General features: G+C 44.8%; 1 protein-coding gene and 1 non-coding gene across 2 annotated transcripts; one reads left to right on the top strand and one right to left on the bottom strand.

Annotated features, from left to right (window-relative positions):
- The first annotated feature begins 1,536 nt into the window (after positions 1–1,536).
- LOC134483444 (disks large homolog 5-like) lies at positions 1,537–6,270 on the top strand. The gene is made up of 5 exons (XM_063278711.1): positions 1,537–1,688; positions 2,756–2,915; positions 4,118–4,261; positions 4,894–5,056; positions 5,771–6,270. The coding sequence occupies exons 1-5, from the start codon at positions 1,607–1,609 to the stop codon at positions 5,798–5,800; spliced, it is 579 nt and encodes a 192-aa protein (XP_063134781.1). The 5' UTR covers positions 1,537–1,606; the 3' UTR covers positions 5,801–6,270.
- A 31,862-nt stretch (positions 6,271–38,132) lies between these two features.
- Positions 38,133–38,320, bottom strand: LOC134483726 (U2 spliceosomal RNA). Its single transcript, XR_010060609.1, has one exon. It is a non-coding gene; the product is annotated as a U2 spliceosomal RNA (small nuclear RNA).
- Positions 38,321–72,089: the final 33,769 nt, after the last annotated feature.

Raw genomic sequence — 72,089 nt, 5'->3', positions numbered from 1 at the left:
ACCACCCTAGATATTGAGTTTAGTGATATGTAATTATTATTTAAACCTATGTATTAAATTTTTCATTTTGTTAATTTTTGTGGTTTTCACAGTCTTCTTTGATTAACTTTCCTAGTTTTATTAATTTATCCCCTGTGTTCTCTGGTATTTTGTCCTTCCCTTCAAACTAAAGTATTCCTTTTAGGATCCTCTACAGAGCTGTCTTACTGGTTACTCATATTGTGTTAAATTTATTTTTAGTGTGCATTAGTCAGCACAGTAGCTGGGCAGCTGCCTGCCCTCCATGGTATCAGATCTACTTTCCAAACAATAACGCTCAACTCTCACTGACTGTGTAGCATCTTGGCTGCTCTTTGTTCCCCTTGGACAGCCCTCAGGACCAGGCTCTCCTCTCCCTTAACCATGGCTGCTCTCCTCTTCCTCTCTCCTCTCCATCACACACGTTCTTCCTTTATTCTATGGCAGCTTCTTCCCCCTTCTTCCCTCCTCATGATCCTCTCTAGCAAAGCCCTCAAAGCTCACCTCCCCCATCTCTCTGCTGTGCAGCTGTTGGCTGTTGGCTTCTTTATAATCACAGTTAACTGGGAGCAGGGTCAGTTATTTGGGGTTAACCAGTCTTGAGTTCTACAATTAGCATTAAAATACAAGCAGCATTAGGCCAATACACTACAGGGGTTTTGTTTGTTTGTTTGTTTGGTTTGGTTTAATTTTCATTTACCTTTTTACTTGTTATTTTATTTTTGGCTACTTTTTATTAATCGGTTATTTTATTTATTTACATTTCAACTGTTGTCCTGCTTTCCACACTCCCCTAATCAAACCTTACATCCCTTTTCTGCTCAGCTTTGCCTATGTGACAGTGCTCCTGCACGCACACATATCCATTCCCACCTCACACCTCTAAGATCTCCATTTGTTGGCCACAGGCCTCACCTTGAACCATAGAGCATCCTTGCATACACTTTGGCTGGCAGTTTGGCCCCTGGGAGCTTGGGGATTAGGGAAAGAAGATCTGTTCAGATATTAAAGCCAATGATTGCTGCATTCTCTTCTTTTTCTGGTTATAGGTGAAATTATGTTTGTGTGCTTCTCTTTTTTTTAAATTATTGAGAGAAGATTAATTTCTTGGTTTTTCTTGGGTATAGTTTAGTTCATTGTCTTGGAGTTTTCCTCCTATTAGCCTCTGTTGTGCTTTCTTACAGAAAAGAATTGTTTAAATTTGGTTTTGTCATGAAATATCCTGGTTCCTCCTTTTATGGTGATTGAGGATTATGCTGGATATAGGAGCCTGTGTCTGCATTACATCTGCCCAAGATTTACTGACTTTTAGAATCTCTGTTGAGAAGTCTGGTGTAATTCAGATACGTCTCAATTTATTTGATACTGCCACAGGGAAGTCCCCTGAAAAGGGTCCATCAGCTATTGCTCAGTACAGGGAGAACATTAGCAGGGAGGCAAAGTCTGTTCTCCGTGACATCAGCAGACCCTTCGTGGACATTCTATTGTCTCCTAGAGACTTCTTGGAATCCCTGTGATGTCACCAGTATCGTTGTGACAACCAATTCCCTACTTTTTCTCTTAGTGTCCAAAGGATATATCCACAGACATGTTTGCCCGTCTTTGTAGGCGCTTTGGGAGAGTTGATGTTGATAGAGAAGAGTCTAGAGTGAAGCAAACGAAACCTAAAGGTAATGATGGACACAGGACATGGGGAATGTGGAGTAAGTTCTGGGCAGTGTATGTTGAGCTTCCTGTCAGGGGTGTGTGTGTGGGTCTTCCGCTGGCCGTTTTAGTAATGGGCCACAACCACTGGAACATCTCCACAGATATTGAATTCCATGATTATCACAATTCCTGAAAGTCAAGGTTTTCACATCATTAGTTTCTCCATAACCACATGGAGGATATGGCACTGCCTCTGCTATTATTGGGTGAACTTCTAGTCTTTACTTTTACAGTGCATTCGGTATGTTAAATTGATATTATAACACCACCAGGAGTCATGGAGGGTATAACTTTTCTGAATTAAACAGGGCATCAATGTACTTCACTTTCATTGCTTCTTTAAATTCAGTGACTATCTGACAGAAGTAAGAGGGAGAGAACTGTGCTCCTGGCCATGACCTTATATTCTTAGAACTCCTCTGACTACCTCTGGCTGACGGGGCCAATCTTACCTTCATATATTAGAGGTTCTGTGTGGCAGATATTTTTCTACAGTAGCCAAACTATATGGAGCAGGTAGAGAAAGAGCCTGTAACCTATTGGCACTTCTGGGGCATTTGTCATTTCAGTAGGGGGAATTAATAAGTCTGTTGACCATGCCCTCCCCCTACATGACTTTTTAATGCAAAGTTATTGGACTAGAGTAACAGTGTAGGATATCTGAGTATCCCTGATCAATCAAGTCATTGTGGATGCTGAATTGATGATCTGACTTCTGAAACCAGAGGGGTGAGGGTCCTGAAACCAGGTTGTAGCCTGCGTACCTGATAATAATCGTGGAGAAGGCATCTCTCTGGTACTTGTAAGCCTGTGTGGGCGGGCATAGGGAACACCTGGCTGCTTACATCTCTTGGTCTCTATATAGTAGTGGGGGAACTGTGATCCACTTAGGATGCCTCTTACACATAGACCAAACTCCTTGCAGTGACACTGGCTTCCAAGCATGTTCTCCTGTTTGGACCTCACTGTAGTCTGTGTATGCTCTATGCATTGACCCCATGCGGGTTCACTTGTGTTCTTCTACCTACAGAGGCCTGCAGACAGACATCATCCCCTGAAAATATCCTAAACAAGGTGCAGGCCAACGAGGAAGAGGAGAGGCTGAATAGAGAACTGGAGCTAACTACCAAGGAGAGAAATGAGCTGACAGATCGCCTCCTTTATGTGACAGGTGGATCCATGAACAAGAGGTATGCATTGCTCCAAACAAACGACCTTGTTCTAAACCTCATCTCCCATAGAGAGGAGATTCAGAACCTGACCCTTACTGAGGAGTGAGATTGAAAATGAACTCTCTGATTCTGCCTGTTGAAAATCTGAACTTGTGATCTGAGTGAAGAATTCAGGGATAAAGTCACTGGAGCATGAGTTCCCAGTGTACAATTGGAAAGCCCTTGACAGGTGGTAGCTTTGCAAGGTTCTAGGTGCTGTGAGTTTGTGGAGAGTGTTTGTACTTGCTAGGAAGGTGACTGAATGCTATCATCTCATGGCAGCACCCTTAGGTGACAGGTCCCACATTGTTCATCTCCATGCTTACCTAGAAGGCCTGAGGGTCAGGCCTGTTCCTTCTTGTCTGTGTGCCTTAAACTCTGAGACATTAATGGTGCATACATTTCTACTGATTCTCATTGTGCTCTTTCCATATTTGTCTCTCTTTCTCATTCTCTGAGTCTGTTTAATTTTCTTTTCTTGTGGGTGTGTCCCAGTTTGTGTGTCTGTATGTGCACAGGTCTGCATGCAGATGCACAACTTTTATATGTTTCTGTGTCCCTCCACCGTTGGAATTTAGGGGTCTGTTTTTTGACCTCAGGATATACCTGTATAATAGTTTCATGGAGGTGTAAGTACTTTATTTTGGAAGCCCCACTTTCAACAGTACAGTTCTCTGCCTGTGTGGTCACATTTGTCTATACATTTGTATGCCTTGAGCAGATTATAAGTTTGTGGCAGTATCTGGTCTCATCTCCAGAATTATGTGTACTGTCTGCCTCTAGAATATTAGTTATTCGGCTTGTAGCATTCCACTTGTCAAAACAGGAAAAATGAAATCAGAGGTTTCTGGATGTGTGTGTGTGTGTGTGTGTGTGTGTGTGTGTGTGTGTGTGTGTTTGTGTGTGGTTGGGTAAGCTCTGTGGCCTAGGCTCTTGACAGCATAACAGGTTTGAATGCAGATCCAGCCCTCCTGATTGAAAAAAGTGAGCCAGGGAACCCTTTATCTGGGTGCTTAGCTTCTGTGGTCCTGGGCACACAATTCCAAGTTTCTGAAGCTGAAGAATTCAAATATGTTGAATTCAGAAAGTGTCCTTCCAGGACTGGGGTAGTACAGGACACAGCCTGAGTTCATATAATCCTAAACCTCGATGTTCATTGGGTTCTATCTTCCTGGGGCCAGCCCCTACTTCAGGCCAAATCCATTTTATGAAAACTTGAAGATAAAGGAGAAAGAGGTCATGTCATTACTGCACAACTTAGACACAAAGAACATTGAACATCGTGAGAAATTTCAGGAGCTCAAGAAGGAGATTAACTTCTATCGGTAAGTACTGGTCAGAAGGGCCCCTCACTTGTGGAATGGCCATTGCTGCCTCTCTTTGTTCTGGACTGGAGAGCCTGCAGCTCTGGGTCCATGTCTTCTGCTGTTTAAATATCACTGTGCTGTGGGTCTTTTGGACTCAGTTTCAGTTCTTTAAGAGACTGTGACTTCTCACCACAGTGTCTATGCATCTTTACAAGGCTCTGGATAGAACTACACAGATTCAGGCATCAGAGTGTTATTAAGCCAACCTGCGGCTCTGGGGTCATACCAGGTTTAACAAAGCTCAATGTGTGGACCACATGGTTTGCATGACCTCCCTTGGTCATACTGTCCTCTTGTGGTTATTTGCTGCCTACTAATTGATGCTGTCCCGATGCATTGGGCTCTCATGGGTAGTTGTAGATCCCTTGTTCTTTTGGACAGACATGGACTCTTATTGGTGCTTGGGTCACAGAAACAATTTATTCTTCCCTGGATTGGCCATTTGCTGTTTGTGCAGCAGCCTTACATGTATGGAGATGTATTCTATGAAGTCTTTATGGGTATCTGGGTCCTGGTGGAGTTTGTGGGATTTGGCAGTTGGAATGGGAGGAAGAGGCCTCAGGATCTTACTATGCAGAGTGTGTTTCCAGCAACCTGCACAGCCGGCTCCTGATGGACCAGGCATGTATGAAGAAGAAGTTGGTCACATTGAAGCAGGAGAGCAAGGAGTTACAGCGATATTTGTTTGAGTTGAACCCGAAGGATGAAGACGAACAGGAGAAGGCCAGCAACCTCCAGACCCAGCAAAATGTGGTAGGAACAAGCAGCTGAGTCAGATTAACAATGTCTGATACCATTTGCCTATTGGATACATCTTTCCTTCCCCTATCATCTTTCTAATCTCCCCACACCCAGTCAGTCACCCACCTCATGTGATAGAGTTATTCATTGCTCTGTCTATGCACAAGTATTCTGGGAAGTTAACCACTCTTCAGAAACTGAATTATTGGCAATTATACTTCTCTGCCCTTTTTGAAACTGCAGTCCAGAAATGGTGACAGAGGAATAACATATCACATGACTGCATCTCCCTATTACAGATTGGATGCTATGAAGAGTTTTGAACGAGTTCTTGGTCGTGTGACAAAGGTCATACAGGGGTCATGTGATGGTTGGAAGCACCTTGTAGGGATAAGAACCAAATGCAAATGGCAAATGAGTCCTGGTCATTGGCTTTCATCTGGATATCATGTGGCCTTCTCCTTTCTTCCTGCACCCCAATTAGGTCTCTCCCTATTTCCCCATTCTTGGTTTGCACTGGTAGAGTCTGAGGAGCAGCTTGTTCTCCCACAGTACTGTGAGGGTTGCTGGTGATGTTCCCAGCCTGCAGAGATATCAGCAATGATTTCAGTGAAAAGATCAGTGCTGTCTGTCCAATGCAGCTGAGGGGACAGAAGGCAGCAACTTGACAGCTGGTATGCATGTCCCCACCAAATCAGTGTCTTAATAGCTGCCTTCTCCTCCCAGGTCTCAGAAACTGCAGGAGACATGGCATAGGACGGATCCCAGGAAGACAGCCCCCTGAAGAGTGAGTTTCTTCCTCAGGAGTTCCCTTTGACGACAATCCTCACAGTCAAAGACTTTTTGGGGGAATATTCTTCTTCTCAGATAATTTCCTCAATGTATAGAGACCCTAAATTTATGTATCCGTATGCCAGCCTGTCTGGTTGAGGTCCTTCTCCTTTCTCATACGGACAACACCATTTGAGAGACATCTGAGGGGACTGCCTTGACGTCTTGTCCTAGAGGAGAAACAGCACTACAACTGTGTTTCTAAATGTTCATTAAGAAAATGCTGTTAAGAAATGTTTTTGGTTATGATTTTCATTGAAGTTTTCTTTTTGTTATTTCATACTTATATATTCTTGTTACTGTTTTTCATTTTTTATACCATTTTAGTTGTTCATTTTATGCCTGTTTTTTGTAAATTGTATTCCTTATGAATAAAAATTGATTTGTAACTCTTGACTCTTAAGACCATCTTATTCAAGGGTCCTTTCCCCTCCTGTAGACTTAGAACTGACAGCTAGATATGGATCTTTGCATGGTCCAGGCAGCATGGGTAAATAGGGAATTCAAAGCCACCAAGGTGTACACAGGGTGATAGTGTCTTTTTGTGGATAATTTGACCTTTTTTATGGACACACACTTTATGATGTAATCACTGACATACTGTATCCATGCTGTCATGTGTTCTGCTCATCCTAGTCTATATCAGTCTACAACACACATTCCTTATTGACTGTGTGCACCAGATATTGAGTAACACACACTCATGCCTGTAGAGCTGCAGAAAAAATGACAACTTTCACAAAGGAATATAGAATAATCCTAATGGAGAACCATGTGCCTCAGTTTTTCTTCCAATACAGCATTAGTATTAAACCACAAAGATAATGACCATCAACGTCATTTTGGGAAATAGGTTTTTATAGGTGCTGTTTCACTTGATCATTCATATGCTGTGTTTTTTATTGTTGCTGATTATATTTATTTTTATCATTTAACTCAATGGATCTTTTTTTTTCAAATGTATGTCTGGGCCACTCCTGAGTGCATTTCCCTCATGATCCAAAAGAGGGAATAGCATTCCCCATTGTAGATGATTGTTAGGGACCATGTGGTTCTTCTGAGAGAGCAGCAGATGCTCTAACCTGTGAGCCATCACCACAGCTCCTGTAGGTAGCTTTTGTCCTTCCAGGGCATGTGCTGTACTAGGTGGACACGATCACCTCCCATTTAGGAGAGAGATCTCAGGAGATGTGTATGTACAGGTGGTTGAGCAGTGCCTGCTCAATGTGGTAGGCTGCTAGGCAACCAACTGAACCCCAGCCCTGCTCCACCTGCATTCTTCGAGGCAGAGTTTCTATAGCCCAGGATGGTCTAGAATGCATCATCTACCTATGTCTTTTTTCCACTAATGCTAGGATGAGGAGCATATGTCCTCCACACCCTTCTTTCCAAACAATGAACATGCTCATGGTCTGGTCATCACATGGCCATGAGGGAGGTAAATAACACTCAGCCAAAACAGAGGCGCATTGCCACAGTCACACAGACAGCCTGGACAGATCTGACACGATCAGCACCAGGTTTGACTGCCACTACTTGAAGCAAGGTCCTCCAGTGTTAGGACAACCATTCAAACAGCAAAGAAGGAACCTGTTCCCAGCATCCGAGGAGTGGGAGACCCAGAAACCCATGTGTCAATGTGGCCATTTGGAAAATGGAAGTGGGGAGGCAGGGAAGCAGGCAGAACTGGACACAGAGGCAGGGACCCAGGCAAAGAGGGAATATTGGGGCAGAGTCCATGAGATGTCAGTAGGCAACAGGCCAGCTGGGACTAGTGTGCGTACAGGGCTTCTAGTGTGGGTATGAGAGGAGCAAAAGTAGCAATGGTCAGATTCTGATGCAGCATAAAGATTGGAAGGAGCTTAGATCGTCTCAGTGTCGTATAGGGACATTACAGACACTGATGGGCAGTGTGGGGATTGCAGGGTCCCTTATAGTGGTCTCTGCAGGTGTCCGGGCTCTGTCAGACCTATGACTATCAGGCAGGCTCTGAGTGCAAGTGAGAGTCACGGGACAGGCCCTGTGTACAGCCTGGTTTGGGGACATTTCCAGGTGCCCCATGGACTGCAAAATAAAGGCAAAGGACACAGGGAAGCCAGCAGTTCCCATGCACAGGACATAAATACTTGTAGACCTTTCTAGAATTTCCATAGACCATCTGTCACTAGTCCTCACTATAGAAGGCACCAGCATTCTGCCCTCTACTTCAATTGGTGAGACAGCTAGTCTAACTCCAGCAGTAAGGCCTCAGGGAAGACAGTAAGAACTCACAGGTGACCTCTTTTACTATTGAAACAGGCTCTTCCTATGGAGCTCAGGGTGACCGTAGGGTCCTAATTCTCCTGCCTCACAGTGACTGTAAATTCAAATCTACCTTCAAGAGCAATTGATTCATAGCACAGGGGGATGATCAGACTAAGGCTATCTAAAGGCCCCCAGGATGGTAGGATTACCAGGGTCCTAGTAAGTTTCTCCAGCCTTAATTACAACCTGAGTCAGTCCTGCTGTGTGGGATATCGCCTGCTGCCCAGTGATATCACAACTTGGAATTCTTTGTCAAATATAAGCTGTTATGGGAATGAAGTAGCCACACAATAAACACTGGTCTGGATACTCCTAGGTCAAGAATCCCCTGTTGGAAATGCCTTGGACCGCAGCATTTTACATTCCGGATCCTTCTGGCTTTTTAGCAGATTTATAAATACAAAAAAGAAAAATGGGCATAGTAATTTAAGCCTATGATCCCATTCATGGGAAACTGAGTCAGGGTGATGGAAGACTGTAAGTTCCAGGGCAACCTGTGTTTCAAGAAAAAAAAAAAAAAAGCATGGTGAAGATTCCACTCAAGTAGAAACCAAAAGGCTTTCACATGGGACCTGCCATCCACTGGTCAGCACTCCCATCGTCACAGCCACAGGGAGACACTGGGGAATTTTTCCCACTGTCTCTCTTTGGGATGCAGTCCACCCCATGATTCTATGTGAGGAATGCCCCAAAGGTTGCATCACGTGAGGGACCTAGATAGTTCCAGGATTGGGAGAATTCAGGAGTTTATAATTAGGGATGATCTACAGCTATGGCAAAGCCTTTTCCCTCCACATGGCAGCCCCAGGTTTGGCCCCAACAGTAAAAATAAAATCCCCCCAAAATAATGCCAACAAAATATCACGAAGCCTAAACGTCTGACCAGTCTCCTCAAAAGTGCACAGGAACCTGACTCCACATTTAGGACCCACTATGGCCTCTGTGACCTGTGAGAAGGAATCTAATATGGGAATTAGTACAGTATGACTTATCCTTATGGATATCTTTGGTGACAATCACCACCTGACCCCTGAAAACCCATCTACCTGGGAGGCTCAGCACTCATGTCACCAAAAAAGCCCAGATCCTAGGGCCAGCATGGGCAGGAGGTGAAGAAAGTTTGTCTCTCGTGAACATCAGTTGCTGCTCCTGGCCTGACTCTATCCTCAGGAGACAATGTCGCCCCAGAAAGTGTAGGTGTCAATGGCTCTTCCCAGGCCAAGACTGGGATACTGCTTAAGTTCCACAATGCACAGCAGTGCTCACTCTAGAGCTAAATGTTCTACAGCTAAAAGGGGTGGGTGCTCTGTTGGCCACGCCCCTCCCCAGCAGTGTTTAGTGCACTCTGAGTGGAGCTTCACATGAGAGGGACTTCTTGAGGCTACTCCCGTGGAGAATGGCAGATTCATCAGAACGGGGCACAGGGTGAGTTCAGAGCACAGCTGGGAGGAATTTAGGGATGTCAAGCCATAACTAAGACCAGATCCTGTGCTGACAGGCAGTTGAGCTGGAGAACTGGCATCCAAAGTGTGACTGCCTGAATTCCTCTTAGACCAAAAGCCCTGGATCTGAGCTACTTTGGTGCGTGCTCCTGAGCAGGGTCGCAGACGCAGCTCAGAATCAGGGTTGTGCATGGACTTTGGTGCTGGCAGCAGGTGGCTTAGCCACAAAGTGCCCAGCTTTCCCATCTGTGCCCACTCAAACTCCTCTGTCTCATTTTAGGTGTGTTTGGTATAGTTTTAGACAGGGTATCTTGTAGCAGCACAAACCTGCTTTAACCAACACTGTAAGGTAAAAGCAACCCTGAATTCAAGATCCTCCAACCCCTCTGTCCCAAGTCCTGGAATTAAGACCTCCAGCTGTCACCATTTTACTGCAGCATAGGATACATCTATGTTAGAGTGAGCTTTGGAAATACTGGAGTTCGTTAGAATTCACGTTTCCTTAATTCTTGACAGGAGTTTTGTGATGATGCTGATGAGAGAGTCAGGAGTTAACACTGGGAGAGGTAACAGTCATGGCAGCCCTGAGTGCACAGTGAAAGTCAAGACAGAAGCCTGCTGATTAGCACCTGAGTGAAAGTGGGAGGATTCAGAGTTCAAGAACAGACTCAGTTACATACCTAAGACCATATTGCAACATTTTTGTTTCATTTTTGGCTTGTTTTCTTTGAGACAAGGTGTTAATATATAGCCCTGGCTGTCCTGGAACTCACAATGCCTCTACCTCCCAATGGATTGAATTAAAGGCATGTGCCAACATGCACTGCCACTAAATAATTTTTAATTAAACTTTCGGGCAAAATCCAGTAATGCCAGTGCTTAAGAGGCCGAGGCAGGGAGATATCTAGTTTCCTGACAAGTCTGGTCTACAGAGAGCATATCAGAACTGCCAGGGCCGAACCGAGAAACCCTGTCTCAAAAAATAAACAATAAAATGTGTTTTTTTTTTTAAAGAAAAGAGGACGGGGGGGGGGTTGGGGATTTAGCTCAGTGGTAGAGCGCTTGCCTAGGAAGCACAAGGCCCTGGGTTCGGTCCCCAGCTACGGAAAAAAAAAATAGGAACGATTTGTCAGAGAATTAGAGGCAGAGATCCAAAAGATATTGGGCAGTTCAGAGTCTAGCTTCTGAGATGAAACTGGACACCCTGGGGTTAGAGTGGGGATTCGCATCTTGGACTGGTAGACAGAGGGTGGCTTCAAGGATGGAAGGCTCAGTCAGTCATTAGTCAGGATTCTCAATCAAGAGGGTGTTGTAAGATCCAAAATGTGTGAGCAGTGTTCTGCATGAGACTAGAAGAACCCGCCTACCCATACAAAACAGCCAATGAAGAGTAATCACAAGCATACGTCTGGAGGTCCATGGAGAGGTTAACGTCCACCTTAGTGTGGATTATTCAGAGCACAGGTGGAGAGGAGTAGAAGAGCTGATGGTGGCTGAGGCAGGAGAGGAGTTTGGGTGTGAATTTGAGCCAGTAAAACGAAGCTTGGAGGTCGGGCAGAGCAATGAGAGGTCTAACAGCATAGCTGTTGAGATCCTTCAGATTAATTTGTCTTAAGAGCCTCATGCCATAGCCAAGGACAGGAATAGATCTGACTATTGAGTGGCTGGGCTCACATAGCCCAACAGGTTTGGCCTTGCCTCTGTGGGATTCCAAGTCTCTCCCTTTAGACACAGCCATGGTGAAGGTGTAGTAGTAAAGGTGCAGTTTGCTTTGCAATGCTTGGCTTATGGTGTTGAGTACTTCATGCTCCACAGAGCTAGGGAATGTCCTAGATGCCAGGGAGGCTGAGCCATGAGGAAGACAGGTCTCTGGGAGAGAGAAATGATAACCAAAGTCACTAAGAACTTCCTGAATCACAGTGTCTGTTAACCATATATTTTATTTACTTATTTTATGTGCCTGACTGTTTCACCTAATAAATGCTTGTGCACCATGTGGTATGTGTGGTGCCCGTGAAGTCCAGACTGATTCCCTAGAATTGCAATTACAGGTTAATAGGAGCCACCATGTGGCCACTGGGAACTGAACCTTGGTCTTCTGCTCTTAGCCACTAAACCAACCATCTCTTCAGCACCACCCACCAATTGTATAGTCATTAAGATTTAACCATTTGGCCTTCAGTATTTGAATTAATACAGATGTGACAAGAGTTATAGTTAACATGGTGGTTCAGGTATAGACAGGCAGGCATCTCATTGTATACAAAATATGAATCCTTCCTTCCTTCCTTCCTTCCTTCCTTCCTTTCTTTCTTTCACTTCTTTCTTCCTTCCTTCCTTCCTTCCTTTCTTTCTTTCTTTCTTTCTTTCTTTCTTTCTTTCTTTCTTTCTTTCTCTTTTTGTTTTACTCTTGGAGACAGTGTTGTTTTTTCTGTAGCTGACCTGGAATTAGCTCTGTAGAGGAAGCTGGCCTAGAATTCAGAAATCTGTCTGCCTCTGCCTCCCAAGTGTTAGGATCAAAGGCCTGTGCCACCACCACCACACATCCTTATGTTTAAAGGAAAAATGTAGTCTTACAGGTCAGCATGAGTTTAGCACCGGTATAGACATTTTCCTAGGCCTCAGGAGCTCTAGAGTTCATGAAGGATTTGCTGCCTTCCCCTTTAGCCCTGGCTAACTATGAGAGCTCCACACACATGGGTGTTTGCTTCATTAGAGTCTGGAGGATGAGGGTCACAGGCTGAGGTAACTGTGTAGAGCAAGGATGCCTGGTGAAGGTAAAGTAGGTAAAATGCTGAAATGCTAAGGGAAGAGGCCTATGGTAGGCGCCTCCTACACCTGAGACTTCCAACCCCAAAAAGCAGGGGGTAGAGAGTGAGGATGCAGAGTGCACACAGGTCAGGACAAGGCCATGTTACTGAAGCCTCCATGTGTGGTGAGCAGGCTCTGGGGCACCATGAGGGACATCAGGAGCTTCTGGACTTTGTAGAATTACAGGGTTCCATGTTACCTCACATGCCCACGTTTTGCGCCCTACTGCAGGGAGAAGCCAACACCAGAAGCCTCCAGCTCCCAGCCCTGCTTTTGCCATGTAGGTTTATCCAGAAGAGCTTGGAAGTCCCTGGACCTGGAGTCTCAGGTGGTTGTGAGCCACCTGACCCTGGTGCTGGAGACTGAACTCAAGTCTTCTGCAAGAGCAGCAAAGACCCGTGCGCTGCCTGGCCCAGCCAGGGCTGTGAAATGATGTTTATTTTCATCTGAACAAGCCCAACAGCAGTTTAGGTCCCTAGAAGCCACATGAACCTGGATGCAGTAGTGTCTGTCATACAGCCCTTCCCACAGGGAGACAGGAGCCTAAAGTGGACAATCTCTAGGATTAGTGGGAAGGGCTAGCCTAGCATACACAGCCATGGACGAGAGGTAGAAGGTGAGGACCTGTGCTCAGGTTGTCCCTGACCTTTACACAAGCACATGAGTACCTGTACTCACAGAAACACCATACAGACATAGGTGAGAAAAGAAATAAAAACAAACAATATTGAAAATACAATATACTGGGGCTGGAGGGATGGCTCAGTGGTTAAGACCACTGACTGCTCTTCCAGGGGATCTGAGTTCAATTCCCAGGAACCACACATTGTGTCTCATAACCATTTCTACTCATATACTACCCTCTACTGTTGTGTCTGAAAACAGGGACAGCATACTCAGATGGACAAAATAAATAGTTTTTTAAAATCCTTTTCTTAAAAAAAAAAAAAACTCTTCTGTGACACATGATCATTGTGTGATTCCAAATGTTGCTAAGTCAGTACAGTCCTATTGCTACATGGTCACCAGTTGTGTTAGCCTTGGTAGTAGAATGGCACAGTTGAAAAGTTGCTGGTCACAGTGACCAGGCAGCCTAGAAAGCTAACCATGTGCAGAGAAGACTGTGCTGTGTCCTAGTCCTCTACCCCACACTGCCCCTCATCTCTACGAACAGAGCAAAAAGAACAGATGAGGAATGTTCCAGGTCTCTTTCCTTTTTGATTGCCTTACTAACCTAGCCCTGTGCTACATGTAACTTTGTCACATCCTCTGTCACATCCCTAAGCCCTCATAACTGTCAGATAAGACAGGGATCTTGCTTTGGGGGGAAGCTCTGGTCCCTCTCTGTCCTAAGAGGCTCTGAGCCATCGCTGAAAGAGAGTCATCTGAGGATTGAGGGACGTCCATAGCCAGTGCTCTGACTTCCAGGAAGGTTTGAGGAAGGTGGTCCTCTTCCTGTGGTTCCTCTAGTAGGAACAGCCTACACTTGGGCCCAGCTCCCACTGTCAGAAAAAGGCGGATGGCTCTGGTCTTTGCACAGCTCTCCAGCTGAATGAACAGTGCATCTCTCCTCTCTCTCTTGCAGGAAGTCTCCAGTCTCTGGTGCAGGTGCTGTTCCCAAGACAAAGAAAAGGAAAGTACTAAGTGAGTGTTCCCGGGATCCTTTAATACATTGTCTGCATTGTCTTCATTAATGTTTCTGTTTAATTTTTTATTCCATGTGTATTGATCTCCTTGTAGGGGTGTGCATGCCAAAGCATGAGTGTTGAAGGTGGAGGAAAAACCATGGGAGTCACTTTATCCTATCGTGCGGGGTCCGAGGCTCTGAACTGGGTCATTGAGCTTCTTTACAAAGAGCTTTCATGCTGAATTTCTTGCTGGCTCTGATTTCAGGGAGAGCATCTCATAGAGCCCAGACTGGCCAGTAAACTACTGATCATCCTACCTCAAGCATTGCCATCTACTTCATGAAAGGTTGAGTTATTGACACGAGGAACTGGGGATGGCAGAGGTGCATGACTGAGGCTATCTCTGCTCAGTGGCATACCTTTGGGGACTGATAGTTTTCATCACTGATATGTCATTTGGTCATCACTGCAGTGACACCTCACCCCTGCAGTGTGTGGTCATCCCTGCAGGGACACCTCACCCCTGAAGTGTGTGGTCATCACTGCAGTGACACCTCACCCCTGCAGTGTGTGGTCATCCCTGAGGTGACACCTCACCCATGCAGTGTGTGGTCATCCCCTCAGTGATGCCCCACCCCTGCAGTGTGTGGTCATCCATGCAGGGACACCTCACCCCTGAAGTGTGTGGTCATCACTGCAGTGACACCTCACCCCTGCAGTGTGTGGTCATCCCTGAGGTGATACCTCACCCCTGCAGTGTGTGGTCATCCCTGAGGTGACTCCTCACCCCTGCAGTGTGTGGTCATCCCTGCAGTGACACCTCACCCCTGCAGTGTGTTGTCATCCCTGCAGTGACACCTCACCCCTGCAGTGTGTGGTCATCCCTGCAGTCACACTTCACCCCTGCGGTGTGTGGTCATCACTGCAGTGACACCTCACCCCTGCAGTGTGTGGTCATCCCTGTGGTGACACCTCACCCCTGAAGTGTGTGGTCATCCCTGCAGTGACTCCTCACCCCTGCACTGTGTGGTCATCCCTGCAGTGACACCTCACCCCTGCAGTGTGTTGTCATCCTTGTAGTGACACTGCACCTCTGCAGTGTGTGGTCATCCCTGCGGTGACACCTCACCCCTGCAGTGTGTGGTCATCCCGGCAGTGACCCCTCACCCCTGCACTGTGTGGTCATCCCTGCAGTCACACTTCACCCCTGCAGTGTGTGGTCATCCCTGCAGTGACCCCTCACCCCTGCAATGTGTGGTCATCACTGCAGTGACACCTCACCCCTGCAGTGTGTGGACATCCCTGCGGTGACACCTCACCCCTGCAGTGTGTGGTCATCCCGGCAGTGACACCTAACCCCTGCACTGTGTGGTCATCCCTGCAGTCACACTTCACCCCTGCAGTGTGTGGTCATCCCTGCAGTGACCCCTCACCCCTGCAATGTGTGGTCATCACTGCAGTGACACCTCACCCCTGCAGTGTGTGGACATCCCTGCGGTGACACCTCACCCATGCAGTGTGTGGTCATCCCCTCAGTGATGCCCCACCCCTGCAGTGTGTGGTCATCCCCTGAGTGACGCCTCAGCCCTGCACTGTGTGGTCATCCCTGCAGTGACACCCCACCCCTGCAGTGTGTGGTCATCCCTGCAGTGATGCCTCACCCCTGCAGTGTGTGGTCATCCCCACAGTGACTCCTCACCCCTGCAGTGTGTGGTCATCCCTGCAGTGATGCCTCACCCCTGCAGTGCAGACCTTTGGGCCTGTGGCCTTCAGGTTCCAGATTATCTGTTAAACTCAGTTCATAATCAGAATGTTTTGTGTTCAGCCTCTGCCTGGACTGTACTCCAAGAAGAGTTCAAGGGTTTCTGTGGCAACATCTAGCGACCAAGCCTTAGCAAAAGGATTCTCACATCACCCTGCAGGCAGATTCCCATAGTCATCCCTAGTCCATTTAAGCTGCTGCTGAAGATGCCTTGAAGGCATAGGCACAGCGCCCCCATGTGTTCACACGTGATGTTTTCATTCAGGAACCATGATGCTGAGTCTTCTCCTAACCCAGCAGGCGGTCCAGTTCACCAAAGGCTCAGCCAACAGTTGTCTCTCCACTCAACAAAAGTCAAAGAGTGGCCCAGCACCACAACCAAATGTGTGCCCACATTGCAATGGCTCCGGTACTGTTTCACCTCAGCTGCGGAGATCTCAGGATCCATGAGTGTCCAGCACGCACACACCCAAAAGAGACAGTCTTAGGGGTCTTAGGCAGCACTGAGGGTGGTGAGCCTCTGCCTCACGGCTCAACGGCCCTGACCTTGGCATTGTTTGGGCACAAGAGAGCAAAGTGATGGGGACAGACAACCTGCAGTCTACCATGCTGGAAGGGCATGACTAACACTGATTGATCACATCCATGTGACTACTGAAGCCAATCTGGCCTACAAGAAGCTAGTTTCTATTCTGTATTTTATCAGATGTGCATAATACATATGGTCATCATTGATATTAGGTGAAAGATCTGCTCTAATATGGACACTAAGTGATGCTGGAGGATGATGCTGACCCACAATGAGCAGTGGGAACACCAGAGCCCTGTAGGGATGCCTGACAACCTAACACGTTGAACACGCACAGCTCAGTAAGTTCCCTGTGAACACACATCTCCTGAGATCTCTCTATTTAATTGGAGGTGATCCTGTCCACCTAATACAGCACCTCATGTGGAATAACAAAAGCTACCTGCAGGAGCTGTGGTGATGACTCACAGGGTAGAGCATCTGCTGCTCTCTCAGAAGAACCACATGGACCCTAACAATTGGGTAAAGTGTGTCAGTGATTACATCATAAAGTGTGTGTCCGAGACACAGCCACATTATCCTCACAAAAGACACTATCACACTGGGTACCCGTTGGTGACTTTGAATTCACTTATTAGCCCAGGCTCCATGGAACATGCAGAGATCCATCTGTAGCTGTCAGTTCTAGGTCCACAGGAGGGGACAGAACCCTTGAGTAAGAATGATGGTCTTAAGAGTCAAGAGATAGAATTCAATTTTTATTCATAACAAATACATTTTTACAACAAAACAAGATTAACATGAGTAAAAATATTTAAAAATATTTGAAAGTAAAAATAGTAACAAGAACATATAAATATGAAACAACAAAAAGAAAACTTCAATTAAAATCATAACAAAAATATTTCTAAAAGCATATTCTTAACGAACATTTAGAAGCACAGACGTATTGCTGTTTCTCCTCTAGCACACATAATGAAAGGCGGTCCCCCAAGTTGTCTCTCAAGTGCTGTTTTCTGAGAAGAAAGTAAGACCTCAATCAGTCAGGCTGGCTTAGTGGTATATGAATTTAGGGTCTCTAAGAAATGACAAATTAACTCAGAGGATGAATACATATCCAAAAAATGTTGTTACCATTCAGGATGTTGTTGGTCATCAGGGACTCCTGAAAGCAACTTATTCTTCAGGAAGCTCTCTTACTGATGTGTGTCCAATTCCAGCTCTCTTGCACTTTCTGAGACCTGGGAGAGGAAGGCAGTTTTTCAGACACTGATTTGGTGGGGAAATGCAAGCCAGCTGTCAGAATGCTGCCTTCTACCACCTCAGTTCTATTGGATAGTCAACATGGACATTTTAAGTGATATCATTGTTGCTAACTCTGTGGGCAGGGCAAAATCTCCAGAGAGCCTCACAGTATTGTGGGCTGCCAATATGGGACCCAGACTTATACCAGTGCAAAACAAGAACAGGGCAATGGCAAGAGACCTCATCAGGTTGCAGGAAGAAAGGAGATGTCCATATGTCACCAAGGTTAAAGCCAATGACAAGTACTAATTTGACATTTGCACTTGGTTCTTATCCCGGAAAGGTGCTTCCTACACAAGAAGTCGCATGACCACAGAGTGTCATTTGTCAAAGAACCAAGAACTTGTTCAAAACTCTGCATAGGATCCAATGTATCACATGGATATGCAATAATATGATATGTTATTCATCTGTCACCATTTCTAGACTGCAGCTTCAAAAAGAGCAGCAAAATATGCTTGCACAATAATTCAGTTTCTGAAAAGTGGTTAACTTCCCAGAATACTTGTGCATAGGCAGAGCAATGAACAATTCCATTACATGAGGTGGTTGGCTGGTTGTGAGTGTAAATTAGAAAGGTGGTAAGAGAAGCAAAGATGTATCAAATTGGCAAATTTTATCAGATATTGTTAAGCTAACACATCTGCTCGTCCCTACCTGATAATGCTGGTTCTGGCCGTTGATGGTCTTTATCTTTCTTGTTGAAGTCAACCAAATATTTCTGGTTCAGTGCACAATCAAGATGTACCTCCTTGTTCTCCTGCTTCAGTGGGACCAACTTCTTCCTACATGTGTTCTCCATCAGGAGCTGGCTGAGCAGGTTTCTGGAAATACAGTCTGCATAGTAAGATCATGCTGGCCCTTTCTCCCATTCCTACTCCCAAGTCCCACTAACTCTACCAGGTCCCACATAACCATGAAGACTTAATAAAATGCATCTTGATACATATAAGGCTACTGCACAAACCATAAAGAGTTAATTCGGGGAAGAATAAATTGTTTGCTTGGCCTGACACCAATTAGTGTCCACACCTCTGAGAAAGAACATGGATCTACCACTATCCATGAAAGCCCAATGCATGGGGCCAACATCAATTAGTACTGGGCCAACACCCTCAAAAGAGGTCAGTAGAACCAAGAGAAGATCATGCTAACCATGTGGTCCACGCACTGAGTTTTGTAAAACCTGGTGTGACACCATAGGTCCAGGTCAGCATAATAACCTTCTGCTTACTTCAATCAGTACTGTTCTCTCTAGAGCCTTCTGAAGATGCCTAGACAATCCTGGGATGAGGAACAGTCTTTTATGGAACTGAAAACTGAGTCCTAATGACCCTGGAACACTGATGGGTAAATAGCGCAAGAGATAGAACCAAAGCTGAAGACCGTCCAATCCAGAACAAAGAAAGTCAGAAATGGCCATTCCACAAGTGATAGCCTTTCTGACCAGGACTTACCTAGAGAAGGTAATCTCCTTCTTCAGCTTATGGTTGTTCTCATGGACCTCAGTGTTCTCCATCTCTAAGTTGTGCAGAATTGACATGACCGCCTCCTCCATTCTCTCCAGGTCTTCATAATATGGATTTGGCCTGATGTGTGGCCTGGCCCCAAATGATAGAATACAATGAACATCGGCATTTAGGAATATATGAACTCAGGGTGGGTCCTATATTACCCCAGGCTGCTGCCTGGATCTTCCAGCACTCAGTCCCCTGCCTAGCAAGTACAGAGACTCACCATAAACTCACTGCAATTACAATCTTGCAAAGCAACCAGCTGTGAAGGGCTTTGCAAATGCACACTGGGAACTCACTCTCCCTGACTTTATCCCTGAATTCTTCATTCAGACCACAAGTTCTGCTTTTCAATAAATGGAAGCAGATGAGTCCATTTTCAATCTCACTCCTCAGGAAGGGTCAGGTTCTGAATCTCCACTATATGGGAGGTGAGGTTTAGCACAGGGTGGTTAGGGAGGCACAGCTTTCTAGAACCCAAAACCTTAATAGGATAAGAAAAAGGTGACCTTGCAGACCCAGGAATGAAACAAGCGCATTTGGAGTGATTCATACCTGTTCTTCATGGATCTCTCTGTCAGAAACCTCAGTCGATCTCTCAGGTCATTTCTCTCCTCGGTAATGAGCTGCAGCTCTTTAATCAGCCTCTCCTTTTCCTTCATGGCCTGATTCTTGCTTAGTTCAGTGCCAGGGTATGATGTTTCTCTCCCAGCGTCTGTAGGTAGAAGAACACAAGTGAACCTGCATGGGGAGAATGCATAGAGTGTTCATAGACCTCAGTGAGGCCTAAACAGGAGAACAAGCCAGGTACCCAGTGTCATTGCTAGGCGATTGGTCTATGCTTAAGAGGCCTCCTCAGTGGATCTCAGTTCTCCCACTACTCTATAGAGACCAAGAGATGTAAGCAGCCAGGTGTTCCCTATGCCGGACATCACGTGCTTACATGTACCACGGAGATGGCTTCTCCAGGATTATTATCAGCTGAACAGGGTACAGCTTGGTTTCAGGACCCTCACTCCTGTGGCTTCAGAACTCAGATGATAAATTCACCATCCACAAAACTTGAGTGATTGGAGACACTCAGATGTCCTACCCTGATACTCTAAGCCAACAACTTTGGATTTAAAACGCATTTCCAGGGAGGATATGTTCAACAGACTTATCAGTGTCCCTATGTGAAATACCAAATGCCCCAGAAGTGCGAATAGGTTACAGGCTGAATCTTGGTCTACACGTTCCAAATAGTTTTGGTATGTAGAAAATTTTTGTAGCATACAACCTCTAATATATAAAGCAAACGATGACCATGCCAGTTAGAAGAAATCAGAGAAGGTCTAAGAACATAAGGTTATTGCCTGGAGCACAATCTCTCCCTGTTACAACTGTCAGATACCCACTGTATATAAAGAAGCAATGATAGTGAAATACATTGCTGCCCTGTCTAAACTCAGAAAAGGTGGACCCTCCATGACTCCTGATGGTGTTATTATATCAATGTAACATAACAAATGAAGTGAAAAGTAAAGGCCAGAAGTTCACAGTATAATAGCATTGGCCTTACCATATCCTCCCAGTGGGGATGGGGAAACTAAAGTTCTGAAATCCTTGACTTTAAGGAATTGTGATATTCATGGAAATTCAATTCCTTTTCAGATGCTCCAGTTGTTGTGGCCCATTGCTAGAAAGGTCAGCTTAAGCCTGCAGCCCCCCTGACAGGAAGCTCAAAATATACTGCCCAGAACTTACTCCACATTCCCCAGAAGTGCTGTCTTTGTCCATCATTACTTTGAGACGAAAGGCCAGACTCCTTCACTCTAGTCTGTCCACAATCGACGTTCCCCCTCCCAAAACGCTTGCGAAGACGGGAAAACATGTCTTAGCTTGTAACTGCCAGACTCAGACTGAGAGAAACTAGGGCACTGGTTGTCACTGATGTCTGGTGACATCACAGAGGATGCCAGAACTCTCTAGGAGACAATAGAATGTCCAAGAAGGGACAGCTGATGTCATGGGGAGCAGACTTTGCCTCCCTGCTAATGATCTCCCTGTACTGAGCATTAGCAGAGGTGCCCTTTCCAGGAGCCTTTCCTGGGGCAGAGCCACTGAGCATCTCCTGCTTCCAAAGCCAAATTTTCCTCACGGCTTGATTATAAAAAACCTTAGTAATTCCTATGCATCTAGATGAATGTTTCCTTTCAAATCTTTCCCAAAAAAAATGTCTCACTAACTCAAATTGTCCTCATTCACCAATGTTAGCCATTAAAACGTCCTGAGATTTCACACCAGCTTGAATATGCAGTCAAAAGTTCTCTTGTCTCATTATGTACAGGTGCTTTAAATCACATCAAGAAATAGTCTGCATGGTAGGTTACAACATGCGTGTGTATTAGGGGAACACTCATGAAGTCATGTGCTTAGCAATCGACAATTGCCAGAAAATTCCTTAGGAGAAAGAGTTGAAGTCTTTAAGGTGCTAGGAAAAGTGTGGAGACCAGTTGGCAGAGGAAAGTGCAATATTGGAGCCACCAGTGAAGGGAACCTCATGCTGGTGGTGGGCTTCTCCTCTCTGCACCAATGTCGAAAAGGAGCACTGCTCACAGGCCTGAGTAAGATATACCATGAGCTTCTATCAGAAAAATAAAATAGTCAAGAGATATAGGGGGTGCACAGAAACGTCTAAAATGAGGCTATAAACATCATTAAGTGGATAGAGCAAGGTCCCTGCACCTGTACACTGGGAAATGGCCACCACACCAAACACAAAAGCATCTATCATAGTAAAAAATGAATACTTTATAGAATGCACACACTAACATTGATTGATCACATACATAGTTCAAATTTTGGGGGCAAATTCATGGCCTTAACTATCTTTGTCTCAACTTATATAGCAAAAAATAAGAAAGAACGAGAAAAGAAAAAGTCAAAACCAAAAGCTCAAGCTTCTCATATGAGGATTGCAGGAAGTGTTATATGGTAGTCAGTTCTGATTAGACCATTTTAGATAGAACAGTGCATAGTGACCCTTATTGTGATGGGCCCTATATAAAGCTTTCTGCAATATTGGAATTTTAACAAACCTCATCCATAACGTACGGAAGAGGCACCATGAGATCACCATGTGATCACCATGTCCTTACTCAGCATCAGGTTATTTTTCTGCATCCTTGATTGTCAGGCATATAACAGCAACAATCTGAAATAACTGGTAGACATGGAAAAACATGGCTAAAACTATAGTTGTGGGTTACACACCTCAACTGTGAAAGGCTAATGCTGTCTGCACAGTCCTTGGAGGCCACTCTTATAAGCCTATTTATTGCAAAGTGAAAGGAGGTTTATCTGAGCTCAAAGTGATCCTGGCCAGCCAGGTAGAGGGCAACATGTGATACTTGAGACCCTGTTTTAAACCAGCACAGAAATCCACACTTCATTCAAAGCATCATCTACGAATTCTCGATTATTTACCATTCTCTCCCTACCAGCCGTTCTGTTTGGAATGGTAGAAAACAACTGGAACTGATCTTTCTATTTTAAGGACCTTGATCTCTCTTTTTTTAGGTCCACATTAAGAGTGCATACAAATGGACATCACCATCTGAACATCTTAGTATTATCTACTCTGTATATGTAACATAATACTGTGCCTATGACAGTCTCAAGCGTCCTTGAGTGTTGTTGCCCCATCAAGAAGTGTGATGTTCTGAGTTCAAACCCCAGTGATGCTTTAAAGGGACTAGAAGAAAGCGATCAGAGATACTCCACTTCTTTGTCCTTAGATTAAATCAAGTTGACACAATGTGAACCTGGTGGGCTATTTAACCATGCATCTTTCTCCCAACCCCACTTCCACGAGTTCAGTCCATGGCAGAATTCATCCCCCACCATCCTAGATATTTCTTTGTATATTTCTACAAGAGCCAGGTTTCTTTTTTTTAATAGAATTAGTTGTAGTCAATCAACTGCTGCCCTATGTGAGAAATGATTAGTATCTATTGCAACTTACCACAGTGTATTTGTGTATCCAAGTACATTATTGGAAATCCAGCATTACTGAGGGGTTGGAAACCAGCGCTGTGGCCTTGCCTTTCTGTGCCTAGTCCTGGCTCACAGGCAGCAGGGGGCAGACCTTGAGTTCCTCTTCAGGGACAGAGTGATGTTGAATGGGCACTGAGCAGGCAGAGAAACACAGCTGAGGCAGCTCCTTTCAGTTATCAAACACATCATCTCCTTCCCATCTTTTTTTTTATTTTTTTTAATTTTTTTATTTTTTTTTATTAACTTGAGTACTTCTTATATACATTTCAAGTGTTATTCCCTTTCCCGGTTTCCGGGCAAAAATCCCCCTCCCCACTCCCCTTCCTTATAGGTGTTCCCCTCCCAACCCTCCCCCCATTGCCGCCCTCCCCCCATAGTCTACTTCACTGGGGGTTCAGGTTTAGCAGGACCCAGGGCTTCCCCTTCCACTGGTGCTCTTACTAGGATATTCATTGCTACCTATGGGGTCAGAGTCCAGGGTCAGTCCATGTATAGTCTTTAGGTAGTGGCTTAGTCCCTGGAAGCTCTGGTTGCTTGGCATTGTTGTACATATGGGGTCTCGAGCCCCTTCAAGCTCTTCCAGTTCTTTCTCTGATTCCTTCAACGGGGGTCCTATTCTCAGTTCAGTGGTTTGCTGCTGGCATTCGCCTCTGTATTTGCTGTATTCTGGCTGTGTCTCTCAGGAGCAATCTACATCCGGCTCCTGTCGGTCTGCACTTCTTTGCTTCATCCATCTTGTCTAATTTGGTGGCTCTATGTGTATGGGCCACATGTGGGGCAGGCTCTGAATGGGTGTTCCTTCAGTCTCTGTTTCAATCATTGCCTCTCCCTTCCCTGCCAAGGGTATTCTTTTTCCTCATTTAAAGAAGGAGTGAAGCATTCACCTTTTGATCATCCGTCTTGAATTTCGTTTGTTCTAGGGATCTAGGGTAATTCAAGCATTTGGGCTAATAGCCACTTATCAATGAGTGCATACCACGTATGTCTTTCTGTGATTGGGTTAGCTCACTCAGGATGATATTTTCCAGTTCCAACCATTTGCCTACAAATTTCATAAACTCGTTGTTTTTGATAGCTGAGTAATATTCCATTGTGTAGATGTACCACATTTTCTGTATCCATTCCTCTGTTGAAGGGCATCTGGGTTCTTTCCAGTTTCTGGCTATTATAAATAAGGCTGCGATGAACATAGTGGAGCATGTGTCTCTTTTATATGTTGAGGCATCTTTTGGGTATATGCCCAAGAGAGGTATAGCTGGATCCTCAGGCAGTTCAATGTCCAATTTTCTGAGGAACCTCCTTCCCATCTTAAGGGCTACTGCTGAGGTCTTGCCCCCATACCTACCTTAATAGCAGTGAATTTGTTACACAGCAGTCAGCTCTTTCCTATTGTTCTGTAATACTTCTCCACATCATGGATGCCAAGAAAAACACTAACAAAGAACAAAAAACTCTGAGGTTGAACTGTGTGGTGCTGGTCACATACCCTGTTATGTTCTGTATGTTATGAGGTTTGTTAATCTTAACAAATTCCCCAAGTATATTCTTCACATAGGACCCAATAGATTCAAGGAAAATTGGAACAATTATGTGTAAAATGGCCTCAGTCAGGGCCCATAGACTGAAGCATTTGCAACACTTGTGCATGAGCCCATGTGGATTTTGCAACGAGCGGGGCCTAGCAATGTCCAGTACACAGTTGTGAGCTGTTGCTCTGGTTGAACTGTATTGGTGTGTGCATTCAATGAACTACACCTATTTAAATGAATTCAGTGTCCTGTGGTTTGAATCCAGACCCCTTGACACCAGATCTTCCCTTCTGCAGCACTTGGGAAAAAGGCTAAGTTTAGGAAAGGTGACGTCTTGTCATAAGTTATGTGACAGGAGGGATGGTGAATGATCCCTTGTGATAAGAATCAAGGTTTCCTCTGTGGTATTTAGGTCTATACTGGCCCTGTGCAACAGCTTCAAGAACCCATTTCTGATTTTCCTTGGGATTCCCGTGATGATGCACTCAGACATGATTGGAAACAACCAAAACGGTGGTCAGACTTGATTTATAAAATGTAGGTAACATTGCAAACTTATGTTGTAGGATATTTGATCATATTGTCATCCCCAATATTGCGTTATTTACTTAGAAAAATACCTTCTGGCTGTGTAGTTCAGCACTAGCACCAATATTTAACCCTAGAGCTATTTTTGTTTGTTTGTTTGTTTGTTTTTTGTTTTTGTTTTTGGATGAACAAGTACTTTCCTATTTTGTGGCCCAGCCCTAGCTCTTACTTCTTTGCACAGTCATAGAGAGACCTCAAACATATACTCAGACAAAGCCAGGGGAGTGTATAAAAGGGCCTAAGGCAATACCACATAATGACATTGAAAGTGGGCTCTCTTCTTGATCCACGCCTCCAGCTCTCCTGACATCTACATGAATTATAACTCCTAATGCAGTGTAAATGATGTCTGCGCTATTGCTGAAGGAATCATGAGAATAACAACTGTAAACATTCCACCATGGATAGAATTTGTGGAAAAAGGTGACTGGCAGCCAACAAGAGGGCTCTACAGTTAAAGGGGCTTGCTGTCAAGTCTGATGAGCTTGACTCAATCCCCAGGACCCACGTGGTAAAAGGGAGAGAACCAAGGGCCAAGCTGTCCTCTGGCTTCCACTCATGCGCTTACATGTATGTGCGTATATATGTATATGTCTGTATGTATGTGTGGATATGAATGTGTGTATGCATGTATGTATACGTGTATATGTATATGTGTGTATATGTCTGTCTATATGTGTGTATAGGTGTATTTGTATGTGTGTATATGTATTGTATGTGTGTATATGTGTGTATGTATATGTGTATGTGTGTATGCATGTATGTGTGTATGTGTGTATGTGTGTGTATGTGTGTGTGTATGTGTGTATGCATGTAGGTGTGTATGTATCTGTGTGTGAGCATGAATGTGTATAGTCATGTATAGGCATGTGTTTTCATGTACGTATATTCGTGTATATGTACGAATGTATGTGTGTATATGTATGTATGGACACACAAACACACACAATGTTAAAACATAAAAAGCTCCTTGGAGTATTCACCGTGCCTGGATAAGTGGTGACCATGTGGGGGAAACACATGTCCATGTAAGCACACCTGTTCACATGCGCTGAGCAATGCCCAGCCTGGTCTTGAGCTCACTACCTGCCCAACGATGAGTTTCTGCCCACCTGGTCTTCTCAGAGCCAGGCGACGATTGTTCCTGCCATTCCAGTTCTGTTCCAGTTTCTCATGCCACAAACCTTCTAGCTTGAATCTCACCTACTGACGGAGAAAGTTAACAGCCTCCAACCCAGTGAAGTAACTAAACTTCTTCCTGATATCCTCAGGCTTGGTGTCCCCCATGAGTCACAGGGAGGAAGGATGGCATGCACCAAGGAGAAGGGCCATGGGCAAGGAAGAAAGGATCATAAGTCAGTCATCACTGACACCAGCAAAGTGTGTGCTTCAGAGCTGGCTCTGCTCACTCTTGTCCCAGTGGCAGGACTTAAGAGTGGTGCATACCTGTCACCCAGCACTCAGAGACGTCTGAGGCATGAGAACCAGGAGTTCCTGGCCATTTTAACTAATGGTGAGATCAGAGACAGCCTGGGCTGCATGAGACTCAGTCTCAAAGCAGGCAAGGAGGAACTTGCTATATTTGAGCAAGGAAGCTGGAATCCTCCTGGGTTCTAAACATTCACTGCAATACAGAAAGATGCTAGGGCTAGTGTGGCAGAAAGTAGGAGACAGAGAAGCCAGGTTAACCCTCCCTAATCTTCTCATGCTGTGTGAGCTATGAGTAGATAGTGCCCTATACACTGTGGACAGGATGGTCTCTCAGACGGTTCAGAAAGCCATGGAGGACTCCAGCAATTCTCCACTTGGGTGTCACTTGAGTCTTATATGTGTGTGTTTACAAGCCAAAATATAAGATCCATAGGTGACTGTGTAAATTCAACATGGCACAGCCATGTGCTGGAATATTATTCAGCCTTACATAGGATTCAGATTCTGACCCTTGAACAGGAATGAGAATGGTAGCCATTCTCCTAAATCAGACCTCCAGGCAGTGCAAAGACAAACTAACACTGTATGACACCACTGAGGGCTGCAATGTCACCAGTTATATAAAGACAGAAAGCAGGAAGGTCTACAGAGCTCCAGGGGTGACATGGAGTGGGGAGGTTGGAGGGTAGGTGTGTAAGTGGGACTGAGGCTCAGAGGAGTCAGACATGGCTGCAGAATATGCATGTGGCTCCTCCCATACCTGTGAGTCCTGCCTCCTCAGAAAGGCAAATACAGCAAAAGAAAGGAACAGAGGGGACAGGCTCTGACCACCTGTAGACACACACAAATGACATAACAGAATGTGCACACTGATGCCTTGCTGCAGGAGCAGTTGAGCATCCAGAAGGGTTGAAAGAGGCTGGAAGGGCTGAGCATGGCACTTAGTTCAAGGACATAGCTTTAGGTCCTGGGGAACCTACGGTGCCCAGGCCCCATCCTGCTGATACTGAGGGACATCGCTGACATTCAGGGTGATGGCCGGGCTGGGCTGGGGAATAGGTGTCCACTCTCACCTGCCTCAGCTTGAAGATGCGCTGGGTGAAGTAGGACTGCAACTGCTTGTTGGATTCATTGATGCAAATCTGCTGGAAGCTATTCTGTTCAAAGTCCTCAAATCTGAATATGGCTAAGACACCAATGGGCAAGCACTGGGAGACAAGGTTTGGTTATAGCCGGGGCCTCCTGGAAAGATTAGCCCTCCTGAGAGGAGTTGCAGCAGAGGGGTGTGTTTTCCTGACCTGTTTGGTACCCAGTGTTTTTTACCAAGGGTTCCTTTATTACTTCTTGATGGAACCAGGCCTGCACATATCCAGGAAGCATTGGGGTGGAACCTGGGCTTGGTGCCCACATGCTGGCATCGCTGAGGGTGAAGCCTAGCCTATCACACTTGCAGACACCGAGTGCAGATGCCTGGGTTCCTATAGAATGGCGGTTCTTACCGTTCCTAATCCTGTGTCTCTTTATTTCAGTTCTTCATGTTGTGATCCCAACCATAAACTTATTGGAGAGCTACTTCATGAGTGTAACTTTCTTACTGTGAGGAACTGTAATGTAAATGTCGGGTGTGCAGGAGCTCTGATGTAGAACCCACAGATTGAGAGCAGCTGCTGTAGAGGATCAGAGTCCCCTTCCAGCCCTGGTGTTTGCAGAGATCCCCTGGGTTCCTAGTCTCCATGGCTTTCCCAAGGACAGGGTTTATTCTTGGCCATCTCAGGGCCCGGGACCTCACAGAAACAGCCTCTCCCATGTCCTTCCTGTTGAGGAGAGCGTGGTTGGTCCTCAGCACAGACCAGTCAAACAGGGCGCTGTATAGACACTTGGCCAGGGGTCTCCTGCAGTTATGGCCTCTGGACAGAGGGGTTTCTTCCCTGGGGTGGGGCAACCATGCCAGGTACAGGCAGTGATGCTCAGAGTCAAGACCTAGTTTTGTCTTATTTTCATAGACAAAGTTGCCCAGGCTGGCCTCGAACTTGCCGTGTAGCCAAGGATAATTAAACAACTGATCCTACTGCCTCTACCCCCCATGGCCTGGCATTGCAGATGAGTGTCACCAGAGCTGGTTTGTCACAGCTGCTATACGGCTCTAAGTCAGGTGCCTCATGTGCAGGAGTGTTATGACTGTGCCATCCCCACATTGCAAACAGGGTTTTCACCTTTCTCCTGCTGAAGTCTGCTTAATCCCACCCTGGACCCAGGACACAGCAGCTGTGGGAGACTCAAAGCCTGGGGCTTCAGCACAGCATGGGTACACAGCATGGCATGCAGCCTACACTGCTGTGAAAAAGCCAAGGAAGTGCTTCTCAGCTCACCCCCTGTAGGAGTGTCTAGTCCATCCTTCTCGCAATGGACGCAGACATCTGCTTCCAACTGCCCGACAGTCCCTCTGATTTTGACTTTCCTGGATGCCATGTCAATGCCACCACACAGAGTGCTGCCTCTACTGGGGACACACACACAACCTCTCTGGGGGACATCTGAGCCAAGCAGGGATTGGGTGCACTGCAGAGAGGTCAAGTCATGTCGTGAAGTACCTTGTCCCACAAAGGCTCACTGTTCAGGGAGTTGACTGGAAAAGTAAGCTTATGCCCCTGGGCAGGGTTCCCCATAGGGAGTGTCCCACACCCTGCTATCAGGTCTATTCCTGGTGCCATGCAAATTCAATTTGCAAGACCCAATGCTCTGGAAATGTCAAGAGCTAACGGAAATGTACCAGGAAGTGCACATCATAGCAAAGGGACAGGATGGCACAGAGACCTATGCTATGGGTTAAAGGGCACGGAAAGGCCACCTCGAGCACAGGGGTCAGTCACCTCTTTCACAAACAAGGCAAAGGTCAATGCTCTCAGCTCTGGGAGCCTACAGGGCTCTGTGGCTCTTAAGCCCTGCAGCTGCAGCCAGAAGCAGTACTGAACAGGATGTAAATGCTGAGTATGGCGATGTCAATAAAACTTTATTTACAAAACCAAATTGGTGGTAGTGGTGGTGGTGGTGGTGGTGGTGGTGGTGGTGGTGGTGGTGGTGGTGGTGGTGGTGGTGTCGGCGGACTGGTTCATTTCAAAGCACGCTGGAGTGGCATGGCCACTGAGCATCGGGAAACACAGAAAGGAATGCGACCGGACGCAGGGCTCCCAACACCCTAGACGTCGACCTATGGCACTGGAACAGGGTCCCTGAAGGTAAGTCTGGACAGTCATATAAGGTAAGTACAATTTATTACAAGGAAATGGGACAAGATAAATCTTCTCTTCATCTCGCTATGCTTAAGCATCTTTAAGAGTGCAGGGAATTCATGTCTATCAGTCTGGTTTAGAAAAGTGTTTAGAGACAGCAAGAGTAAACTCCATGGTTCCCTGACGAGGGTTCCAGGGATTCTGATATCTGGGTCAAAGTGAAAGTTAAGGTGAAAAAGGCTGTCAGGCAGAGCAAAAAGATTCCAATTTCTGGTCTCTTTGGGCTGTAATTTTTACTGTGTTCAAGGCCATGAATGCAGACAGGGTAATAACGAATACAGAACAAGAAGCTACAGCTTCATTAAGACAAAACGTAAGTAAAAGTTTTGCCCTCTGCACCATTGCCTGAAGCAGGTTTTTCTAAGTCGTTTCCCGAGGATGGCATGTTGACCATTAGATTCACAAGATGATAATGACGAATTCACCTGCCTTTTCTTTTCCTATAATTAGGCCAGCATCGATTCAAGGTGTGGCCCAACCCACTTATTATAAAGGATGATACTGGTTGGTTGAAAAAGGTAGTAGCTTTCTATGAACCTTATATTAAGTTTTTATGTATATTAAAATTAACATTGGAAAGAACAATGGTAGGGGAGGAAGCTGGAGGACAACTGCTGCAAATGCTTGCTTTTGAAAATGCTAATGAAGAGTACAGGAGAGCATTATTACCTATAAAGGAGGCTGGGGATATTAATGCTTATATGAAGGCATGCAAGGGTATCTTTTCTGAAAATGGAAAGATGCATATTTGGCACGTATTGATCCAGATAGAGTTATTAAATTATATGTTTAAATACTCTTGAATATCCTACAGGCGCTTTCGCTCAGGATGAGTTGCCTTTAGAATGGGTTTATATTAAATAAAACTTTAACCAAACATTAACAAATTATGAGGAACAAATTTCTTTAATTATTCAGCAAGGCATACAAAGACCTGTTACTCTGTGGGGATATGATTGTGCTGCTATTGTTTTCCCATTAAGCAAAGATAAAGGGGAATATTTAATGCAGATGTCTGAGGTTTTTCAATTAGCCATGATTTCTTACACTGGAAATATTGAATTTCATCCTCCCCATAGTAAATTGTGGGATTGCATTAAAAAACAAAAAAAAAATTTGATAAATACACTAATTTCTGTTGATCCATTACCATCACCCTTTACTGTGTTTACAGATGGCTCTAACACCAAGATGGCTTATTGGACCAAAGATTAATTTTGGGGACAAGAATCTTCTTTTGGGTCAGTACAACAAAATGAATTATTAGCGGTAATTAATGTATTCCAGGATTTTACTCATGATGTAAAAATATTATAGCTGAGTCCGCTTATGTTGTAGGAGTAGTACAGAATATTGCGACTGCTGTTGTTTCTACATCTAAGCATATATTAAATGTTATTTTCACATATTAAAGGACTATTGTTATTATGAAACTCTAGAATATTCATTACACATACTAGATCACATTCAAAATTTCCAGAATCTTTAACACTTGGCAATCCTATGGTAGATCAATTAGTGGCATTTGCTACCCCAGAAGAACACAGTCATAATCATGCCAATACAGGATATTTACATATTAAATATAAGCTTCCCTATTCTCAAGCCAAACAAATTATTGCTAATTGTCCTATGTGTCAGTCTTCACATATAAAATGTGTTCCATCTCAAATTAATCCCAGAAGGATGCAACTTAATACATCGTGGCAGATGGATGGAACCCATATTTCTGAGTTTGGTCGCCTTTCACATATAGATGTAAGCATAGATAATTTTTCAAAATTTGTGTGGGCTGCACCATTGCCAGGAGTACGCACTGCTCATGTTATACAGCATCTATTGGAAACTTTTGCTGTTATGGGACTGCCCTCTAAAATTAAAATTGATAATGGACCAACATATATTTCTTATCAATATAAACAATTTTGTCAACGATATCATATTGTACATATTACTGGTACAGAACACAATACACAAGGACAAGCTTTTGTTGAAAGAATTCACCATACCCTGAAATGACAAATTATAAAATTAAAAAGGGGGAAAAGAGATGGCCTTATGCAACCTGAAGGAGTTTGCAGACCAGTCCCAGAGCTATATTGGCACAAGCATTATACGTTATTAATTTTCTTAATTTACCACAAGGTGAAGTTATATCAAGAGCCGATAGACACTTTGTTGAACTTCCCCCCAGAAGGCATGGAACAGACAGTATGGATAAAAATTGCCCGGGATGCTGAATGGCAGGAAGGGACATCATTGTATATAGGGGAGAGGGTTTTGTCTCATTACAGGATGGGAGACTATTCTGGTTACCTGGGAGATGGATCCAAGCACAGAATAATAAGAACTGCTCCCTACCCTCAAAGGAATCCAGTTAAACCAGCTACATTTTCTCCTGATGGATGTTCTCAGGAGATGAGGAGGTGTCCTCCATTACTGAGGCCCTGGCTCCTCTTAGTGTCCACAAACAACAATGGATAAAGATCCATGTAGTGACAACCCTATTACCTATATGGGGTAAGGTGAAGCGATTAAGCACTGAAAGGAATAATTTTGTCCCCTTCAGGAAAGTCCTTTACTGCTGAGCACTTATTCTTAGCAATGTGTGTTTTACTCATGGTTTCTTCTGCTGCGGCCAATGCCAGTTATCGGGCTTATAATGCTTATCATGATGAAATCCTACTACTTTTCTGTTAGTAAATATATGGATAATGACACAGAACATGATTGGAAGTTAATTCAAGCCTATTTAGAGTGTAATGAAAGTGCTTCAAAAGTAATTAATGCCTTGAAATATGATGTTCGAATGTCTTTTGGTAAACAGCTAGAAGATACTACCCCTATGGAAATAGCGAAATTATTGGCTAATCAATTGACAGGATTAGATCCCAAGGCTTGGCTTCAAAGGATTTTCCATAGCATGGGAGGAGCTAGTTTTGCCATAATCTTATGTACATTATGTATTATGTTGCTTTATTTTTACCTGACTAAACCACTACAAGGACCTTTAGCTATGTTATGTAAAGTGTTACTTTAAAACAAAAGAAAAAAGAAGGAATTGTTAAGACATAGAGATGCAGCTCCCAGGCAGGGTCAAGAAAGGCCTGGTGACAGATTCAAGTAGGGGCTGGAATGCCGCCCTGGAGAAGAAAATGTTTTTCTCACTTGGCCTTAAATTATGTTCTGCTGTGTCCCGTTTCTGTGGAAGTGGTTCTAAAGCTCTCTTGGTAATGGTGAGTATATTTTGATTATAATAAGAAAGGTGATTTTTTATATGAATATTTTTAGAAGAAGCTTTTGTTTATTCGTCTTTCTTTGTTTAATCTTCCCTCATTGTTCCTGGTATCCTGGGAATAATGATCTTATGGTATCTTGACATAATGAAAATTGTAGTAATGCATATTCTTAGCTTAATAAGGATTAATAAAGCTTGCAACTGCGTATAGTTTCTTCTGCCTTTGCTCTGCACCCCCTGTGTCCTGGGGTATGCGACCATACCCAGGGCCCCAACTCACTAGACATTGACAATGGGTCACCCCACAAAACACAGAAGCATCTACCTTAGTCAAAAATGGACATTTTATTGAATGCATACACTAACACTGATTGATCATATCCATAGCTAAGATACTAGGGGCAGATCCGTGGCCCAAAATACATTCCTCTAAACCTATAAAGTGAAAGAAAGAAAGAAAGAAAGAAAGAAAGAAAGAAAGAAAGAAAGAAAGGAAGGAAGAAGAAAAAACACAAAAAACTTAAGCTTCTCATAGGAACTTCGCAGGAAGTGTTGTCTGGCGGTCAGTTCTTATTAGGCCATTTTAGATGAAACAGTGCATAGTGACCCTTAATGTGATGGGCCCTATATAAAGCTTTTTGCAATATTGGAATTTTAACAAACCTCATCCAGAACATACAGCAGAGGCAAGGATGTGATCACCATGTCCTTGCTCTCTATCAGGTTATTTTTCTGTGTCCGTGATTGTCAGGCATAGAACAGCAACAATCTGAAATAGCTGGTAGACATGGAACAAAGTGGCTAAAACTATAGTTGTGGGTTGCACACCTCAACTGTCAATGGCTAATGCTGTCCTCACAGTCCTCGGAGGCCCCTCTTGTAAGACTATCTATTGGAAAGTGGAAGCAGGTTTATCTGAGCTCAAAGTGAACCTGGCCAGCCAGGGAGAGGGCAACATGGGATACTTGAGACCCTCTCTTAAACCAGCACAAAAACCAACCCTTCATTCAAAGCATCATCTATTAATTCTTTATTATTTACCACTTTCTCCCTACCAGCCTTTCAGTCTGGAATGGTAGAAAAGGACTGGGAATGTTCCTTCTATTCTAAGGACCTTGATCTCTCTTTCCTTAGGTCCACATTAAGAACACATGCAAATGGATATCACCATCTGAACAACTTAGTATCATCTACTCAGTATATCTATCCTAATACTGTGCTATGACAATCTCAAGCTTCCCTGAGTTTCGCTGACCCAGCAAGAAGTATGAAGTACTGAGGCCACACCCCAGTGATCCTTTCAAGGGGTTAGAAGAAAGCCATGAGAGATGCTCCACTTCTTTGTCCCTAGATTAAATCACATTGACACAAGGTGGGTGGACTATTTAACCAGACATGTTTCTCCCAACCCCACCTTTCTGAGTTCAGACCATGGCAGAATTCATGCCCCACCACCCTAGATATTGAGTTTAGTGATATGTAATTATTATTTAAACCTATGTATTAAATTTTGTCATTTTGTTAATTTTTGTGGTTTTCACAGTCTTCTTTGATTAACTTTCCTAGTTTTAATAATTTATCCCCTGTGTTCTCTGGTATTTTGTCCTTCCTTTCAAACTAAAGTAATCCTTTTAGGATCCTCTACAGAGCTGTCTTACTGGTAACTCATATTGTGTTAAATTTATTTTTAGTGTGCATTAGTCAGCACAGTAGCTGTGCAGCTGCCTGCCCTCCATGGTACCAGATCTACTTTCCAAACAATAAAGCTAACTCTTACAGGTTGTGTAGCATCTTGGCTGTTTTTGTTCCACTTGGACAGCCCTCAGGACTAGGCACTCCTCTCCCTTAACCATGGCTGCAGTAATCTTCCTCTCTCCTCTCCATCACACATGTTATTCCTTTATTCTCTGGCAGCTTCTTCCTCCTTCTTCCCTCCTCATGATCCTCTCTAGAAAAGCCCTCAAAGCTCCCCTCCCCCATCTCTCTGCTGTGCAGCTGTTGGCTGTTGGCTTCTTTATAATCCCAGTTAACTGGGAGCAGGGTCAGTTATTTGGGGTTAACCAGTCTCACGTTCTACAAATTAGCATTAAAATACAAGCAGCATTAGGCCAATACACTACAGGGGTGTTTGTTTGTTTGTTTGTTTGCTTTGGTTTAATTTTCATTTACCTTTTTACTTGTTATTTTATTTTTGGCTATTTATTATTAATTGGTTATTTTATTTATTTACATTTCAACTGTTGTCCTGCTTTCCACACTCCCCTCATCAAATTTACATCCCATTTCTGCTCAGCTTTGCCTATGTGACAGTGCTCCTGCACCCACACATATCCATTCCCACCTCACACCTCTAGGATCTGCCTTTGGTGGGCAACAGGCCTCACCTTGAACTATAGAGCATCCTTGCATACACTTTGGCTGGCAGTTTGGCCCCTGGGAGCTTGGGGATTAGGGAAAGAGGATCTGGTCAGATATTAAAGCCAATGATTGCTGCTTTCTCTTCTTTTTCTGGTTATAGGTGAAATTATGTTTGTGTGCTTCTCTTTTTTTAAATTATTGAGAGAAGATTAATTTCTTGGTTTTTCTTGGGTATAGTTTAGTTCATTGTCTTGGAGTTTTCCTCCTATTAGCCTCAGTTGTGCTTTCTTACAGAAAAGAATTGTTTAAATTTGGTTTTGTCATGAAATATCCTGGTTCCTCCTTTTATGGTGATTGAGGATTATGCTGGATATAGGAGCCTGTGTCTGCATTACATCTGCCCAAGATTTTCTGACTTTTAGAATCTCTGTTGAGAAGTCTGGTGTAATTCAGATACGTCTGAATTTATTTGTTACTAGATATTTATACCTTACCCCTTTTAATGTTCTTTCTTGATCTGTGCATTTAGCGTTTTAATTATTATGTGAATGGAGGCATTTTTCTGGTACAATTAGTTTGATGTTTTGTAGGCTTGTTGTACCTTTATGGCCTTTTCTTTCTTTACCTTATGGAAGTTTGCTGCTATGATTTGTTGAATGTGTTTACTGGATCTATGAACTAGAAATCTTAATTCTCTTCTATATCTATTATCCTTAGGTTTCAACATTTAATTGTGTCCTGAAATTCATGGATGTTTTGGATTCAATAAACCATACATGTTTATCTGAGATGGGTGTTTTGTGCTTTGTGGGATGACCTCCTTGACCCCAGGCTGCATGAAGAATCTCAGCTGACAATGGGGACATAAATTATGAGTATGTGTAGCAAGGCCCAGGCCTCTTCCAGGTTCTTGGATATTAACTGAGAACCTCAAATACAGTAGTAATGTGATAGTGTGGTGTGAATCTAGTTACTATTCTCTATTTTGATATAGATGACTCTTTTTGTGTCATGGTCAGCTTATAATGACTAGAAGACCTAAGCTTGAGAATAACCAAAGACTACATTGCTTCTCTAGCAGCTGAGCTTTTAAAAGTCCTGGTGTGACAGCAACTGTTGGTGGATATTCTGGATTATTCCTTCTGTACTTTAACTCTCTGTGTCACTTCCACCATCAGTAAGTTAGTTCAATTCCATAAATTGGAAATCCATCACCTGGAAGAAATACTCTTTTTTTTTAAAGATTTATTTATTTATTTATTTATTATATACAAGTACACCGTGATTGTCTTCAGACACACCAGAAGAGGGCATCCTATCTCATTACAGATGGTTGTGAGCCACCATGTGGTTGCTGGGATTTGAACTCAGGACCTCTGGAAGAGCTGTCAGTGCTCTTAACCACTAAGCCATCTCTTTAGCCCAAGAAATACTTTCTGAATATGATCTGAGATTGGCCATGGAAAAAGGGTAGCTTGAATGTCCCACCTAGGTTCTGGGCCTGCACAGGCCTGCTCTCCAAAAGAAACCTGTGTTCACAGCTGTTGGCTGGCTAAGAAAGATTTCACGAGACGTGATACACAGCCCTCGGACTTCTGCTCCAGTCATCTGCACAATTTTTCCCGGACAATATCCTCATACCTCCAGCAGGCGGGTGATGAAGCTGTCCACTCTCAGCTCCCCTTCAGCCATCTTGTGGGCACCAGACTCTCCTCCCTGCAGCAGGAACAAGGGCTTCTCCATGGTGGCTGCAGCAGCAGTGGTGGTTTGGCATTCTCACCTAGGAGGCCCTATGCCTTTCTACCCCAGTTCCAACTCACCTCAGGCCCGGGCCTTCCCCCCATCCACTTCCCACGGAGCAGGGAGAGCAGCACCCACTAGAAATAAAAGGGAAGCCCTTGGTCCTGCCAAGAGTGAACCCCCAGTGAAGGGGCTTGTTGGGGGGGGAGGGTGGCAATGGGAGGAGGATGGGGAGGGGACACCAATAGAGAAGGGGAGGGGGAGGGGTTAGGGGGATGTTTGCCTGGAAACCCAGAAAGGTAATAACAATTGAAATGTAAATAAGAAATACCCAATTCAATAAAGATGGAGAAAAAAAGAGAAAAGTGTCACACATTTAAAACAGAAGAATATGGACCCTAATTTTAAAGCACAGCTCTGTCAATTAACTAAACCTTTAAAAAGCTCAGAAAATCAGGCCAAACAATATTTTCTCGGTTTATGTATCTGTAATGTCGCATAAATAATAATGTCCGTTTCTTGCTATTGTGGAGGGAATTAAATAGATAATATGTAATCATGGAAATTTTGAAGTACCATCCACTTTTCTGTTCATTAAATCACTCTTCCTCATTTCATTGATCAAGTATGTATGTTTTCTTTTCATAGTTACATGTATAATAAAACCAGCATAAAAACCTTCAGAATTGTATAAGCTTTCACTTTTAACAAATTAAATTAGTTGTTCTTTGTATTTCTGCTGAACATTTAAATGTTCTTTATATGTCCCAATGCGAGTTTATTAGGTACCTATAAACTTTAAACTCTTTGCCTGAGAGCATGAGTACTATTTAATTATATAGTAACTACACTCAGGCTGTCTTTGTATTAGAACCAATTATATCAGACTCTAAGAAAAATTACTACACTTGATCTTAGCCAAAAGGCCGAGAAGCTATTAAGAAAAATTACTATTGCTTTAAAGTTTGTGTGTGTATGAGTGAGAGTATGAGTATGAGTGTCTGTCTGTGTGTGTGTGTATGTGTGTGTGTGTGTGTGTGTGTGTGTGTGTGTGTGCAGCACATGACCAAACAACTTTCAGGAGCCATTTCTCTCCTTCTGTCATGTGGGTCCCAGGATATAACCCAGATGTTTGACTTTGGCAATAAATAATATTACCCACTAAATAAATAAATAAACAAACAAAAAACAAGCCACAAATCAACTTTAAAAGTAAAGGCCAGAAGTTCACAGAATAGTAGCATTGGCCTTACCATATCCTTTCTTTGGGGATGGGAAAATTAATGTTCTGAAATCCATGACCTTCAGGAATTGTGATATTCATGGAAATTCAATTCCTTTGCAGATGCTCCAGTTGTTGTGGCCAATTGCTAGAAAGGTCAGCTTAAGCTTGCAGGACCCCCACCATCCCTCCCCCCACCCCACCTCCACAGAAAGCTCAAAAGACACTGCCCAGAACTTACTCCACATTCCCCAGAACCACTTTCTTTGTCCATCATTTCTGTGAGACGAAAGGTCAGACTCCTTCACCCTAGTCTCTCCACAATTGACATTCGCCCCTCCCAAAACACTTCTAAGACTGGAAAACATGTCTTAGGATGTATCTGTCAGACTCGGACTGAGAGAAACTAGGGCACTGGTTGTCACTACAACACTGGTGACAGAGGATGCCAGAACTCTCTAGGAGACAATAGAATGTCCAAGAAGGGACAGCTGATGTCATGGGGAGCAGACTTTGCCTCCCTGCTAATGTTCTCCCTGTACTGAGCATAAGCTGAGGTGCCCTTTCCAGGAGACTTTCCCGGGGCAGAGCCACTGAGCATCTCCTTCTTCCAAAGCCAAATTTTCCTCAAGGTTTGATTATAAAAACCTTAGTAATTCCTATGCATGTAAATGAATGTTTCCTTCCAAATCCTGCCCAAAAATGTCTCATCCTAACTCAAATTATCCTTCTTCACCAATATTAGCCATTAAAAATTCCTGAGAAATAATAACAGTTTGAATATGCAGTCAAAATGTTCTCCTGTCTTATTATGTACAGGTGCTTGAAATCACATCAAGAAATAGCCTGCATGGAAGGTTTCAACATGGGTGTGTGTTAGGGGAACACTCATGAAGCCTTGTGCTTAGCATTCAACGGTTGCCACAAAATTCCTTAGGAGGAAGACTTGAAATCATTATGGTGCTAGAAACAGTGTGGAGGCCAGTTGGCAGAGGAAAGTGAAACATTAGAGCCACCATTGAAGGCTCCTGTTGGGCCCTACCTTGGTGTTTCCCTCCCCCCTCACTGAGCCTTTCAGCCTGCTATAGCAAGAAATTGTTTACACCTTTGACAGCTGCTCTTAGCCCCTGATTTGGGGCTGGGATTTTCCATGGCACCCTTCCTCCCCACTGAGCTTTCCTGCTTCTTGTTTTTAAGAAGCTGTTTATGCCCCTGATTGGGCTGGAACTTTCACCACACAGACTTGTCCTATTTTCCTGTTTGGGGATTTTCACCTGCCTTGTTGATTTTCCACGGCTTTTGCCTCTGGTATATAAGGAGATCTCAGTAAAGCCTTGGTGGCACTGGCTAAAAAGGGGTGACCCGTGTACGTGTTTTCTTTAAACCCCACAAACTTACACCTGATATTCACACACTGTCGGCACAGGCACTGACAATAGGTATCACAATAGAAACTAGTAACTAGATTTAACCAAACTATCACATTAATGCTGTATTTCGTGGTATTTTTTTTTTTTTGCTCTCCTAGAACCTGGAAGAGGCTTGGGGTTTTCTAATCCTACTCATAATTTATTATCCTTCCCAACACTATGGGCTTTGTTCTGTTAATGCTAACAGCGCCATCCAATACCTAGGATATTTTCTACTGACATGTGTGACATGAGACAAAACAGTCCCTGTCATCCCTCACCTGAATAAACTTCCTTAGAGATCAGTGTAGTTGGAGGGTCCTTCTTTCCTCTCCAAGATCGAGAAACATTTCCAGTCTTCAGACAAGTGTGTCAGCCATTGTCCAGTGACTGTCTTGAGATGTCCACATTGTCAGCTGAGTGTCGTCATCCAGCCTGCCCTGTAATTGTTGTAGATGATTAATAGGGTTCCAGCCCTAGGATTTAATTCAGTGCTACAGTACTTGCCAAACATGCTAAAGCCCTAGCTGCCACCCTAGTCCTGTGTGCTCTAGAGAAAGAAAATAAAGAACCACATTGTCTATCAAGTTTCTCCTCCAATAGAAGGAGAATGTGCATCGGGTCTTTTAAGTAACTCTAAGCCCCAGCTTCCCCACAGCTCCCTCCTTCGATTCCATTATTGGTGCATTTTCAGCAACGCTCACTTTATTTTTGGTGTGCAAAGAATATGCACCATGTCAGTAAAGTGTGTGTGTGTGTGTGTGTGTGTGTGTGTGTGTGTGTGTTCATCCATGAACTCAATATAAATTATTATCAAATGACCCATAAGACTGTGGAGAAACCTGTCTATGTGTATGCAGAATTATGTTACTACTGTTCCATGGCACCTTGCAGGGAACACTGAATTAGTGGGCCGCTTTAATAGAGCCTAAAACCAGGGTATGCATGGTTTTCGGTGAGATTGTGATGTGCAACACCACAACAGAGATCAGCAGAAGCTTCATTTATTCCATGCTGCTGTTACCAAGAGGAGGCAAAGCCTCATCCCATAGAGAGTCTGGTAGGATCTGATGAAAGGAAATAAATTCAGGGTTGAAATCAAGCCTTTAGAAACAAAGAGAAAAATACAAAGTCAAGGAAAGCAAGAGCTGTCTTTTCTTCCTCTTTTTTTTTTTTTTGAGAAGATCCACAATAGAGACAACCCCTTCCTCAAACTAACAATGCACAAGAGAGACAATACATGAATTAAAAATCAGAAATGAAATGAGGGACATAACAATAGACACCGAGCAAATTCCAAAATCATTAGTTCTTACTCCCGAGGACTTTATGCCAAAAAACTGGAATATTTATTCGATATTGTTGATTTTGTAGACAGATAACAATTACCAAAGTTAAATCCAGATCTGGGAAGGTATCTGAATAATACCCCTAAGAAAATAGATACACTCATTAAAGGTTGCATACATTATATATTATATTGCTTTCTTTTTGCATGATTAAAACCCTTCAAGGACATTTAGCTATGTTATAGAAAGTGTTACTTTTAAAACAAAAGGACAAAGAGAGAAATTGAGGAGTCACTGAGAGACACTTCCCAGACAGGATCAAGGAAAGACGGCTGAGAGATGCAAGCAGGGGCTGCAATGCTGCCCTTGAGAAGAAAATGTTTTTCTCACTTTACCTTACACTATGCTGTACTGTGTCCGTTTTTTGTGGATGCGGCTCTCATGCTCTCTGGGTTATGACAAGCATATTGTGATACTAGGAAGAGGGGTGATTTGCTATACAGATATTTTAAGGAGAAGCCTTTGCTTAGTCTCACTTCTTTGCCTAGTCTTGCCTCAGTCGTTCCTGGTATCATGGGAATAACGATCTTATTATATCTTGCCAAAAAGGAAAGTGAGGTAATCCATATTCATGCCTATATAAGGGTTAATAAGCTTGCAGCTGCATGCAGTTGCATCTGCCTTTGCTCTGCATCCCCTGTGTCCTGGTTATTTGTGACCGTACCTGGGCCGCCAACGCACTAGATGTTGACAGGCATCACCCTTCTCAGTGTCAGGTTTATTTTCTTTCTTTTTTGAAATCTAAGATGTGGAGGCGTATTACAGAAACAATATGAAATAGCAGGCTGGCATGTATGAAAATTGCTGTGTTTAAGCTAGGTGTGGGGACAAGTCCTCAAAAGGAGCTGTTAAGATGGGAAACACATAATGCATTTGTTGCTGGAATTGAGTTGCCTCAGCTGTGTTGCTCTGCCTGCTCAGTGTCCATTCATCCTCACTCTGTTTCTACAGAGGAACTCAAGGTTTGCCCCAGCCGCCTGTGAGCTGTGATATGGGCAGAGAAAGGCCAGGACACAGTGGTGATTTCCCACTCCTCAGTTATGCTGAATTTTCCACTACAGTACTTGTATACACAAGTACAGTGTGGTCAGTTATTATAGATATTTGTCATTTCTTACAGAGGGCAACTATGATTGACTACACCCAATTCCATAAAAAACAAAATTCAGGAAACCTGGCCCTTGGCAGCAATGAATCAAGAAATATCTAGGATGGTGGGGCATGAATTCTGCCAAGCAATGAACTCAGATAGGTGGGGTTGTGAGGAAGATGTATGGTTGAATATCCCAATAGATTAACGTTGTATCATCTTGATTTAATCTAAGGACAAAGAAGTGCAGTATCTCTGATGGCTTTCTTCTAAAACCTTGAAAGGTTCAGTGGGGTTTGACCTCAGTTCTTCATTCTTCTTGCTGGGGCAGCAACACTCAGGGAAGCTTGAGATTACCATAGGCACAGTATTAGGCTAGAAATGCTGAGTAGGTGATACTAAGTTGTTCAGATGGTGATACCCATTTCATTTGTTCTTAACGTGGACCAAAGGAAAGACAGATCAAGATCCTTAGAATAAAAAGATCATTTCCAGTTTTTTTCTACCTTTCCTGAATGAAAGACTGGTTGGTAGAGAATGGTAAAAATTCAAGAATTGGTAGATGATGCTTTGAATGAAGGGTGGGTTTCTGTGCTGGTTTTAGACAGGTTCTCAATAAGTTGCTCATCAGGTTCACTTTGAGCTCAAATAAAGCTGCTTCTACTTTCCAAAAGGTAGTCTTACAAAGGGGCCTCCAAGGACTGTGAGGACAGCATTAGCCAATGAGAATTGAGGTGTGTAACCCACAACTATAGCTTTATCTGAAAGACCCTCAGACAGAGGAGACTCTCGCTCCAGTCCTGAGGACAATCACCACCCCATGAACACACAGGACTCAGTCTTGATGTAAGAACAAGAGGTTTACTTTGGGATACCAATGCACTGGGGCTCGACACAGTCCTCACGAGGAGGGATGTAAGGAGCCTCAAACAACAGAAATGTACAGCTTAAACCGTCATTTATGATCACACAGTTTCATTAGCTCAGCTATTTCGGTGCCAAGAATAACTAGGCAGATGTTTCTCGTCCTGGGATAAGGCCGTAACCACATCAATGTAGCTATTTCAATAGGAAGGATTTCTGACTTGATATATGTTTTCTTATCCTGGGGTTCCCAGGACAAGGACCAAGGATATCTGTCTTGGTAGGTGTTTCTCTTCTGGAGTTCCCAGGACAAGGCTATAGTGATGTCAGCCTATAGCACAGCTGCATTCAGTACCAAGGATATCTCACTTCTATAGTGGTCAGTCAGCTTCCCAGAGATGTTTCCTGTCTTGTAATTGCCCTGCAGTAAATATGTTCTATACCCTCTGTTCTTATGGTCGGGCGGCTTCCTAGAGAGTGGGTGGGAATGTGCTTTCTGTACTTTCTGGTCTATTGTCTAACGTCTAGGGGCTAAGTGAGGGCCAGCTTAAAAGATTCTCATTCGTAAGAAATGGCTGTACTGATATCAAACGGGGATCTTTCATATCCACTTTCTTCCAAGTCTACCAGCCATCTCAGATTGTTGCTGTAATATGCCTGACAATCAAGGACACAGAAAAATAACTTGATACACAGCAAGGACATGGCAATCATATCCTGTGTCGTTATGTATGTTCTGGATGAGGTTTGTTAAAATGACAATTTGCACAAAGCTTTATATAGGACCCATCAAATTAAGGGTCACTATGCACCGTCATAGCTAAAATGGCCTGGTCAGAAGTGACCACTGGATCACTCTTCTGTAACTTCACATGGGAGGCTTGTGCTTTTTGTGTTTTTTATTTTTGTGTTTTTTTCTTATTTATTTATTTATTTATTTATTTATTTATTTATTTATTTATTGCTTTATATGTTGTCAGGAAGATAGTTCAAGTCATGTATCTGCCCCCAAAATCTGAGCTTTGCCACTAATACTGTAGTATTAGTGTATGCATTCAATGCATTCAATAAAATAACTTTTTTTTTTTTTTTTAGTATGATAGATGCTTTTGTGTTTTGTGGGGTGATCCATGAAACAGGAGTGAAGATGCTTGTTTCTTACTCTGTCCACTGAGTTATGTCTCTAGGCTTGTCCTACTCCTTTGGCTGCATACCCCCCCCCCACATTTGCTGACTATTTTATTTTTCAGATGAAATCACACGTTATAGCTTAGAGAGGCCTGTAAGCAATCCTACTTTGGTAACTTAAGTGCAAAGAGGAGAGCCCCACACTCAGCCTGAGGGTGCATTCACTTGTGGATCCAATATTTCAGTTTCCTCTCCTAACAGATCACCACATTGTTGCCAGGACCATAATGAATGCAATTCTTTCTCCTAAGGAATCTGGTGGCAACTGTCAAATGTTAAGCACAAAGCTTCAGGTTGTACCTATAACACACACCCACATTGCAACCTACCCTACAGGCTATTTCTGGGTGTGATTTCATGCACCTGCACATGATGAGACAGGAGACCTCTTTGGCTACTTATAGGAACTGGTGTGATTTCTCAGTAATCTTTAATGGGTAATATTGCTGACTGAGGAGAATTTGAGGTAGGATGAAACATTTCTGTGCAGGGATTGGGGAGAAGCACTCATTTAGATACATAGCAATGACTTAGGTTTTTCCAATCAAGCCTAGAGCCAAATTTGGCTTTGGAAGCATGTGGTGCTCAGTGGCTATGCCACAGGGAAGTCCCCTGAAAAGGGCACATCAGCTTTTGCTCAGTACAGGCAGAACATTAGCAGGGAGGCAAAGTCTGTTATCCATGACATCAGCCGTCCCTTCGTGGACATTCTATTGTCTCCTAGAGAGACCTTGGAATCCCTGTGATGTCACCAGTATCGTTGTGACAACCAATTCCCTACTTTTTCTCTTAGTGTCCAAAGGATATATCCACAGACATGTTTGCCCGTCTTTGTAGGCGCTTTGGGAGAGTTGATGTTGATAGAGAAGAGTCTAGAGTGAAGCAAATGAAACCTAAAGGTAATGATGGACACAGGACATGGGGAATGTGGAGTAAGTTCTGGGCAGTGTATGTTGAGCTTCCTCTCAGGGGTGAGTGTGGGGGCCTTCAGCTGGCCTTTATAGCAACGGGCCACAACCACTGGAACATCTCCACAGATATTGAATTCCATGATTATCACAATTCCTGAAAGTCAAGGTTTTCACATTATTAGTTTCTCCATAACCACATGGAGGATATGGCAATGCCTATGCTATTATTGGGTGAACTTCTAGTCTTTACTTTTACAGTGCATTCGGTATGTTAAATTGATATAATAACACCATAAGTAGTCATGGAGGGTATAACTTTTCTGAATTAAACAGGGCATCAATGTACTTCACTTTCATTGCTTCTTTAAATTCAATGACTATCTGACAGTAGTAAGAGGGAGAGAACTGTGCTCCTGGCATGACCTTATATTCTTAGAACTCCTTTGACTACCTCTGGCTGACGGGGCCAATCTTACCTTCATATATTAGAGGTTCTGTGTGGCAGATATTTTTCTACAGTAGCCAAACTATATGGAGCAGGTAGAGAAAGAGCCTGTAACCTATTGGTACTTCTGGGGCATTTGTCATTTCAGTAGGGGGAATTAATAAATCTGTTGACCATGTCCTCCCCCTACATGACTTTTTAATGCAAAGTTATTGGACTAGAGTAACAGTGTAGGATGTCTGAGTATCCCTGATCAATCAATTCATTGTGGATGCTGAATTGATGATCTGACTTCTGAAACCAGATGGGTGAGGGTCCTGAAACCAGGTTGTAGCCTGCGTACCTGATAATAATCGTGGAGAAGGCATCTCTCTGGTACTTGTAAGCCTGTGTGGGCGGGCATAGGGAACACCTGGCTGCTTACATCTCTTGGTCTCTATATAGTAGTGGGGGAACTGTGATCCACTTAGGATGCCTCTTACACATAGACCAAACTCCTTGCAGTGACACTGGCTTCCAACCATGTTCTCCTGTTTGGACCTCACTGTGGTCTGTGTATGCTCTATGCATTCGCCCCATGCAGGTTCACTTGTGTTCTTCTACCTACAGCGGCCTGCAGACAGACGTCATCCCCTGAAAATGTCCTAAACAAGGTGCAGGCCAACGAGGAAGAGGAGAGGCTGAATAGAGAACTGGAGCTAACTACCAAGGAGAGAAATGAGCTGACAGATCGCCTCCTTTATGTGACAGGTGGATCCATGAGCAAGAGGTATGCATTGCTCCAAACAAACGAACTTGTTCTAAACCTCATCTCCCATAGATAGGAGATTCAGAACCTGACCCTTACTGAGGAGTGAGATTGAAAATGGACTCTCTGATTCTGCCTGTTGAAAATCTGAACTTGCAATCTGAGTGAAGAACTCAGGGATAAAGTCACTGGAGCATGAGTTCCCAGTGTACAATTGGAAAGCCCTTGACAGGTGGTAGTTTTGCAAGGTTCTAGGTGCTGTGAGTTTGTGGAGAGTGTTTGTACTTGCTAGGAAGGTGACTGAACACTATCATCTCCTGGCAGCAGCCTTAGGTGACAGGTCCCACAGTGTTCATATCAATGCTTAAGTAGAAGGCCTGAGGCTCTGGCCTGCTCCTTCTTGTCTCTGTGCCTTACACTCTGAGACAGTAATGGTGCATGCATTTCTACTGATTCTCATTGTGCTCTTTCCATATTTGTCTCTCTTTCTCATTCTCTGAGTCTGTTTACTTTTCTTTTCTTCTTTTTTTTTTTTTTTGGTTCTTTTTTTCGGAGCTGGAGACCTTACTTTTCTTTTCTTGTGGGTGTGCCCCAGTTTGTGTGTCTGTGTGTGCAGAACAGCACAGTTCTTTGCCTGTGTAGTCACATTTGTCTATACATTTGTATGCCTTGGGCAGATTATAAGTTTGTGGCAATATCTGGTCTCATCTCCAGAATTATGTGTACTGTCTGCCTCTAGAATATTAGTTATTCGGCTTGTAGCATTCCATTTGTCAAAACAGGAAAAATGAAATCAGAGGTTTCTGGATGTGTGTGTGTGTGTGTGTGTGTGTGTGTCTGTGTGTGTTTGTGTGTGTGTGTGTGGTTGGGTAAGCTCTGTGGCCTAGGCTCTTGACAGCATAACAGGTTTGAATGCAGATCCAGCCCTCCTGATTGAAAAATGTGAGCCAGGGAACCCTTTATCTGGGTGCTTAGTTTTTGTTGTCCTGGGCACACAATTCCAAGTTTCTGAAGCTGAAGAAGATCCAAATATGTAGAATTCAGAAAGTGTCCTTCCAGGGTTGGGGTAGTACAGGACACAGCCTGAGTTCCTATAATCCTAAACCTCGATGTTCATTGGGTTCTATCTTCCTGGGGCCAGCCCCTACTTCAGGCCAAATCCATTTTATGAAAACTTGAAGATAAAGGAGAAAGAGGTCATGTCATTACTGCACAACTTAGACACAAAGAACATTGAACATCGTGAGAAATTTCAGGAGCTCAAGAAGGAGATTAACTTCTATCGGTAAGTACTTGTCAGAAGGGCCCATCACTTGTGGAATATCCATTGCTGCCTCTCTTTGTTCTGGACTGGAGAGCCTGCAGCTCTGGGTCCATGTCTTCTGCTGTTTAAATATCACTGTGTCGTGGGTCTTTTGGACTCAGATTCAGTTCCATAAGAGACTGTCAGTTATCACCACAGTGTCTATGCATCTTTAGAAGGCTCTGGAGAGAACTACACTGATTCAGGCATCATAGTGTTATTAGGCCAACCTGGGGCTCTGGGGTCATACCAGGTTTAACAAAGCTCAATGTGTGGACCACATGGTTAGCATGACCTCCCTTGGTTCTACTGTCCTCTTGTGGTTATTTGCCGCCTACTAATTGATATTGCCCCGATGCATTGGGCTCTCATGGGTAGTTGTAGATCCCTTGTTCTTTTGGACAGACATGGACTCTTATTGGTGCTTGGGTCACAGAAACAATTTATTCTTCCCTGGATTGGCCATTTGCTGTTTGTGCAGCAGCCTTACATGTATGGAGATGTACTCTATGAAGTCTTTATGGGTATCTGGGTCCTGGTGGACTTTGTGGGATTTGGCAGTTGGAATGGGAGGAAGAGGCTTCAGGATCTTACTATGCAGAGTGTGTTTCCAGCAACCTGCACAGCCGGCTCCTGATGGACCAGGCATGTATGAAGAAGAAGTTGGTCACATTGAAGCAGGAGAGCAAGGAGGTACAGCGATATTTGTTTGAGTTGAACCCGAATGCTGAAGACGAACAGGAGAAGACCAGCAACCTCCAGACCCAGCAAAATGTGGTAGGAACAAGCAGCTGAGTCAGATTAACAATGTCTGATACCATTTGCCTATTGGATACATCTTTGCTTCCCCTATCATCTTTCTAATATCCCCACACCCAATCAGTCACCCACCTCATGTGATAGAGTTATTCATTGCTCTGTCTATGCACAAGTATTCTGAGATGTTAACCACTTTTCAGAAACTGAATTATGGGCAAGTACACTTCTCTGCCCTTTTTGTAACTGCAGTCCAGAAATGGTGACAGAGGAATAACATATCACATGACTGCATCTCCCTATTACAGATTGGATGCTATGAAGAGTTTTGAACGAGTTCTTGGTCGTGTGACAAAGGTCATACAGGGGTCATGTGATGGTTGGAAGCACCTTGTAGGGATAAGAACCAAGTGCAAATGGCAAATGAGTCCTGGTCATTGGCTTTGATCTCAGTATCATGTGGCCTTCTACTTTCTTCCTGCAACCCAGTTAGGTCTCTTCTCCTTTCCCCGTTCTTGGTTATCACTGGTAGAAGTTTGAGGAGCAGCTTGTTCTCCCACAGTACTGTGAGGGTTGTTGGTGACTTTCCCCAGGCTGCAGAGATATCAGCAATGATTTCAGTGAAAAGATCAGTGCTGTCTGTCCAATGCAGCTGAAGGGACAGAAGGCAGCAACTTGACACCTGGTATGCGTGTCCCCACCAAATCAGTGTCTTAATAGCTGCCTTCTCCTCCCAGGTCTCAGGAACTGCAGGAGACATGGAATAGGACAGATCCCAAGAAGACAGCCCCCTGAAGAGTGAGTTTCTCTGTCAGGAGTTCCCTGCTGACGACAATCCTCAACAGTCAAAGACTTTTTTGCGGAGAATATTCTTCTTCTCAGTTAATTTCCTCATTGTATAGAGACCCTAAATTTATGTATCCGTATGCCAGCCTGTCTCATTGAGGTCTTTCCCCTCTCTCATACCGACAACACCATTTGAGAGACAAATGAGGGGACTGCCTTGACATCTCCCTAGAGGAGAAACAGCACTACAACTGTGTTTCTAAATGTTCATTAAGAAAATGCTGTTAAGAAATATTTTTGGTTATGATTTTCATTGAAGTTTTCTTTTTGTTATATCATAGTTATATATTCTTGTTACTGTTTTTCATTTTTTATACCATTTTAGTTGTTCATTTTATGCCTGTTTTTTGTAAATTGTATTCCTTATGAATAAAAATTGATTTGTAACTCTTGACTCTTAAGACCATCTTATTCAAGGGTCCTTTCCCCTCCTGTAGACTTAGAACTGACAGCTGGATATGGATCTTTTCATGGTCCAGGCAGCATGAGTAAATAGGGAATTTAAAGCCACCAAGCTGTACACGGGGTCATAGTGTCTTTTGTGTGGATAATGTGACTTTTTTATGGACACACACTTTATGATGTAATCACTGACATACTGTATCCATGCTGTCATGTGTTCTGCTCATCCTAATCTATATCAGTCTACAACACCCATTCCTTATTGACTGTTTGCCCAGATATTGAGTAACACACACTCATGCCTGTAGAGCTGCAGAAAAAATGACAACTTTCACAAAGGAATATAGAATAATCCTAATCGAGAACCATGTGCCTCAGTTTTTCTTCCAATACAGCATTAGTATTAAACCACAAAGATAATGACCATCAACGTCATTTTGGGAAATAGGTTTTTATAGGTGCTGTTTCACTTGATCATTCATATGCTGTGTTTTTTATTGTTGCTGATTATATTTATTTTTATCATGTAACTCAATGGATCTTTTTTTTTTCAAATGTATGTCTGGGCCACTCCTGAGTGCATTTCCCTCATGATCCAAAAGAGGGAATAGCATTCCCCATTGTAGATGATTGTTAGGGACCATGTGGTTCTTCTGAGAGAGCAGCAGATGCTCTAACCTGTGAGCCATCACCACAGCTCCTGTAGGTAGCTTTTGTCCTTCCAGGGAATGTGCTATACTAGATGGACGCCATCTTCTCCCATTAAGGAGAGAGATCTCAGGAGATTTGTATGTACAGGTGGTTGAGGGGTGCCTGCTCAATGTGGTAGCCTGCTAGGCATCCACACCGGGCTCTGGTGCCTCCACTGCTCATTGTGCATTCAGCATCATCCTCCAGCATCACTCAGTTTCAATTCCAAACAGATCTTTCACTTACTATCGATGATCATATAGATTATGCACATCTGATAAAATACAGAAGAGACTAGCCTCCTTCTACAGGCCAACTTGGCATAATGAATTCTTTTGATAGAAAGCAAGATAATTATCTTAATCTATGCAGTTTAGGGAGGTCCTCAAGAGCATCCATAGTGAATGCAGACTGCAGCTGTGACCACATGTTTCTTTTGCAGAGCAGGTCTGTGCAAGCCCAGAACTTAGGTGGGATAGTTCATGTTTCACCTTTTACGTGGAAATCTGTGATCCTATTGAGAAAGTATATTTTCCACGTGACTCATTTACAATTTATGGAATTAAACTGACTTACTGAGAGTGGAGGTGACTCAGAGAGATAAAGTGCAGAAGACTTATCCAGTATGTCTGCAAACAGATGCTGTCTCATTAGTGCTTTTCAATGCTCAGCAGCTAGAGAAGCAAGGGAGAGGCATTGGTGACTCTCAAGCTTAGGTCCTCTAGTCATTATAAGCTGAGCATGACACAAAAAGGGTCATAGTTATCACACTAGAATCTAGTAACTAGATTTAACCAACCTATCACATTAATGCTATGTTTGGTGGTATTTTTTGCTCTCTTAGGACCTGGAAGAGGCTTGGGGTTTTCTAATCCTACTCATAATTTATTAATCTTCCCAACACTATGTGCTTTGTTCTGTTAATGCTAACAGCGCCATCCAATACCTAGGATATTTTCTACTGACATGTGTGACGTGAGACAAAACAGTCCCTGTCATCCCTCACCTTAATAAACTTCCTTAGAGTTCAGTGTAGTTGGAGGGTCCTTCTTTCCTCTCCAAGATAGAGAAACATTTCCAGTCTTCAGACAAGTGTGTCAGCCATTGTCCAGTGACTGTCTTGAGATGTCCACATTGTCAGCTGAGTGAGGGCAGGGCAGGGCAGGGCAGGGCAGGGCAGGGGATTGGGGCAGGGCAGGGCAGGGTAGGGCAGGGGATTGTGGCAGGGCAGGGCAGGGCATTGGGGCAGGGCAGGGCAGGTCATTGGGGCAGGGCAGGGGTTTGGGGCAGGGCACAGCAGGGCAAGGCAGGGAAGGGCAGGGGATTGGGGCAGAGTCCATGAGATGTCAGTAGGCAACAGGCCAGCTGGGGCTAGTGTGGGTACAGGGCTTCTAGTGTGGGTGTGAGAGGAGGAAATTAGGAATGGTCAGATTCTGAGGCAGCACATAGGCCGGAAGCAGCTTAGATCATCTCAGTGCTATATAGGGACATTGTAGACACTGATGGGCAGTGTGGGGATGGTAGGGTCCCATATACTGCTCTCTGCAGGTGTCAGGAGAGCATACAGTGGCTCTGTCAGACTTATGACAATCAGGCAGGCACTGGGTGCAAGTGAGAATCATGGGACAAGCCCTGTGTGCAGCCTGGTTTTGGGACATTCCCAGGTGCCCCATGGACTGCAAATTAAAGGCAAAGGACACAGGGAAGCCAGCAATTCCCATGCACAGGACATAAATACCTGTAGAACTTTCTAGAATTTCCATAGACTATCTGTTACTAGTCCTCATTATAGAAGGCACCAACATTCTGCCCTCTACTTCAACTTGGTGAGACAGCTATTCTAACTCCAGCAGGAAGGCCTCAGGGAAGACAGTAAGAACTCGCAGGTGACCCCTTTTATATTGAAACAGGGTCTTCCTATGGAGCCCAGAGTGGCTGTAGGATACTAATGCTCCTGCCTCACAGTGACTAGAATTCCAATCCACCCTCAAGAGCAGTTGATTCATCACTAGATCAGACTAAGGACATGTGAGGCCCCAGGGTGCTAGGATTACCAGGGTCCTAGTAAGTTTCTCCAGCCTAAATTACAACCTGAGTCAGTGCTGCTATTTGGGACACTGCCTGATGCCCAGTGACATCACACCTTGGAACTCTTTGTCAAACATAAGCTGTTATGGGAATGAAGTAGCCACACAATAAACACTGGTCTGGACACTCCTAGGTCAAGAATCCCCTGTTGGAAATGCCTTGGACCGCAAAATTTTAAATTCTAGATCCTTCTGGGTTTTAGAAGATTTATAAATACAAAAAAAGAAAGATGGGCATAGTAATTTAAGCCAGTGATCCCAGTCATGGGAAACTGAGTAAGGGTGATGGAAGACTGTAAGTTCCAGGCCAACCTGTGTTTCAAGAAAAAAAAAAAAGGCATGGGGAAGATTCCACTCAAGTGGAAACCAAAAGGGTTTCACATGGGCCCTGCCATCCACTGGTCACTACATCCACTCTCATCACCACAGCCACAGGCAGACACTGGGGAACATTTCCCACTGTCTCTCTTTGGGATGCAATCCACCCCATGATTCTATGTGAGGAATCCCCCAAAGGTTGCATCATGTGAGGGACCTAGAAAGTTCCAAGATTGGGAGAATTTAGGAGTTTATAATTAGGGATGATCTACAGCTGTGGCAAAGCCTTTTCCCAGCACATGGCAGCCCTAGGTTTGCCCCCAACAGTAAAAATAAAATCCCCCAAAATAATTCAAACAAAATGTCCTGAAGCCTGCGCCCTGACCAGTCTCTTCAAAAGTGCCAGGAACCTGGGTCCACATTTAGGACCCAGCACGACCTCTGTGACCCATGAGAAGGGATCTAATATGGGAATTAGTACAGTATGACTTATCCTTGTGGATACCTTTGGTGACAATAACCACCTGACCCCTGAAAACCCATCTACCTGGGGGGCTCAACACTCATGTCACCCAAAAAGCCCAGATCCTAGGGCCAGCATGGGCAGGAGGTGAAGAAAGTTTGTCTCTCGTGAACATCAGTTGCCGCTCCTGACCTGACTCTATCCTCAGGAGACAATGTCACCCCAGAAAGTGTGGGTGTCAACGGCTCTTCCCAGGCCAAGGCTGGAATACTCCTTAAGGTCCACAATGCACAGCAGTGCTCACTCTAGAGCTAAATGTTCTACAGCTGAAAGGGGTGGGTGCTCTGCTGGCCACGCCCCTCCCCTGCAGTATTTAGTGCACTCAGAGTGGTGCTTCAGATGTGAGGGACTTCTTGAGGCTACTCCCATGGAGAATGGCAGATTCATCAGAACGGGGCACAGGGTGAGTTCAGAGCACAGCTGGGAGGAATTTAGGGATGCCCAGCCATGACTAAGACCAGATCCTGTGCTGACAGGCAGTTGAGCTGGAGAACTGGCATCCAAAGTGTGACTGCCTAAATTCCTCTTAGACCAAAAGCCCTGGATCTGAGCTACTTTGGTGCGTGCTCCTAAGTGGGGTCCCAGACACAGCTCAGAATTGGGGCTGTGCATGGACTTTGGTGCTGGCAGCAGGTGGCTTAGCCATAAAGTGCCGAGCTTTCCCATCTGTGCCCACTCAAACTCCTCTGTTTCATTTTAGGTGTGTTTGGTATAGTTTTGAGACAGGTTATCTTGTAGCAGCCCAACTCGCTTTGAGCAACACTGTAACATAAAAATAACCTTGAATTCAGGATCCTCCAACCCCTCTGTCCCAAGTCCTGGAATTAAGACCTCCAGCTGTGACCATTTTACTGTAACATAGGATCCATCTCTATTAGAGTGAGCTTTGGAAATACTGGAGCTCCGACTGTTCCTTAGAATTCAGGTTTCCTTAATTCTTAGCAGGAGTTTTGTGATGATGCTGATGAGAGAGTCAGGAGTTACACTGGGAGAGGTAACAGTCCTGGCAGCCCTGAGTGCTCAGTGAAAGTCAAGACAGAAGCCTGCTGATTAGCACCTGAGTGAAAGTGGGAGGATTCAGAGTTCAAGAACAGACTCAGTTACATTCCTAAGACCATATTGCAACATTTTTGTTTCATTTTGGCTTGTTTTCTTTGAGACAAGGTGTTAATTTATAGCCCTGGCTGTCCTGGAACTCACAATGCCTCTACCTCCCAACGGATGGAATTAAAGGCATGTGCCAACATGCACTGCCACTAATTAATTTTTAATTAAACATGCTGGCACAATCCAGTAATCCCAGTGCTTAAGAGGCCGAGGCAGGCAGATATCTGGCTTCCTGACAAGTCTGATCTACAGAGAGCCTGTCAGAATAGCCAGGGCCAAACAGAGAAACCCTGTCTCAAAAAATAAACAACAAAATGAATTTGTTTTAAAGAAGAGAGGAACTATTTAACAGAATTAGAGGGAGAGAAACAAAAGGTAATGAGCAGTGCAGAGTCTAGCTTCTGAGATGAAACTGGACACTATGGGGTTAGGGTGGGGATTCTCATCTTGGACTGGGAGACAGAGGGTGACTTCAGGCATGGAAGGTTCAGTCAGTCATTAGTCAGGATTCTCAATCAAGAGGGTGTTGTAAGTTCCAAAATGTGTGAGCAGTGTTCTGCATGAGAGTAGAAGAACCCGCCTACCTATACAAAACAGCCAATGAAGAGTAATCACAAGCATACGTCTGGAGGTCCATGGAGAGGTTAACATCCACCTTAGTGTGGATTCTTCAGAGCACAGGTGGAGAGGAGTAGAAGAGCTGATGGTGGCTGAGGCAGGAGAGGAGTTCGGGTGTGAATTTGAGCCAGTAAATGAGCTTGTAGGTTGGGCAGAGCAATGAGAGGTCTAACAGCATAGCTGTTGAGATCCTTCAGATTAATTTGTCTTAAGAGCCTCATGCCATAGCCAAGGACAGGAGTAGATCTGACTATTGGGTGGCTGGGCTCATATAGCCCAACAGGTTTGTCCTTGCATCTGTGGGATTCCAAGTCTCTCCCTTTAGACACAGCCATGGAGAAGGTGTAGCAATGAAGGTGCAGATGGCTTTGCAATGCTTGGCTTATGGTGTTGAGTACTTCATGCTCCACAGAGCTAGGAAATGTCCTAGAAGCCAGGGAGGCTGAGCATGAGGAAGACAGGTCTCTGGGAGAGAGAAATGATAACCAAAGTCACTAAGAACTTCCTGAATCACAGTGTCTGTTAACCATATATTTTATTTACTTATTTTTATGGGCCTGAGTGCTTCACCTAATAAATGCTTGTGCACCATGTGGTATGTGTGGTGCCCGTGAAGTCCAGACTGATTCCCTAGAATTGCAATTACAGGTTAATAGGAGCCACCATGTGGCCACTGGGAACTGAACCCTGGTCTTCTGCTCTTAGCCACTAAACCAACCATCTCTTCAGCACCACCCCCCAATTGTATAGTCATTAAGATTTAACCATTTGGCCTTCAGTATTTGAATTAATACAGATGTGACAAGAGTTATAGTTAACATGGTGGTTCAGGTATAGACAGGCAGGCATCTCATTGTATACAAAATATGAATCCTTCCTTCCTTCCTTTCTTTCTATCTTTCTTTCTTTCTTTCTTTCTTTCTTTCTTTCTTTCTTTCTTTCTTTCTTTCTCTTTTTGATTTACTCTTGGAGACAGTGTTGTTTTTTGTGTAGCTGACCTGGAATTAGCTCTGTAGAGGAAGATGGCCTGGAATTCAGAAATCTGTCTGCCTCTGCCTCCCAAGTGTTAGGATCAAAGGCCTGTGCCACACCACCACACATCCTTCTGTTTAAAGGAAAAATGTAGTCTTACAGGTCAGCATGAGTTTAGCCCCGGTATAGACATTTTCCTAGGCCTTAGGAGCTGTAGAGTTCATGAAGGATTTGCTGCCTTCCCCTTTAGCCTGGCTAACTATGAGAGCTGCACACCCATGGGTGTTTGCTTCACAAGAGTCTGGAGGATGAGGGTCACAGGCTGAGGTAACTGTGTAGAGCAAAGGATGCTTGGTGAAGGTCAAGTGGGTAAAATGCTGAAATGCTGAGAGAAGAGGCCTATGGTAGGCGCCTCCTACACCTGAGACTTCCAACCCCGAAAAGCAGGGGGTAGAGAGTGAGGATGCACAGTGCACACAGGTCAGGAAAAAGCCATGTTCCCGAAGCCTCCATGAGTGGTGGACAGGCTCTAGGGCACCATGAGGGACCTCAGGAGCTTCTGCACTTTGTAGAATTACAGGGTTATATGTTTCACATGCCCATGATTTGCCCCCTGCAGCAGGGAGAAGCCAACACCAGAAACCTCCAGCTCCCAGCCCTGCTTTTGCCATGTAGGTTTATCCAGAAAGAGGTTGGAAGTCCCTGGACCTGGAGTCTCAGGTGGTTGTAAGCCACCTGACCTTGGTGCTGGAGACTGAACCCAAGTCTTCTGCAAGAGCAGCAAAGACATGTGCGCTGCCTGGCCCAGCCAGGGCTGTGAAATGGGATTTATTTTCATGCTGAACGAGCCCAACAACAGTTTAGGTCCCTAGAAGCCACGTAAACCTGGATGCAGTAGTGTCTGTCATCCTGCCCTTCCTACTGGGAAATATGAACCTAAAGTGGACAGTCTCTAGGATTAGGGGGAAGGGCTAGCCTAGCAATCACAGCCATGGATGAGAGGTAGGTGAGGGCCTGTGCTCAGTTTGTCTCTGACCTTTACACAGGCACACACACACCTGTACTCACAGAAACGCCATACAGACATACGTGAAAAAGGAAATAAAAACAAACAACATTGAAAATACAGTATACTGGGGCTGGAGGGATGGCTCAGTGGTTAAGACCACTGACTGCTCTTCCAGAGGATCTGAGTTCAATCCCCAGCAACCACACATTGTGTCTCATAACCATTTCTACTCTCATATACTACCCTTTACTGTTGTGTCTGAAAACAGGGACAGCGTACTCAGATGGACAAAATAATTAGTTTTTTAAAATCCTTTTCTTAAAAAAAAAAAAAAACTCTTCTGTGACACATGATCATTGTGTGATTCCAAATGTCGCTAAGTCAGTAAAGTCCTATTGCTACATGGTGCACCAGTTGTGTCAGCCTTGGTAGTAGAATGGCACAGTTGAAAATTTGCTGGTCACAGTGACCAGGCAGCCTAGAAAGCTAACCATGTGCAGAGAAGGCTGTGCTGTGTCCTAGTCCTCTACCCACACTGCCCCTCATCCCTACGAACATAGCACAAAGAACAGATGAGGAATGTTCCAGGATTCTTTCCTCTTTGATTGCCTTACTAACCTAGCCCTGTGCTACATGTAACCTTGTCACATCCTCTGTCCCATCCCTAAGCCCTCATACCTGTCAGATAAGACAGGGATCTTGCTTTGGGGGGAAGCTCTGGTCCCTCTCTGTCCTAAGAGGCTCTGAGCCATCGCTGAAAGAGAGTCCTCTGAGGACTGAGGGACATCCATAGCCAGTGCTCTGACTTCCAGGAAGGTTTGAGGAAGGGGGTCCTCTTCTTGTGGTGCCTCTAGTAGGAGCAGCCCACACTTGGGCCCAGCTCCCACTGTCAGAAAAAGGAGGGTGGCTCTGGTCTTTGCACAGCTCTCTAGCTGAATGAACAGTGCATCTCTCCTCTCTCTCTTGCAGGAAGTCTCCAGTCTCTGGTGCAGGTGCTGTTCCCAAGACAAAGGAAAGGAAAGTGCTAAGTGAGGGTTCCCAGGATCCTTTAAAACATTATCTGCATTGTCTTCATTAATGTTTCTGTTTAATTTTTTATTCCATGTGTATTGATCTCCTTGTAGGGGTGTGCATGCCAAAGCATGAGTGTTGAAGGTGGAGGAAAAGCCATGGGAGTCACTTTATCCTACTGTGCGGGGTCCCAGGCTCTGAACTGGGTCATTGAGCTTCTTTACAAAGAGCTTTCATGCTGAATTTCTTGCTGACTCTGATTTCAGGGAGAGCATCTCATACAGCCCAGACTGGCCAGTAAACTACTGATCATCCTACCTCAAGCATTACCATCTAGTTCATGAAAGGTTGAGTTATTGACATGAGGAACTGGGGATGGGCAGAGGTGCATGACTGAGGCTATCTCTGCTCAGTGGCATGCCTTTGGGGACAGATAGTTTTCATCACTGAGGTGTCATTTGAGTGCAGTGCTCCTCTGGAGAGAAGGAGTCTCTTTTGCCAGGGCATCAGGCTCTCCAGACAGGACTTGAAGGTGGAGGTCTGGAGGCCAGGCCTGCATTCCTCTTCAGAAGCTGCATTTACCACTCTGGACAGTGCTATAGCACAGGGTCACATATCCAGTTCCACCCTGAGACCTGCTGAGTCACATGCAGTTTGTGCTGAGAAGCAAACTGGGGTCTCCTGCAAGGGCAGTGTGTGCCTCTCAACCACTTACTCATGCTTTCCTTAATTGTACACTCGAAGTGGGGCAGGCATGACACATGTGGGGGTCAAACACAAATCAAGGGAGTTTTTTTCTCTTTTTGTATCAGAGAGGGCCTAAGGATCAAACTCAAGCCCTCAGGATTGACAGTGATGCCTGGACCTGGTGAGTTCAGGGTAGGGGATGAGGGTTTAGTCCTAGGGATGGAGCCTAGGACCTCACATACGCTAGGCAAGTGCCTAATCACTGAGCTACATCCCCAGCAGATGTTGGTTGCAAGAGAACTTGGGCCCTCACCATGCCAAAGGAGCACTCTATCACTAAGTGGCCCCAGCCTGGTAGTCTTGTTTGTAACCTCTGCTGTGTTTGCATGCTGCCTGAGATTATTAATATAGCCACATCCTCAGGGTGACAAAAACTTCATGGAGACTCCCACTGTCAGATACCTGAAGACAGGTTTCAAAGAGAACAGGTAACCAGTGCAGAAGTCTCAGAGTGTTCGTGTGAAGTACATGGAATATAAGTCCCAGATGACAGAATGCTCAGAACACTGGTGTCCCCACTCTTGGAAGTAACCAGGGCCACAGATCCCAGTCTTTCATCACACCTGAAGACCCCTAGCTGGCATGGTGGCACATACTTCTCATCCCAGCACTTGGGAGGCTTAGTCAGGAGAATCTCCTGAGAACAGGAGTAGGAGGACAGCCTGGCCAACCCATCAGGTGTTACCTGCAGGTCTAGTTCCAGACATAATCCTAGCATGCAGTCATCCCCGGCCATGCAGGGAAAGCATCATGGCACACCAGGAAGCCAGTGAGGCCCATGTTGCTTGACTGGGCAGCTACTTGTTAGCCATAAGGACTAGGGCTCAGAGTGCCCAGAGGCTGTGAGACTGAGGGTTTCAAGGACCCAGCAGCAGGCCAGATGGTCTCAGCCTGGACTCGATACTGAAGAAGGAAGGAGCCCTGAGTCCTGGGCCAAAGCTGTTAGTAGCCCCATGACCTGGGCTGCTGGTGGCTGCTGGGGTCAGGAGCAGTGTCTTGGTGGGTCCTGCTGTGGTGAGAGAGAGCAGCAGAACTTCTGGAGGACAGAGAGGGAGCAAAATAGAACAGGAATCCAGTGTAGAGATCTTAGAGTGTTTGTGTGAAGCAGAGCTAGGAAGTGGGTTGCAGGGGCAGGGGAGCAGCAGGCTGTTCCTGTAGAGATGAGTCCAGCAGCATGGGGTGGGAGAGTATCTCAGGGGAGTGGCTCCTGTCCTTCCAGGACAGTCTCCATCAGAGACTGAGGGGCTGGGCCTGAGAGGCTAGGGGAATTAGGGATGAGGGAGAGACTGGAGAGATGTGGGAAACGGATGCACCTAGGAGTGAAGCAGGGCCCCCAATGTGGGATGGCTGAGGCCCAACAGAGTTGTGTGTTGCTGATCCTACATTAGGCCAGGCCAGAGGGCCCAAGCTCCAGCAGCCAGAAAGGAAGCCAAAGTGTCTGAGGAGGTCTGCATCAGATTGCTGCATCTCATGAGGGTCCCACCAGTGGCCAAGGCAGGATTTGTTGAAAGCAAGGTTGTGTGTATAATTGTTCTCACCTCAGAAGGGAATAGGTGGCCATGGCTCTCACAGGTACTGAGGGTGCAGGGACAGGAGACCTATGGACTGACCTTACTGCCACAGGGCGGCTGAAGGCTCTTGCTGCCTTCAGTTAGTTGTTATATTAAAATGGTAGCTTCATTTCTTGAGAAGCTTGGGTGGATGAGGTGTAGCAGATCAAGGTCCAGCTGTGAGGAGGGATCCAGAGTGTTCCATGGTTGGCAAACAGGTTCTGAGATCTGGCCTGTGCACTCAGGCCAGTGTAACTGTTTGTCTTAGCTGCAGGCTCAAGAGGGTTGAACTGTCACAGGATCAAACACCACATGTGCCCTGTGTTTTCCAAGCTTTCTCATGGTTGCAAGCGCTGGGCGATCTCACATGGACTTTTCTATCATTCCCTGAGCTCTAGGTGACTCGGATGGATCATGGAGATATCTCTAAGCCTATGCCAGCACAGCAGTGACATCATGGCAGTGTCCTCTAGGGTTCCAGGACTGGATCTTTTTTTTTTTCTCTCTCTGCTGATACAAGGAATAAGACATCCTATAAAACAAGGCCAAGCCTTCCTAGAGTTGAAGCCCAGAACACACAAGACTCCCCCAGGGATGGGCCCATCCAAGAAGGTGTGGGATGTTTTGTGGCTTAGGTTGTTTCACGGTGAGTAGGAAGTGTCTAAGACGCATACATGTAGCTGCTTGGGAGCTGCGGAGGTCATGGGACGCCCTAGATCTGATTCTGCAGATGACTGTGAACATCCATGTGCTGGAAACTGAACTCTGGTCCTCAATCACTGAGCCATCCCACTGGCCCCTGGCTGTCCCTTCCTAGAATGTTTCTGTATTTCCTCCTACTTGATGCCTTGATGCTGGCTCCTAGCCCAATGGCCTTATATACAAGATGAATTCTATAAATGTCTTATAAACACTAAGTATCCTGTGAAGGGTACTAATGCCCTGTTCATAACAGGAAGGCTGAGGAATCCAGTCTGCAACAAAGAGAAGGCTGGGTGCTTTTCCTGTCATTCAGCATGAAGGGCCAGTCATGTTTTCATTGTAGCGTCCTGGTTATGCTATGGGTCTTCCTGGTGCAGCAGTCCTGTTCTGTGACAAACGATGTGTCTCCTGCAGGAGGAAGAGTGGTCGAGTCACAGTACCTGCAATATGACAAGAAAACGAAAAAGGTGATGAAGTCCTTGACTCCCAGAACCACAGGAAGTGGGTTAGGTGGAGGGCAAGTAGGGAGACAGCTGAATCCTGAAGGAAACTGTTGGGACCTTTGCCAGGTGCCTCTGTGACATCCAGACTTGGACACAGGGATGAGTCTGGGTAGTCTAACATCAGCATATATCAGTCTCCATGGTCTACGGCCCCTGCACCTCCTCACTGCTCCTCTGGCTTTGGAGACCTCAATTTTGCCAAGCCTTTACTTCAGGACCATCCCCTGGATCATCCAGGTGGCTCCTAAGAGACAGGCAGTGACAGCAGACATTTGGTATGGATCACAGGCGAAATTGTCATGGGGCTTTGTGCCATCCTACCCAGAATGCTGTGAAAGGCCCCACTTTGGTGGTGTTCACTTCTGGAATGCCCTGTGTGATAGTTTCAGCTGTGAATAACAAGGCTAGCAGTTTCTACTGCTGCCCACACAGGGCTCCAGCACCCTGAAAGCTGCAGTGCTCACCTAGAAGGGAAGCACATTCAGGACAGGGAGAGCCCTGAGGAGCTCAATCAACTTCCTGGTCATCCCTGCAGAGACACCTCACCCCTGCAGTGTGGTCATCCCCGCAGTGACACCTCACCCCTGCAGTGTGTGGTCATCCCCGCAATGACACCACACCCCTGCAGTGTGTGGTCATCCCCGCAGTGACTCCTCACGCCTGCAGTGTGTGGTCATCCCTGCAGTGACACCTCACCCCTGCAGTGTGTGGTCATCCCCGCAGTGACTCCTCACCCCTGCAGTGTGTGGTCATCCCTGCAGTGATGCCTCACCCCTGCAGTGTGTGGTCATCCGCGCAGTGACACCTCACCCCTGCAGTGTGTGGTCATCCGCGCATTGACACCTCACCCCTGCAGTGTGTGGTCATCCCTGCAGTGACTCCTCACCCCTGCAGTGTGTGGTCATCCCTGCAGTGACGCCTCACCCCTGCAGTGTGTGGTCATCCCTGCAGTGACTCCTCACCCCTGCAGTGTGTGGTCATCCCTGCAGTGACATCTCACCCCTGCAGTGTGTGGTCATTCCTGCAGTGATGCCTCACCCCTGCAGTGTGTGGTCATCCGCGCAGTGACACCTCACCCCTGCAGTGTGTGGTCATTCCTGCAGTGACACCTCACCCCTGCACTGTGTGGTCATCCCTGCAGTGATGCCTCACCCCTGCAGTGCAGACCTTTGGACCTGTGGCCTTCAGGTTCCGGATTATCTGTTAAACTCAGTTCATAATCAGAATGTTTTGTGTTCAGCCTCTGCCTGGACTGTACTCCAAGAAGAGTTCAAGGGTTTCTGTGGCAACATCTAGCGATCAAGCCTTAGCAAAAGGATTCCCACATCACCCTGCAGGCAGATTCCCATAGTCATCCCTAGTCCATTTAAGCTGCTGCTGAAGATGCCTTGAAGGCATAGCCACAGAGACCCTGTGTGTTCAGAGGTGATGTTTTCATTCAGGAACCTGATGCTGAGTCTTCTCCTAACCCAGCAGGCGGTCCCTGCATCAGGCTGGAGTCTTGAGTTTCTGTGTTGTCCTGATACCACCTGCTGTGTTCTCCTGGGGCAGAATGGATCTCAGAAGGTCTGGGCCAGTCTCACTGGTTGAGGATTCCTGCAAGGCCTCATCTCCAATTCCTGAGGGAAGGTGTAGGTTAGGAGAACGCCTGGATTTGAAATTCAGTGTTTTCAGATTTCAGGATTGGATGAGGGGAACTCAGCGTGTGCATGTATCCATGTGTCTGTATGCATGCACATGCAGGCCAGGGATGGACACCAGCAACCTTCCTCAGTCACCCTATGCCTCTCACACAAAGGAGCTCTCACACAGAAGCTGTGGCTCACAGATGAGGTTGCTCAGGCTTAGAGTCCCAGAGATTCTTCTGCTGTGCTTCAAAACTTTGAGAGAGAGAAAGAGAGAGAGAGAGAGAGAGAGAGAGAGAGAGAGAGAGACAGAGAGAGAGAGACAGAGAGAGAGAGACAGAGAGAGACAGAGAGAGAGAGTGTGTGAGAGAGAGAGAGAGACAGAGAGAGAGAGAGAGAGAGAGAGAGAGAGAGAGAGAGAGAGATTCTACCAGCTTGTACAACCATGCATGCACATATGGATGCCAGAGGGAAATATCCTGTATCTTCCTTTTCGAACAGGGTCCTAATTAACTATCAGGTCTCTATATCTTAATATCTAGCAGGGGTCCCAGCGTGAGCATAGCCAGGGCATACACATGCTTGGCTGTCAGGCAGGCAAGAGGCAGATATCTTGTTCTATTTTTCATGGTTAATGCTCTTAGTGCCCTTGAGGGCCTGGCGGACACCTGCCTGGAGACGGCTGGATCTGATGCTGGCCTAGACAGCCAGGGCTATTGATGATGGATGTCCAAAGTGGCCCTCATTCTTGGCAAACTTCTCTCCTCTAGTCTAAATGTGCTTGGGTGTTTAATGCAAGGACTGGGTTGTAGTTTTCCTCTTCCATCCTGCTGCCTCCTTGTTTTCTTCAGTGGGTCACCTGCCCTAGTGAGGAAAGAGAAGTGTGTGAACCACAGCACCACCTGCCCATGCTTCTGCTTGCTGGTCTGTGGTATCTGTTGATGGAGAACCTTTCCTGTGGCGGTCAGTCCTGTTGCTGTTTGTGAGTTTTGAGGATTTACGTCAGTGTAGTAATGTGCACAGTCATCCTGGGAAACCCCACAGGAAGTTGGTCCCCAGGTTTCAGCACACAGAAGCACAGGCCAGAAGAGATGCCCAGGTGTTGAAGGAGGTCCGGTAGATGTGCTGTTAGTTTCCTGTGTCTGATGCATGATTGTCCCTTGCTTAATAAAATGTATACACAAAACTCTTTAAGTGTCCCACTGACCTCTGAGAAAGAACATCAAAGGGAAGATGGCTCTGAACTCTTAACTCCCTGTTCCTGTCCTCATAACAGGTTTCTGTAGCAGCCAAAGGAGAGAAGCCACCTGAGGGAAGGAAGTCCAAGACAGTGCCTAGGAGCAGAAGTAGGGTCTGGCTGTAGAGGGGACAAGTGGCTGGGTATAGGGACTCTAGGATCAGAAAAGAGGCTGCCTGGCATCTCCCACAGCAACGAAGACAGTCACGCATAGTCATGCTCAAAGGCCAGTCTGATCCAGACTGTCCCTCATTTCCCAGGCGATTATAGATTGTGTCAGGTAGCAGTTGAAAACTGGCCATCAGGGCATGATTCAAGTGTTTATTAAGGTATCATGGCATCAAGAGTATATGAGGACATAGCCATATGTACACAGAACGACATGCAGATGCAGAGAGCAGGGAGGGAATAGCCAGGAGCTCCTGCTTGCTGCTGCCTTAGGGGTTCTACAGAAATCCCAGTGGCACTTGGGAAGTGGAGGCAATATCAATTAGGGATTGTGGCCACATGGGGAGATTGAGACCAGCCATGTGCTGTGGCATCAGAACACTGACCAGCGATGACAAAATGGAACATAAAACACTGGTTGCTCAGCTTTGATACTGCTGACTGCTGACGTGGCCAGGGGCCATCCGGTTCACCAAAGGCTCAGCCAACAGTTGTCTCTCCACTCACCAAATGTCAAAGAGTGGCCCAGCTCCACAACCAAATGTGTGCCCACATTGCAATGTCTCCGGTACTGTTTCACCTCAGCTGCGGAGATCTCAGGATCCATGAGTGTCCAGCACACACACACCCAAAAGAGACAGTCTTAGGGGTCGTAGGCAGAACTGAGGGTGGTAAGCCTCTGCCTCACGGCTCAATGGCCCTGACCTTGGCATTGTTTGGGCACAAGAGAGCAAAGTGATGGGGACAGACAACCTGCAGTCTACCACGCTGGAAGGGCATGACTAACACTGATTGATCACATCCATGTGACTACTGAAGCTTTTCCTGCTCTCTGTAGTGGTGACCTTACAGAAACCATGCACACCCGGTTTAGACTGTATTAAAGTAGCACACCATTTCAGGGTTCCCTGCAAGGTACCATGGGACAGTAGTAGCATGAGTCTGCATGTATCTCGACAGTTTTCACTAGGGACCAAACACACACACACACACACACACACACACACACACACACACACACACACCCTTTACTGACATGGTGCACATTCTTTGCACACAGAAGAAAGTGAGTAGTACTGAAAACACACCAATAATGGAATTGATGGAGGGAGCTGTGGGGAAGCTGGGGCTTAGAGTTACTTAAAGGCCCTATGCAGGCTCTCCTTTTGTTGGAGGAGAAACTTCAAGTGCAATGTGGTTCTTTATTTTCTTTCTCTAAAGCACAGAGGGCTAGGGTGGATCACAGGGCTTTGAGCATGTTCGGCAAGTACAGTCACAGTGAATTAAATAATAGGGCTGGAACCCTATTAATCTTCTACAGAATTACAGAGCTGCCTGGATGAAGACTCTCAGCTGAAAAGGTGGACATCTCAAGACAGGCACTGGACAATGGCTGACAGACTTGACTGAAGACTGGAAATGTTTTGGTATCTCATAGGAAAAGAAGGCCCCTCCCACTACACTGTACTCTAAGGACAGTTTATTCAGGTTAGGATGACATGAACTATTGTCTTAGGTCACAGATGTCAGCACAAAGTATCCAAGGTATTGTATGCCAATGGTAGCATCAACAGAACAAAGCACACAGTGTCATGAAGACATAAATTATGAGTTTGTGTAGCAAGACCCAGGCCTCTTCCAGGTTCTTAGATAGTAACTGAGAACCTCAAATATGGTGGTGATGTGATAGTGTGGTGTGAATCTAGTTACAACTAGTTTGTATTGTGACACAGATGACACTTTTTGTGTCATGGTCAGCTTTTAATGAATGACTAGACCTAAGCATGAGAGTAACCAAATACTACATTGCTTCTCTAGCTGCTGAGCTTTTAAAAGCCCTGGGGTGACAGCAAGCTTTTGTGGACATACTGCATTGGTCCTTCTGTACTTTAACTCTCTGAGTCACCTCCACTCTCAGCAAGTTAGATGAATTCCACAAATTGGAAATCAGTCACCTGGAAAAAATACATTCTCAATACGATCCCAGATTGGCCATGGAAAAAGGGTAGCTTGAATTTTCCCACCTAGGTTGGGCTTGCACAGGCCTTCTCTCCAAAAGAAACCTGTGTTCACAGCTGCAAGCTACACTCACTATGGATGCTCTGGAGGTTCCTTCCTAAACTGCTTAGATTAAAATAATTTTCTTGCTAACAATCAAAAAACTGATTATGCCAATCTGGCCTACAAGAAGCTAGTTTCTATTCTGTATTTTATCAGATGTGCAGAATACATATGGTCATCACTGATAATAGGTGAAAGATCTGCTCTAATATGAAAACTAAGTGATGCTGGAGGATGATCCTGACACACAATGAGCAGTGGGAACACCAGAGCTCTGTAGGGATGCCTGACAACCTAACACGTTGAGCACGCACGCCTCAGTAAGTTCCCTGTGAACACACATCTCCTGAGATCTCTCTATTTAATTGGAGGTGATCCTGTCCACCTAATACAGCACCTCATGTGGAATAACAAAAGCCACCTGCAGGAGCTGTGGTGATGACTCACAGGGTAGAGCATCTGCTGCTCTCTCAGAAGAACCACATGGACCCTAACAATTGGGTAAAGTGTGTCAGTGATTACATCATAAAGTGTGTGTCCGAGACACAGCCACATTATCCACACAAAAGACACTGTCACACTGGGTACACCTTGGTGACTTTGAATTCACTTATTAGCCCAGGCTCCATGGAACATGCAGAGATCCATCTGTAGCTGTAAGTTCTAGGTCCACAGGAAGGGACAGAACCCTTGAGTAAGAAAGATAGTCTTAAGAGTCAAGACATAGAATTCAATTTTTATTCATAACAAATACATTTTTACAACAAAACAGGATTAAAATGAATAAAAATATTTAAAAATATTTGAAAGTAAAAATAGTAACAAGAACATATAAATATTAAACAACAAAAAGAAAACTTCAATTAAAATCATAACAAAAATATTTCTAAACAGCATATTCTTAACGAACATTTAGAAGCACAGACGTATTGCTGTTTCTCCTCTAGCACAAATAATGAAAGGCGGTCCCCCAAGTTGTCTCTCAAGTGCTGTTTTCTGAAGAAGAAAGTGAGTAAGACCTCAATCAGTCAGGATGGCTTAGTGGTATATAAATTTAGGGTCTCTAATAAATGACAAATTAACTCTGAGGAAGAATACTCATCCAAAAAATGTTGTTACCATTCAGGATGTTGGTCATCAGGGACTCCTGAGAAAGCAACTTATTCTTCAGGAAGCTCTCTTACTGGGGTGTGTCCAATTCCAGCTCTCTTGCACTTTCTGAGACCTGGGAGAGGAAGGCAGTTTTTCAGACACTGATTTGGTCGGGAAATGCAAGCCAGCTGTCAGAATGCTGCCTTCTACCACCTCAGTTCTATTGGACAGTCGACATGGACCTTTTAACTGATATCATTGTTGCTAACTCTGTGGGCAGGGCAAAATCTCCAGCAAGCCTCACAGTAATGTGGGCTGCCAATCTGGGACCCAGACTTATACCAGTGCAAACCAAGAACAGGGCAATGGGAAGAGACCTCATCGGGTTGCAGGAAGAAAGGAGATGTCCATATGTCACCAAGGTTAAAGCCAATGACAAGTACTAATTTGACATTTGCACTTGGTTCTTATCCCAAAGGTGCTTCCTACACAAGAGGTCACATGACCACAGAGTGTCAATTGTTCAAGAACCAAGAAATTGTTCAAAACTCTACATAGGATCCAATCTATCACATGGATATGCAATTTTAGATATGTTATTCATCTGTCACCATTTCTAGACTGCAGCTTCAAAAAGAGCAGCAAAATATGCTTGCACAATAATTCAGTTTCTGAAAAGTGGTTAACTTCCCAGAATACTTGTGCATAGGCAGAGCAATGAACAATTCCATTACATGAGGTGGTTGGCTGGTTGTGAGTGTAAATTAGAAAGGTGGTAAGAGAAGCAAAGATGTATCAAATTGGCAAATTTTATCAGATATTGTTAAGCTAACACATCTGCTCATCCCTACCTGATAATGCTGGTTCTGGCCGTTGATGGTCTTTATCTTTCTTGAGGCAGTCAACCAAATATTTCTGGTTCAGTGCACAATCAAGATGTACCTCCTTGCTCTCCTGCTTCAGGGGGACCAACTTCTTCCTACATGTGTTCTCCATCAGGAGCTGGCTAAGCAGGTTTCTGGAAATACAGTATGCATAGTAAGATCATGCTGGCCCTTCCTCCCATTCCTACTCCCAAGTCCCACTAACTCTACCAGATCCCAGATACCCATGAAGACTTAATAAAATGCATCTTGATACATATAAGGCTGCTGCACAAACCATAAAGAGTTAATTCGGGGAAGAATAAATTGTTTGCTTGGCCTGACACCAATTAGTGTCCACACCTCTGAGAAAGAACATGGATCTACAACTATCCATGAAAGCCCAATGCATGGGGCCAACATCAATTAGTAGTGGGCCAACACCCTCAAAGGAGGTCAGTAGAACCAAGAGAAGGTCATGCTAACCATGTGGTCCACGCACTGAATTTTATAAAACCTGGTGTGACACCATAGGTCCAGGTCAGCCTAATAACCTTCTGCTGACTTCAATCAGTACTGTTCTATCTAGAGCCTTCTGAAGATGCCTAGACAATCCTGGGATGAGTAACAGTCTTTTAGTAACCTTTCTAATTTACACTCACAACCAGCCAACCACCTCATGTAATGGAATTGTTCATTGCTCTGCCTATGCACAAGTATTCTGGGAAGTTAACCACTTTTCAGAAACTGAATTATTGTGCAAGCATATTTTGCTGCTCTTTTTGAAGCTGCAGTCTAGAAATGGTGACAGATGAATAACATATCTAAAATTGCATATCCATGTGATAGATTGGATCCTATGTAGAGTTTTGAACAATTTCTTGGTTCTTGAACAATTGACACTCTGTGGTCATGTGACCTCTTGTGTAGGAAGCACCTTTGGGATAAGAACCAAGTGCAAATGTCAAATTAGTACTTGTCATTGGCTTTAACCTTGGTGACATATGGAACTGAAAACTGAGTCCTAATGACCCTGGAACACTGATGGGTAAATAGCACAAGAGATAGAACCAGAGCTGAAGACCGTCCAATCCAGAACAAAGAAAGTCAGAAATGGCCATTCCACAAGTGATAGCCTTTCTGACCAGGACTTACCTAGAGAAGGTAATCTCCTTCTTCAGCTTATGGTTGTTCTCATGGACCTCAGTGTTCTCCATCTCTAAGTTGTGCAGAATTGACATGACCGCCTCCTCCATTCTCTCCAGGTCTTCGTAATATGGATTTGGCCTGAAGTGTGGCCTGGCCCCAAATGATAGAATACAATGAACATCGGCATTTAGGAATATATGAACTCAGGGTGGGTCCTATATTACTCCAGGCTGCTGCCTGGATCTTCCAGCACTCAGTCCCCTGCCTAGCAAGTACAGAGACTCACCATAAACTCACTGCAATTACAATCTTGCAAAGCCACCAGCTGTCAAGGGCTTTGCAAATGCACACTGGGAACTCACTCTCCCTGACTTTATCCCTGAATTCTTCATTCAGACCACATGTTCTGCTTTTAAATAAGTGGAAGCAGATGAGTCCATTTTCAATCTCACTCCTGAGGAAGGGTAAGGTTCTGAATCTCCACTATATGGGAGGTGAGGTTTAGCACAGGGTGGTTAGGGAGGCACAGCTTTCTAGAACCCAAAACCTTAACAGGATAAGAAAAAGGTGACCTTGCAGACCCAGGAATGAAACAAGAGCATTTGGTGTGATTCATACCTGTTCTTCATGGATCTCTCTGTCAGAAACCTCAGGCGATCTCTCAGGTCATTTCTCTCCTCGGTAATGAGCTGCAGCTCTTTAATCAGCTTCTCCTTTTCCTTCATGGCCTGATTCTTGCTTAGGTCAGTGCAATGGGAAGATGTTTCTATCCCAGCGTCTGTAGGTAGAAGAACACAAGTGAACCTGCATGGGGAGAATGCATAGAGTGTACATAGATCACAGTGAGGCCTAAACAGGAGAACAAGCCTGGAACCCAGTGTCACTGCTAGGCGATTGGTCTATGCTTAAGAGACCTCCTCAGGGGATCTCAGTTCTCGCACTACTCTATAGAGACCAAAAGATGTAAGCAGCCAGGTGTTCCCTATGCTGGACATCACGTGCTTACATGTACCACGGAGATGGCTTCTCCAGGATTATTATCAGCTGAACAGGGTACAGCTTGGTTTCAGGACCCTCACCCCTGTGGCTTCAGAACTCAGATGATAAATTCACCATCCACAAAACTTGAGTGATTGGAGACACTCAGATGTCCTACCCTGATACTCTAAAGCAACAACTTTGGATTTAAAACGCATTTCCAGGGAGGATATGTTCAACAGACTTATCAGTGTCCCTATGTGAAATACCAAATGCCCCAGAAGTGCGAATAGGTTACAGGCTGAATCTTGGTCTACACGTTCCAAATAGTTTTGGTATTGTAGAAAAATTTTTGTAACATACAACCTCTAATATATAAAGCAAACGATGACCCTGCCAGTTAGAAGAAATCGGAGAAGGTCTAAGAACATAAGATTATTGCCTGAAGCACAATCTCTCCCTGTTACTACTGTCAGATACCCACTGTATTTAAAGAAGCAATGATAGTGAAATACATTGCTGCCCTGTCTAAACTCAGAAAAGGTGGACCCTCCATGACCACTGATGGTGTTATTATATCAATGTAACAGAGCAAATGAACTGAAAAGTAAAGACCAGAAGTTCACAGTATAATAGCATTGGCCTTACCATATCCTCCCAGTGGGGATGGGGAAACTAAAGTTCTGAAATCCTTGACTTTAGGGAATTGTGATATTCGTGGAAATTCAATTCCTTTTCAGATGCTCCAGTTGCTGTGGCCCATTGCTAGAAAGGTCAGCTTAAGCCTGCAGCCACCCTGGCAGGAAGCTCAAAATACACTGCCCAGAACTTACTCCACATTCCCCAGAAGTGCTGTCTTTGTCCATCATTACTTTGAGACGAAAGGGCAGACTCCTTCACTCTAGTCTCTCCAGAATCGACGTTCCCCCTCCCAAAAAGCTTGCGAAGACGGGAAAACATGTCTTAGCTTGTAACCGCCAGACTCAGACTGAGAGAAACTAGGGCACTGGTTGTCACTACAACACTGGTGACATCACAGAGGATGCCAGAACTCTCTAGGAGACAATAGAATGTCCAAGAAGGGACAGCAGATGTCATGGGGAGCAGACTTTGCCTCCCTGCTAATGTTCTCCCTGTACTGAGCATAAGCAGAGGTGCCCTTTC

The sequence above is a fragment of the Rattus norvegicus genome, chromosome 19 (genome assembly GCF_036323735.1).
Source record: "Rattus norvegicus strain BN/NHsdMcwi chromosome 19, GRCr8, whole genome shotgun sequence".
NCBI lineage: Eukaryota > Metazoa > Chordata > Mammalia > Rodentia > Muridae > Rattus > Rattus norvegicus.
The sequence above is the reverse complement of the archived record's forward strand: the minus strand, read 5'-3'. Positions and strand labels throughout refer to the sequence as shown.

Coding starts and splice junctions, on each gene's coding strand:
- LOC134483444 (XM_063278711.1), top strand. CDS start 1,607: ATGTTTGCCCGTCTTTGTAGGCGCTTTGGGAGAGTTGATGTTGATAGA. Junction 2,916..4,117: donor GGTGGATCCATGAACAAGAG/GTATGCATTGCT, acceptor TCCTGGGGCCAG/CCCCTACTTCAGGCCAAATC. Junction 4,262..4,893: donor AAGGAGATTAACTTCTATCG/GTAAGTACTGGT, acceptor GTGTGTTTCCAG/CAACCTGCACAGCCGGCTCC.